At 41.4% G+C, this 71885-nt stretch overlaps 2 protein-coding genes and 1 pseudogene across 7 annotated transcripts; 1 reads left to right on the top strand and 2 right to left on the bottom strand.

The window, feature by feature from the left end:
- The first annotated feature begins 22180 nt into the window (after nt 1-22180).
- On the top strand, nt 22181-26228 carry PNRC2 (proline rich nuclear receptor coactivator 2). Of its 2 annotated transcripts, none has more exons than XM_058553225.1 (3): nt 22181-22348; nt 23455-23660; nt 24205-26228. In XM_058553225.1, the coding sequence occupies exon 3, from the start codon at nt 24223-24225 to the stop codon at nt 24628-24630; it is 408 nt and encodes a 135-aa protein (XP_058409208.1). In that variant the 5' UTR covers nt 22181-22348; nt 23455-23660; nt 24205-24222; the 3' UTR covers nt 24631-26228. The 2 variants fall into 2 exon arrangements, with proteins under 2 accessions (XP_058409208.1, XP_058409209.1); XM_058553226.1 differs by having other exon boundaries at nt 23459-23660.
- A 2925-nt stretch (nt 26229-29153) lies between these two features.
- SRSF10 (serine and arginine rich splicing factor 10) lies at nt 29154-40995 on the bottom strand. Of its 5 annotated transcripts, XM_058553228.1 has the most exons (7): nt 40820-40995; nt 39281-39385; nt 35588-35691; nt 34079-34241; nt 33793-33843; nt 33558-33659; nt 29154-30193 (listed from the first exon to the last, which is right to left on the bottom strand). In XM_058553228.1, the coding sequence occupies exons 1-7, from the start codon at nt 40882-40884 to the stop codon at nt 30133-30135; spliced, it is 651 nt and encodes a 216-aa protein (XP_058409211.1). In that variant the 5' UTR covers nt 40885-40995; the 3' UTR covers nt 29154-30132. The 5 variants fall into 5 exon arrangements, with proteins under 5 accessions (XP_058409211.1, XP_058409213.1, XP_058409212.1 ...); XM_058553230.1 differs by lacking the exon at nt 33558-33659 and having other exon boundaries at nt 29154-30426; nt 40820-40994; XM_058553229.1 differs by lacking the exon at nt 33558-33659 and having other exon boundaries at nt 40820-40993.
- Nucleotides 40996-60213: 19218 nt separating this feature from the next.
- LOC131412351 (RNA transcription, translation and transport factor protein-like) lies at nt 60214-60945 on the bottom strand (annotated as a pseudogene).
- Between the last annotated feature and the right edge of the window lie 10940 nt (nt 60946-71885).

Below are 71885 nucleotides of genomic sequence, written 5' to 3' on the forward strand. Positions count from 1 at the left end.
TCTATTAAATAGCCAAATCTGTCAATTAGCTGGTAGGGATGTATTTGTCCACTTATGTGTCAAGAACTGTGCTTGGGACTATGGAGGAGTCAAAAAGGGCATAAGACAGGGAAGGGTCCCGGGCTGAGTTGGAGTGATCAGCAACATAGAGAACAGGGAACATGAAAAGGGAACTAGTAGGGGGGTGACAAGCTCCTGGAGGAGGGGGCGGGGAGAATCCTCCTTTCACTGCCCTACCCCACCCCTTCCTGAAAGAATTCTGAGAAGTGGAGGGAGGGCAAAGAGAGTCAGGGCTGAGGGCAGAATGAGCCCAAAGGCAGAGGAGGGGCAGGAAGAGCTCCACTAAACAAAGAGGGGCTCGCATCCAAGGCCCCAGGGCAGGGGTCAAGGGAAGCGGGTCAGAGGGAGGCGCTTCCTCCCGCCTGACTGGCCGCATCTCAGTGATTGAGAAACGCCAGGGTTGGCAGCGGCAGTTTCCACTCTGGGGAGATGCCAAAGTGTCCAACAGGCTGGACACTCTTGACCCAGAGCTGCTGGAGAAGCTGTGGATAGGTTTATCTCGAACCTTCCAGGAAAAGAAAGTTGACTGAATTATTTCATGATTTTAAATCGTCAACTGAATAGCCTCAAAGATTCTCTCCTTGGCCAAACTCTATTCAGGCTCCCCTGAACTATTCAATTAGGCCTCGACTTTTGGATTTCCGTGTTTGTCTCTGCATCCTGCTAGGTTGGCTTAGCCAGAATCCCTCCGCCCTCAATATCTGATCATCCTCCGTATCTAATCGGGTTCCTCATCTTCCATCATCCCCCAGTGATGTCTGATAACCCTGGCCTGCCTTCAGCAGGAATCCTGTTAGATGGCTTCAGCCAGAATCCCTCCTTACTCCTGACGTTTCTTCTTAGTAATTTTCCATCCGCTGACTCCCACCTTGCTCCTTGGCTATAAGTCCCACTTGCCCATGCTGTATTCAGAGTTGAGCCCAATCTCTCCCCCACTGCAAGACCCCATTGCAGTGGTCCCTACGCCTATCACGATGGGCCCCCTCGAATAAAGTCTTCCTCACCGTCTTTAACAAGTGTCATAAATAATTTTCTCTTTAACAATAGCTTGCAGGACCCATGAAAGGACATAGGAAACAGTCAACAAGCAAGGGGTTGTGGGGAATTCTTGGATGGATGAGGAAGCTACAGTAGAGGAAAGACAGGATCAGGGACCAAGTTCTAGCTCTGGTTCTGCCTCCTTCTGGCCGTGTGATCTTGAACAAGTCTGAGCCTTAGATTCTTCTCCAGTAAAATCAGAGGATGGGATGGACCATCCAGCTCTGACTTCCTGCTGGTACTTAGTAAATGTCCATTGAATAAATGAAAGGAAAAAATAACAACCTCCTTGTATGGAGCTCTCACTGTACCAGGCACAGAGCTAACTTTTCACAAATATCTTCTCATTTAATCCTCACAACACCTAGCAGTAAGGATTTCCTATCCATATTACGTTACACCTGGAAGTATAACACAGTATACCCCAAGAAGGAGGTAGGAGAAGCTCCAGGTGCTTTGGGGAAAACCAGCTTCACTATCCTTTGTGCTCTGGACTCTAATCTTCACATGGTCTTGTGGGCTAGAAGGCAAATTTCCTACCTCACCCCAGAATTCCCTGTCCCCCTGCCTCGCTCTGTGTTTCTCCAAAGCACTTGTCATCATCTGACACTCACATTTCACTTATTTGTTTGTCTGTTTCACCTCCCTAAAATATAAACTCCATGAGGGTAGGGATCTGTGTCTGTTTTGGTCACTTCTGCCTCTTTGGTGCCGAGAACAGTGTTTGGTACATAGTAGGTATTCAACTAACATTTGTTGAGTTATTGAATGAATGCATGAATGAAGTAGCTGAACCTCAGAGACGTTCAATAAAGTAACTTACCCAATGTTAGCCAGCCAGCGAGTGGTAGAGCTGAAATTCAAACCCAGGACTGTGACACTCCTGGAGTCAACCCGTTTAACCTCTATCCCATCACTGTCTCAGTCATTCGACAAATGTTTATTGAGATCCTCATTCCTGTTGGGAACTGTCTAGGTGCTGGGGATATAGCAATGAACAAAACAGATGAAATCCTTGCTCTCATGGTGCTTGCGTCCTAGTAGTCTCTCATATGAAAAAGGACATAACATTATAAGACTGGAAGGCAGATGCAGGGGGAGAGTGCTCACACTCCTAGTTATGTGTCCATGGCAGACATGACTCATTGATCAAGGCCCTTGTTCCTGCTGAGCCCAGATGCTGCTCATGATCTTCCTCAGTACAGCACTCCAGGCTGCCACTGTCAACTAGGGTTGGCACCAAAATAAACCCTATTTGCCACGTGTGAATAGGCAAATCAATAGGGCATGAATCACAACCCTGCACTGTGCGGCCGGAACCTCTGGGACCACAAATGGAAGTCATGGGCTGGCACAGGACTTGGGGTTCCTTCCCACTGGCCCCAGACAGTGTCTCCCTCATTCCTTTCTCCAGCCACTGACCTGCTCTGGGGGAAAGGATGGCAAGGAAGTTCACCAAGGTACAGACACAAAGGCCCTAGAGGCGACCAGGTTATGTTGATGCTGGGAGTGTGGCCTGGTGTCAGGAATGGACATAGGCTCTGGAATGGGCAGTCTGGGTTCAAATCATGGCTTCTCTATTCATTTGTGTGACTTCAGGGAAATCACTGCACCATTCTGAGCCTTAGTTTCCTTACTTGTTAATGGGGATAAAGCATTTACTTCAAAAGGTTGCCATGAAGATTAGGTGAAATAATTTACATAAAGGGCCTAGCTTAGTATTTGACACATAGTAGGCACTCAACAAATGTTCAATGAGAGTACAAATTGATTCATGAGTGATTGAATGAATGAGTGTTCTAGTAGGGAAGGCAGACCCCAAAGCAACTCTGGCAGATTGTATTTTCCAAAGACAACCTCAACAATGTCTCCCATTTGTATGACTTCTTCTATTGGGAGATGAGGTCTATGTTGCCTCCCCTTGAAATTAGGAAGACTTTTGTGACTATTTCAACCAACAGAGTAAGTCAGAAGTGACACCATGTGACTTTTGAGTCTGAGAATACTCGCTCCTGAAGCTTTCAGTTACCATGTAAGCAATCTGACTGCCCTTAGGTTGCCATGCTGTGAGGACGCTCAAACTCACCCACATGGAGAGACCACAGAGAGAGGCTCTGAGAGTCCATGAAAACAGAGAGATGTCCAGCTAGCTCTCAGCTGTTTCAGCTCCGTCCACCATCCACCACGAGCAACCATGTGAGAGACCCCAAGTCAGACCGCCCAGCCGAGGTCTTCCTGAATTCCTGACCCTCAGAGACCTTGAGAGATAATAAAATGATTACTGTTGCTTTCAACCACTAAGCTTTGGGGTGATTTACTATGCAGCGACAGTAACCAGAACAGCAGGTAACCCAAATGCCTACGATGAGCGCTATAATAGAATTTGTACAATGTGTTTGGGAACACAGAGGAGGGAGCCATTAAAAGTAGTTAAATGTTCTGCACGAAGAAAGAAATTACAGTAATATATCTAAGAGGATACACCACCAAACTGAGTTGTTGTTGGAAGTAAGAGGAAAGCTGTCAGATACCAGAACTTAAGAAAAGTCTCCATTCCATACTGTCTTAGGAAACCTCCCTGGATTTCCACTACTCCCAGCCTTCAGTCCTTTTCCCCAGCCACCGAGTCAGGTTCTGGACTCCCATAGCTTTCAGGCTGCCGAACAACAGAAAGAGACTGGACTTGGAGTCAGAAGTCTTGGGTTCAAGCTCTGCCCAACCACTTACTAGCTGAATGATTCTAGGCAAGACTGTTTGACTAGCTAAATCTCAGCCTCATCATTTATAAAATGGACATGCTATTACTGCTAACATTTTTTGAACGCTCTTCACATCCTGGGCACTTAGCCCTTTAAACAGACCGCTTCACTTAATCCTTGCAACCACGCAATGAGATAGAGAATGTTATTATCTCCATTTCACCAATGAGGAAACTGACCCAGAAACGTTAAGAAGTTGCCCAGGTTGTGCCTCGTCTGAGTGGCAGAGCTGGGATTCAAAACCAGGTTGTTTAGAGCTTGTGCTGGAACTGAGGTGGGAGAACTGAATGAGAGCTTGTGAAAGTAAGTGAAAAGCCTTCTGTAAACCAAAGTAGTGCTGTGTGCAAAGGTGAGGAACCCTTTTTACGGTTATTTGCAGCTCCCTCATGGCACTTGGCATGTTCTGCATTGCAGTACACACAGTTGCTCTTTTTTCTGGAGCCTGCTGTCAAAGCTCCTTAAAGGCAAGACCCATGTCTCCATTCATCTCTGCACCTGCACAGCATTCAACCCAGCTCCAAGCACTGAAGTGGGGCTCCGAAAAAACTGTGGATGGAGTGGATTCCCCTTCTAAGCTGAAGCACTAAGGCCATTATATCTGATCATAAAAACGTAATGAAAACAAGAACACCTTTTAAAAACATGTTTAAAAACATTGTCAACATTCCTGAAACACTTCTAAACCAAGCTCTCTAATATCCTGGGTTTTTAAACTCATCCCAATGTTTTCTTTCTGGGAGTTTGCAGATGTGGTCACAAAAGAAGGAGAAAAAGAGAAGCAAAGAGTCTTGATGACTCCGTCAGACACTCCCTGACACATTCCTCAGGGTGGGAAGGAGGCTTTCCAGCCCAAGTGGCAGAATCTGACTGGGGAGGAGGCGGGGGCAGAGTTATTTGAAAGCAGAACTCTCTCAGTCCAAGAGGTTCTGTGGAAACTTGTTTTCACAAAGTTCTCTTGTGTGTGACCTGACCCAGAAACTCTGGGGAAATTGGAGAGACATTTGATGTTATGAGGCAGCTGCCTATGAAGTTGGGTCCAGAAGCTGAGGTCCTTCTTATAGAAACCAGGAGATCTAAATAGTTTCCAGTGTAGCAAGAAGGGAAATTCTCCACCATGTTTGTGTTAGTGGGTTTGTCCTTCTTTTTCCACAGTGGGTAGCAAGCTTCCACAACAAGTTGACATTGAACCAAAATAGAAGTATTTCTCAAATTCATTTGACTAGTGAAATACAGCTGAAAGAGCTCATTCTTCTACTCATGAGCAGTCACCTGAGATTTTTGCCAATCATAAATCTAAGCTCTAAATTATAACCAACAACATTTCACATTCATCTGAGACATTGAAGCAGCCAGGTGTGCATGGATAGTACAACACTTAAAAGCACAGCTTTGGAATTGGACAAGGTGGGTTTGAATCCCAGCTCCATCATTCTGTAGCTGTGGGGCCACGGGTAAACAGTTTAATCTTGTCAAACCTCAATTCCCTCTAGTACAAACTAGGTATAATAATAGGTCCAGATTCCCAGGATTATTATCAGGAGTAAGTGAGTATATATACATGCGGCTTAGTATATTATGTCCTCCATAAATGTTAACTATAGTGGTAGGCAGCCCCTAAGAAGGCTCCCAGTAACCCCTGCCTCCTGGTAGTCACATCCTTTGTGTAATCTCCTCTTGATTGTGGGCTGGACTCAGTGACTAGCTTCCAACAAACAGACTATAGCAAAAGTGATGGGGTGTTAGGGACCCTGAATAGCCAAAACAATCTTGAAAACAGAAGAACGAAGTTGGAGGTCTCACACTTCCTGATTTCAAAACTTACTACAGAGCCACAGTAATCAAAACCATGTGATACTGACATAAAGATAGACATACAGATCTGTGGACTAGAATAGCGAGCCCAGAAATAAACCCTCGCATATATGGTCCAGTGATTTTGACAAGAGTGCAAAGACCATTCAGTGGGGAAAGGATAGTCTTTTCAACAAATGGTGCTGGGAAAATATCCACATGCAAAAGAATGAAGTTGGACTCTCTCATGTTACACCATATACAAACACTAACCCCGAATGAATCAAAGACCTAAACATAAGAGCTAAAACTCTTAGAAAAACACTTGGAACAAAAGCTTCACCATGTTGGATTTGGCAATGATTTGTTGGATTATGACGCCAAAGGCACAGACAACAAAAGAAAAAATGGGCAAATTGAACTTCATGAAAACTAAAAAATCGCGTGCATCAACAAAGTGAAAAGGCAACCTATGGAATGGGAGAAAATATTTGCAAATTGTATATCTGATAAGGGATTAATATCCAGAATATATAAAGAACTACTAAAAATCAACAACAAAACAACCCGATTCAAAAACGGACAAAGGATTTGAATAGATATTTCTCCAAAGAAGATATACAGATGGTCAGTAAGTACATGAAAAGATGCTCAATAACACTAATCATTAGGGAAATTTAAATCAAAACCACAATGAGATACCACTTCACAACCATTAGGATGGCTATTATGAAAACAAAAACAAAAAAACAGAAAATAACAAACGTTGGCAAGGGTGTGGAGAAACTGGAACACTTGGTCATTGCTGGTGGAAATGTATAATAGTGCATCTGCTGTGGAAGACAGTATAGCAGTTCCTGAAAAAATTAAACATACAATTACTATTATGGGAGCCAGCGCTGATGGCCTAGTGGTTTAAGTTTGCCGTACTCCACTTCAGCAGCCCGGGTTCGGTTCCCGGGCACAGAACCACACCACTCTTCTGTCAGTAGCCACGCTGTGGCAGCAGCTCATATGGAAGAACCAGAAGAACTTACAACTATACACAACTATGTACTGGGGCTTTGGGGGGGACAAAAGAAGAAGAAGAAAAAAAGGAATTACCATATGGTTCAGCAATTCCACGTCTGGGTATATAACAAAAGAACGGAAAGCAGAGACATAAACAGATATTTCTTACACTCACGTTCATAGCAGCATTATTCACAACAGCCAAAAGGTGGAAACAACCCAAATGTCCATCAACAGATGAATGGATGAACAAAACGTGGTGTATCTATACAGTGGAATGTTATTCAGCCTTAAAAAGGAAGGAAATTCTGACACATGCTACAACATGGATGAAACTTGAGGACATTATGCTAAGTGAAATAAACTGGACACAAGAGGACAAATATTGTATGATTCCACTTACATGAAGTACTTAGAGGAGTCAAAATCAGAGAGACAGGAAATAGAATGGTGGGGCTGATGATAGAGGGAATGGGGAGTTATTGTTTGATGGGTACAGAGTTTCAGTCTGGGAATATGAAAAAGTTCTGGAGATGAGTGGTGGTGATGGTTGTACAACAACGCGAAAGCCCTTAATGCCACTGAACTGTACATCTAAAAATGGTTAAGTTGGTAAATTTTATGTTATATATGTTTTACCACAATAAAAAAACAGTGATGGGATGTTACCTCTGAGATGAGTTTGCAGAAAGGCTGTGACTTCCGTCTTGCTTGTTCTCACACTTTTACTCACCCTGAGGGAAAATAGTTGCCGTATTGTGAGTTGTCCTGTGGAGAGGCTCGTGTGGCTAGGAAATGATGAGTTCAGCCAACAGCCAGTGAAGACCCGAGGCCTGTAAACAGCCCGATGAGTGAGTCTGGAAGTGAATCCTCTTCAAACCAAGCTTTGAAAGAACCCGCAGCCCTTGAAATGACTGGCTGACACCTCATTACAATCCCGTGAGGGACCCTGAGCCAGAGGACTCAGCTAAGCTGCCCCCAGCTTCCTGATCAGCAGAAACTGTGGGATAATAAATGTTTGTCATTTCGAGCTTCTAAGTTTTGGGATAATTTGTTATGCAGCCATAAATAACTGATATAGCTATTACTATTTTTATAAAAATGGTTTCATATTATATACACTACTTTATTTTATTTTATTTATTTATTTTTTTTTGTGAGGAGTACTAGCCCTGAACTAACATCCGATGCCAATCCTCCCCTTTTTTCTTGAGGAAGATTGGCCCTGGGCTAACATCTATGCCCATCCTCCTCTACTTTATATGGAATGCCGCCACAGCATGGCTTGATAAGCGGTGCGTTGGTGCGCGCCCAGGTTCCGAACCTGCGAACCCCGGGCCACCGCAGCAGAGCGTGCACACTTAACCACTGTGCCACCAGGCCAGCCCCTATGTACACTATTTTATAATCTGTTTTTTTCACTTGGCAATATATTTTGACGCCTATCTGTAACAAAACATACTTTTCTACAACTTGATTTTTTTAAAGTCATAGTATGGATACATAATTTAGTTATGTGGGCCCACGCCTTTTCCATATAGGCATTTATTCAGCAAACTCACAGAGATGTTTGAATGAGCTGCATACATTCAGGCAAAGGAATGGATTGGCATATGGGCAGCCATAACGGGATTTTCTACAGGGCTTCCATGAAGGAAAGTCCCAGTGTACAGAGCCTATAACTCTTATGTGTCAGATCCTTGAAAAAGAGGAGACAGAGGCCTGAGGTGTTAGTTTTGCCAGGGTCTTATCAGATAAGGGCTGCCAAAGAGAAGACCCTGAGCCACGGTAGTTGGTGGCACTTGTGGTCTCCTTATGTGCCCAACACCTGCTCCAAGGTCCTTCCAATGGAGACGGCTGTCACAGGACTATGAGATACCCCAGTTGATCTCTATGTCATTTCTACTAGATTTTAGGGACATATAAGCAAATCCATTACCTCCTACATCAGGCAAGAGAGGACCTTGGTCTTGGCCCCACAATTTAGAGGGCCCCTTATCACAACCACACATAAAATAAATTTATTGGGCCGGCCCGGTGGCTTAGCGGTTAAGTGCGCGTGCTCCGCTGTTGGCGGCCCGGGTTCGGATCCCGGGTGCGCACCGACGGACCGCTTCTCCAGCCATGCTGGGGCCGCGTCCCACATGCAGCAACTAGAAGGCTGTGCAGCTATGACATACAACTATCTACTGGGGCTTTGGGGGGAAAATAAATAAATAAATAAATCTTTAAAAAAAATAAATTTATTGAATGAGATAAAAATGAAATGTCAAAATCAAATTACAAGAAATAATTGTTAAGAATGAAATACACAACCAGACGATTGTCATTCTACCTCGAAATGAATGAATACAGGCACGAAAAACCAGAACATCTGAATTAATCTAATTCTGCCAGCCGTAGGAGTTGAATGACTGTGTGGCCACATGGGTTGCTCTGCACGACAAGAACACCTGGGCACTTCTGGCATTCAGTGCTGGCACACACGACCCTCCACATCCACTCGTATGACTAACACTGTTCAGGCCCCAGGGAAATGCTTCTCCACATCTCTTGCCTCATGACCTTGAAACAAGAGGCAACTGCATCCAAATAATATGAAGGTTTGTGGTTGATTTTGTCATTATGAATGTAAATTTGTCAAGGTAGGAAGATAGAACATCTTAACAAACATTTAGACGTTCGTTAGTTTGTCCCACCTAAGTATTTAGACAAACGATATGTGGGTCTCCATTTGTACTCTTGCCCTAGAATCCACAAATGTCAGAGACAGACCTCAGCAACTATAATGGTACTTTGAAAAAGAAGATTCATGGTATAAAGAAGTATCTTTATTTTATTTCTTCTGTTTTTTCCCCAATTTTTTTATTGTGGTGAAATACACATAACACCAAATTTACCAACTTAACCATTTTTAAGTGCACAGTTTAGTAATTAAGTTCATTCACATTGTTATGCAATCATCACAACCATCCTCTCCAGAACTCTTTTCATCCTGCAAAACTGAACCCCTATACCCATTAAACAATAATTCTGCATTCTCGCCTCCCCTCAGCTCCTGGTCACCACCATTCTATTTTCTGTCTGTATGATTTTGACTACGCAAGGAACTTCATGTGGGTGGAATCATACAGTATTTATCTTTTGGTGATTGGCTTAGTCACTTAGCGTAATATTCTCAAGGTTCATCCATGTTGTAGCATATATCAAAATTTCATTCCTTTTTAAGGCTGAATAATATTCCAGTGTACATATATACTACATTTTGTTTACCTAATCATTCATCGATGAACACTTGAGTCGCTTCCATATTTTAGCTATTCTGAATAATGCTGCTGTGAACATGAGTGTAACAAACATCTATTCAAGACCCTACTTAAAATTCTTTTGGGTATAAATTCAAAAGTGGAATTGCTGGATCATACGGTAATTCTATTTTTCATTTTTAGGAACCATCATATTGTTTTCCATAGTGACTGTACCAATTTACATTCTCACCAACAGTGAACAGGGTTCCAATTTCTCCATGTCCTTGCCAAAAATTGTTATTTTCTACTTTTTTTAATGGTAGCCATTCTCATAGGTGTGGAGTGGTAGGTATCTCATTGTGGTTTTGATTTGCATTTCCCTAATAATTTGTGATATTGACCATCTTTTTCTCTGCTTATTGGACATTTGTATATCATCTTTGGAGAACTATCTATTTAAGTCTTTTGTTATTTTTGAATTGGGTTGTTTGTTTTTTGTTGTTGAGTTTTAGGAATTCTTTATTCTGGATATTGATCTCTTATCAGATATACAATGTGCAAATATTTTCTCCTGTTCCATAGGTTGCCTTTTCACTCTGTTGATAGTGTCCTTTGATGCACAAGTTTTTAGTTGTCATAAAGTCCATTTTGTCTACTTTTTCTTTTGTTGTCTGTGCCTTTGGTGTCATAATCCAGCAAATCATTACCAAACTCATGTGGTAAAGCTTTGTCCTACATTTTCTTCTAAGGTTTTTATAGTTTTACCTCTTATGTTTAGGTCTTTGATCGATTTTGAGTTAATTTTTATATATGGTGTTAGGTAAGGGTCCAACTTCATTCTTTTGCATGTGGATATGCAGTTTTCCCAGCATCAGCTGTTGAAAAGACTATCTTTTACCCATTGAATGGTCTTGGAACCCTTGTTGACAGTCATTTGACCATATATGCAAGGGTTTATTTCTGGGCTCTCTATTCTATTCCATTGAACTGTATGTCTAGCTTTATGCCAGTATCACACTGTTTTGAATACTGTAGCTTTGTAGTAAGTTTTGAAATCAGGAAGTGTGAGACTTCCAACTTTGTTCTTCTGCTTTGGAAATTGGCTATTCAGGGTCACTTGAGATTCCATATGAATTTTAGGATGGTTTTTCTATTTCTGAAAAAAAAGTCATTGGGATTTTGATAGGGATTGCATTGAATCTGTAGATCACTTTGTGTAGTATTGACGTCACTTTGGGTAGTATTGACGTCTTAACAATCTTAAGTCTTCTAATCCATGAACACTGATGTCTTTCCATTTATTTATGTCTTCTTTAATTTCTTCTAGTTTTTAGTTTCCATTGTACAAGTCTTTCACATTTTGGTTAAGTTAATTATTAACTATTTTATTATTTTTGATGTGATTGTAAATGGAGTTGTTTTCTTAATTTCCTTTTCAGACTGTTCATTATTAGTGTGTAGAAATGCAACTGATTTTTGAGTGTTGACTTTGTATCCTGCTACTTTGCTGAATTCATTTATTTGTTCTAATAGTTAATTTTGGGGAATCTTTATGGTTTTCTACATATAAGATCATATCATCTGTGAACAGATATAATTTTACTTCTTCTTTTCCAATTTAGATTCTTTTTGTTTCTTTTTCTTGCCCAATTGCTCTGGCTAGGACTCCCAGTACTATATTGAATAGAAGTGGTGAAAGTGGGCATCCTTGCCTTGTTCCTGATCTTGAAGGAAAAGCTTTCACTGTTTCACCATGAGTATGATGTTTGCTGTGGGTTTTTCATATATGGCTTTTATTACGTTGAGGTAGTTTCCTTCTATTCCTAGTTTGTTGAGTGTTTTTATAATAAAAACATGTTGAATTTTGTCAAATGCCTTTTCTGCATCAATTGAGATGATCATGTGGGTTTTTTCCTTCACTCTGTTAATGTGGTGTATTACACTGATTGATTGCTGAGTGTTGAACCATCCCTGCATTCCAGGACTAGATCCCACTTGGTCATAGTGTATAATCCCTTTGCTATGCTGTTGAATTCAGTTTGATAGTATTTTGTTGGGGATTTTTGTATTAATGTTCATAAGGGATATGGTCTGTAGTTTTCTTTTCTTGTAGTGTTTTTATTTGTCTTTGGTATCAGGGTATTATAGAATGAGTTAGGAAGTGTTCTCTCCTCTTCAATTTTTTGGAAAGGTTTGAGAAGGATTGGTCTTAGTCCTTTAAATGTTGGTAGAATTCATCAGGGAAGCCATTAGTTTGAGGGCCTTTGTCAGATTTTTGATTACTGATTCAATATTCTTACTAGCTATAGGGCTATTCAGATTTTCTATTTCTTCATGATTTAACGTTGGTAGGTTTCATGTTTCTAGGAATTTTTCCATTTCATCTAGGTTATCCAATTTGTTGGCATACAATTGTTCATGGTACTCTCTTATAATCTTTATTTTTGTAGAATTGGCAGTAATGTCCCCACTTTCATTCCTGATTTTAGTAATTTGAACCTTCTCTCTCTTTTTCTTAGTCAATCTAGCCACAGGTTTGTCAATTTCATTGATCTTTTCAAAGAACCAACTTTCGGTTTTGTTGATTTTCTCTATTGTTTTTCCATTCTCTATTTCATTTATCTCTGCTCTAATCTTTATTATTTCCTTTCTTCTGCTAGCTTTGGGTTTAGTTTGTTCTTTGTTTTCTAGTTCCTTAACTTGCAAAGTTAGCTTGTTGATTTGAGATCTTTCTTATTTTTTAATGTGTTTGTACCTATAAATTTCTCCCTTAGCATTACTTTTGCTGGGTCCCATAAGTTTGGTATGTTGTACTTTCATTTTTATTCATTTTTAAGTATTTTATAATTTCCCTTGTGATATATTCTTTGACATATTGGTGGTTTAAGAATGTGTTGTTTAATTTCCACAGTTCTGTGAATTTTCCAGTTTTCCTTCTGGTTTCTAACTTCATTCCATTGTGGTAGGAGAAGATTCTTTGTCTTTTTATTTTATTTATTTATTTATTTATTTTGTGAGGAAGATCAGCCCTGAGCTAACATCCATGCCAATCCTCCTCTTTATGCTGAGGAAGACCGGCCCTGAGCTAACATCTATTGCCAATCCTCCTCCTCTTTTTTTTTTTTTTCCCCTTTTTCTCCCCAAGGCCCCCATAGATAGTTGTATGTCATAGTTGCACATCCTGCTAGCTGCTGTACGTGGGATGCTGCCTCAGCATGGCTGGACAAGTGGTGCGTCGGTGCACGCCCGGGATCCAAACCTGGGCCGCCAGTAGCGGAGCGCGTGCACTTAACCGCTAAGCCACGGGGCCGGCCCCTGGAGAAGATTCTTTGAATATCTATATTTTTAAATCTATTGAGACTTAATTTGTGACATAAAATATGGTTTATCCTGGAGGATGTTCCATATGCACTTGAGAACAATTGTATGCTGTCATTGTGTAGAGTGTCCTGTATATGTCTGTTAGATCTGATTGATTTATTGTGTTGTTCAAGTCCTCTATTTCCTCACCTATCTTCTGTCTGGTTGTTCTATGCATTATTGAGAGTGGGGTATTGAAGTCTCCAACTATTATTGTAGAAATGTCTATTTCTCCCTTCAATTCTATCAATTTTTGCTTCACTTATTTGATGTCTGTTATTAGGTGCATAAACTTATTCTTTTTTAAAATTTTCTCAAAGTTGATAGTTCTTCTCCAGCCAATGGATGAAGACGTTGTGGCCGTGGGTGGGGAGGTTACCTTTTTGCTTACTCCTAGGCAGGGCTGACATTTAGCCAGTATGCTCCTGAAGGGCCTACTGGTTGTCTACTTTTGATTAATCAAATGTCTGATCGGATGTTGTTTGTGCTATACCAGTTCTTATTTTCATCATCATCCTTTCTTTTCGGTAATAGAATTCTGCGGTTACTTTAAATTTTAAACTCAATTTTGATTCAGTAATTAAAATCGGCCAGTCCAGGAAATACAGCCCTGCGTCACTCAACAACGGAGGAGAAATGCATCAGGTGATTTCATCATTGTGTGAACATCATAGAGTGTACTTACAGAAACCAAGATGGTGTAGCCTACTACATACCTACTCTATATGGTACTAATGTTATGGGACCACCGTCGTATAAGTGGTCCTTCGTTGACCAAAACGTTATTATGCATTACACGACTGTAATCAGAACTCTGAACTTGATTGAGAGTTGAATGCTCTGTTCTTCCTTATTCCTCTTTCTGCAGCTTGCTAACTATAGTTTTTGACATCTCTGGGATGGCAGTCAAGGAAGAAGAATGGTAAAGGAGAACAAGGAATTTCCTTCTGGACTAGAGCTCTTGTCAGATGGCCTCATGTTTTCCTGGCTTGATGGATATCGAAAGCTGCCTCTTTCTCTCATGGGCACTTTTGGGGGTTCTTCAGGAACTCCTCCTCATGAGTTCACCTAGATGCAAGTTCCTTTTTTTTTTTTTTTTTTTTAATGAGTAGGGTGTGACCCCCCCCTCATAGCTCAGGGCAGGTATGTATGTATGCATGTATGTATGTATTTATTTATTTATTTTTGTGAGGAAGATCAGCTAACATCCATGCCAATCCTCCTCTTTACACTGAGGAAGACTGGCCCTGAGCTAACATCTATTGCCAATCCTCCTCCTTTTTTTTTTTTTGCCCTTTTTCTCCCCAAAGCCCCAGTAGATAGTTGTGTGTCATAGTTGCATGTCCTTCTAGTTGCTGTATGTGGAACGCTGCCTCAGCATGGCTGGATGAGCGGTGCATCGGTGTGTGCCCAGGATCTGAACCCGGGCCGCCAGCAGCAGAGCATGCGCACTTAATCACCAAGCCACGGGGCTGGCCCCATTATTTATTTTTTTTTGAGGACGATTGGCCCTGAGCTAACATCTGTTCTCTTTTTCTTTTTTCTCCCCAAAGTCCCAGTACATAGTTGTATATCCTAGCTGTAGGTTCTTCTAGTTCTTCTATGTGGGACGCCCCCTCAGCACGGCCTGATGAGCGGTGACCCAGGATCTGAACCCGAGAACGCCAGGCCACCCAAGCGGCTCGTGGGAACTCCACTGCTGCGCCACTGGGCCGGCCCCTAGATGCAATTTCTTTGAAATGGGCAATGCTTCTCCTCAGGCTGTCTGCTGCAGAAACTTCCTCAGCTTCTGCCTCTTAGCAGTATACTTGCACTGCAGGAATCAGTCTTGTGGGCAGGATCCCTTTGAAAATAACCCCACACGGGGGGGGGACTAGAAACTCTTGTTTTTCTTTGCTTGCTTTCTAAAAGGCATTAAGAATATATGTGCAAGTTTACTGGGCCTGGACTCAGAATGGTGGCTACCTTCCATTCCAGAGCAAGCTGTAGTCTGAGAACTTCCTAGGAATATTGACCCTGAAGACTATGCCAGTGTAAAAAAGAGTGGTTAAGAACAGGTTTCGGCATCACACCGACTCAGGTTTGAGTTCTCCGTGTGTGACTGGGCAAATCACTTAACCTATCTCTCTGAGCCTCAGTTTTCCCGTCTGTAAATGGGGATAATAACACTACTGACCTCAGTGAGAATTAAATAATAATACATTATTATTTATTATTAATTAAATAAGACAAGGCATGTAAATTGCTTAGTACAATGTCTTGCTCATAGTAAAGTGCTCAATACTTACTGCTATTATCTAATGAGAGGTACATTTGGAATATGCAAAAGATCATACCTTTGAACTGCACAAGGTAACAGTTATAAAAAAATAAAATAAAGATGTATCAGTTAAAGACAAGGACATGGTATAAAAATTCAGCCATGGTGAAGTGGAGTCAAGAGATCAGACTGTCCTGGGCAAGTTACCTCACCTCCTCATGCCTTAGAAGCTGTGGGTTTAATGGAGACGCCCTTGGTGCCTGCTGTTCCCAAGAGGGGAAGTCATACCACGGTGTCAACTAGGCCAAGCAGTTTTAATCATCTGTTAAAACTATGTCAATCTGTATGTTTTTTTCTGCTGTGGCAAAACACAGGCTCTCAGGGCAGGGAAGCCTGACTCACAGTCTCTTCCCAAACCCATGTAATCAGCCAAAGGACAAACCGGCTGCCTGAGTCAGTGGAAAATTTCAGATGTTCGTAGCTCATTAACTGCCAAATAGACAGCTATGGAGGCTGTCGACTGCGATGAATGAGTAGACCTTATTAGCATCGTGTTCCCCTGAAGAAAGAAAGAAAGGCATAATTCTTAAAAGGGCCATATATACATGTGATCTTTAAAATATCTTTAAAATTCTTTCGACTATTTCCCCTCCACATAAATTCACCAACTCCTCTTACAGATCCAGTGTTAGAGAGGCAGCCATAAATAACAAGGAGGGAGAATAGTCCCCTCAAAGCCAGAAGCCTGAGACGTGACTTTTACCCTAATGGTGGGGGCATAGATCAAAAGGTTTACCTATATATTTACCCTAGTAATTTCACCTCTAGGAATTTATTTAAAGGAAATTTATTTAAGAAAATGATTTATCTATAAGGATGTTCAGCTTAGCACATAATAGTAAAAAATTGGAAACAGTAGGGGATGGTGAAATTAATGGCAGATGGTTATAACATAAAATACTGTTAATGATGTCGGTGTGTATATATACACAGAAATGTGTTCACAATATTATTGAGTTTAAAAAGTGAAAAAGTCAGGAAACAAAAGAATAAACACTATTTATTACTCATTTTTATAAAGAGAAGAAAAAAGCTCAGTAATTGAGGGCTTTCTGCGTGCGAGGCATTGTTCCATGTACTTCGAAGATGTTGACTTATTTAATCTTTACACTAACTGTTAGGTATTGTTATTATCTCCACTTTACAGAGGAGGAAACTAAAGCACAGAGAGGTTAAAAAGCCTGCCACGGTCATGTGCTAGTAAAGCCACAGAGCTGAGATTTGTCTCTGGACAGACTTTGGAGTCTGTGCTTACAGCTCAATACCGCTTCTCAGAAAAAAGACTGGAAGGACATACTCTCAAACCTTAACAGTGATTATTTCTGGGAGGTAAGATGTTGAGTAATTTTTATTTTTATTTTGTTTATCTGCCTTTTCTACAGTTAACACATGTTACTTAGGTAACAGGACAAACTCCAGTAAAAATGTTTAAGATGGAAGATCTTTGTTGCAGACTTGAACAGGTCTCTCTGAGCCTCAGACTTTTCATCTGTAGAATGGTAATGCCTATCCTGCAGAGCTAATGCCAAGATCGAGTGAGATAATAAACGTGAAAGCACTCTGATAGTATAGCTTTAGACTATGTTAAAAACGCTAGGTGCTACAATACAATGCAACACGAAGTAGAAAGTGATAAGGCTAAAACGTCTATAGGAATTCAGCAATTGTCAAGCTGAGCAAACATGGTGTGGGAGCTTGAGTGTTTCCATTTCTCATTTGATTCTCTTTAGAGCCTTCTGTGATTTCTGAGCTGAGGATTGTGTGTCTCTTCTTCATGCTATGGGTGTGAATTGTTGGGAAACAGGTATTGTCACGGTCTTATATATAAGTAAATGGCTCCCCTATTCCACTATGGTTTTTTTCAGTGAGTATTGGGTATCCCAGACTTCCTCTTATTATCAATTCATTGCCAGTCTGAGCCTGTTTTGGTTGTTCTTGACATTGCTGCCCATCTCTCTGTTCACACCACTTCCGGCCTGAAGGACTGGGAGCTCACACCCTGGAGTGGGCCAAGAAATGGAGAGCTTGGATCAACAGACTAGCAAGGGGTCTGATGGTGGAGGCTGGGAGCCCACTTGTGTGATGAAGACTTTTAAAAGCCAATCTAAATAACTCTGGGTATTCAGGAGCTAGTTTCTCACTTTTTTTGGTGGTTTGTTTAGCGTGATCACCACCCTTGAGAATTACACAGGACAAAGGGGGTCCTCCTCATGCATACACCCCCACATCAGGGAGTGCCCTTAGAAACACTTAGAGCAATAGATCTCAACCAGAGCGAGACACTGGAATCAGCTGTGTAGGGGAAGCAACACTTTACCTTTAGCCTCTTAGGATCTTCAGCTGGGCCTGAGAATTAAATTAACATAAAACATTAACAGGAGAAAAGGATTCAAATTTATTTACTATAAATTTTAAGTGACATGGGAGCCTTCAAAAGGAAATGAAGACCCAAAGAAGTGGTACAGCCTAAATATTTTTATATTAAATTGAACCAAAAGACACAATTGTGGAGAAGTACCTAAAATATCTGGGGAGGAAAAAGGAAGATGAGTTATTTTGACAAGGTCTGTTTGTACAGAATTCTCTCCGCCACGACACCCCTATCTCTGGTGATAAGAATGTTTCTTTCTTCCTGGTGTAGGAGGACGTCTTTCACATGGGGATTTTCCCTCCTGTTTTCGGGAAGAAAAAGGGAGGGGGTCAGAGTGCCCTTCTTGCACCTGCTGTTTTTCAAGTGCTTTTAGCTCAAAATAATCCTTATGCCAAAATGGCATATTTTGGAGTGGCATATTCTGCCATCCTTCAGCTGGAATTGGACCACCCAAGCACCCATCCTCACAGATTCTGAATCTAGGGTGGGAGTCCATGCATCAGAATCGTTTAAAGGTCCTGGAGGTTGAGAACCCGTGGGTCAGAGTCACAGGAAGTATGGGAGATCAGCATTGACTTCCTGTGCCCCATTTAGTAATTAGACCAAAATGACTGTAATGGCTGAGAACCAATTTGCAACTGCTCGGGAATGTGTGAGCAACTGGGGAACTTGCACAGATGCTTCCCCAAGAAACAAATTCACGGTGTGTGGAGGGGGGGTGTGTTTTATACCAGTATGGCAACACAGTCAGAGCCCTAAGGAACATCATGACATCTGGCAGGCGTCCCACTTGACTCTTTTGGTAGGTTCCAAGAACTTGCTTCTCCTAACTGAAATAAGCCATCAGCTGACAGACCTGTAAGCATTCAAAGTTATACTCTGAATTCATAGGTGAGCTCGAGATAGACACAGTTTGTTCTGAGATAGACACACTGGGAGGTAAATGATACAGCCTGAAAGCCAGTCCAACTAGAGACTTGTTCCAAAGGTTTGGCAAATCTGGATGATTGCCCCAACTGCCCTGTAACTTGCTAGTCCTCCAAAGTTGGACTTTCAGAAATACTTTTTTGCCCCCCTTCTATTTACAGATTAGGTAGAGAATGTTTACGTAACTGGTTTCATTGATTTTGGCTCCCACTGATACATAATTCAAAATGGATCCTCCTGGGAGAGGATTTCAGGGAGTGTGGGAATCCTCTCCTTCTCCCCTCCACATCACAGAATTGGGGTGCAATGTCTGTAACTGGCACGCCTTAACGATGTCAGCAGGTTGATTTTTGTGTTTACCACTGGCATTGCCTGTCCTTGACTCTCAGCCGAAGAACTGAGGAAATGAATCTCCCCAGACACCAGCCTTCCTCTCTGATAAATAGTAAAGACAACAGCTTTTGAGTTCCTTTAGGGCTAGGATGGAGCCTCATTCACTGGTGTATCCCCAAGGGCTTGGCAGAGTGCCTGGCTCAAAGAAGGCACCAGAGAAATCTTTGTTAAATAAATGTTTGGCATTAAACACCCACGGATTTATTATGCATTTGGCTCCCAGCACAGGTGGCTGATCTACATCCTGAGAGCTGTTTGTTTGCATCAATATTTTCCTCTTTGAACTGAGAACCACTAATTGGATTGTGTTGGTGGAACTGACTTTAAAGACCAGCATGAGACAGGCAGAGGCTGTATCGGATGTCCTCAGGAGGGTATAATTTTAATTCCTGCTCTTCAATTCTGAGCTATTGTGGGCACTTGGCAAATATTAATGAAGAATGAGGCAGGAGCTAGATTGAGAGGCTGCTGGGAGTCTGGGACACGATAAAGGCCTTAACAGAGCTCTCCTGAGGGCAACCTGACTCTGGCCTACTGGCAGAGAACCTGGTGGGCAGGATGAACGCTTCATACTGCCCAAGCAGCCCCGGCAGCCCAGTCAACAGTCAGTCAGTGTCTGCTCTGGGCAAAGCACCTTTCCAGGCACTGGGGAGGACACAGGTGACTCAGACACAGATGCTTCGGGGAACACAGAGCCTGGGCTCTGAAATCTTAGTGCGTGGCTTTTCAGCTTTAAAGTGCCTGGGCCTCAGATTGTTCATCTGTACCGTGGAGATCAAAATAGCACCTACTCCATAATTTGTGAAAATTAAATGAAACGATGTAAGCAAGACAATTTAGCACGGTGTGTGTGTGTGTGTGTGTGTGTGTGTGTGCGCGCGCGCAAAGTATCCAATAAATTATGTCTGTGTTTATAAGTATCCAATACATTACCTATGTGTTTATACAGATAAGATTCCAAGGGCGATTGAATTCTTTAATACAGTTTGGGATCACTGAAATGTTTTTTAAAAAAGTAACACAATCGGATCCCTAGAGGGTAGAGAGAAAGGAGGGAGGGTGGGAGTGTAGCAGGGATGAATTTGAAAGATATGTGGACGATGATAAAAAAGAATTAGAAAAAGAAAGTGCTCAGACTGTTCACTTTACAATTATATTTAAAAAATATATTTTAAGAGTCTTTTATGAAGTGAAAGTTTTGAACCCATTAAATACAGCCTGGCTGTTATCTGGCTAGTTGTCTAAGCCAGCTTTTTGAATTTTTAGTTAATAGATACACTTTCAGTAAGCTAGCAATTGTTTACCATGTACCTCATTTTACTATAATACGATTAGCACCAGAAAGTCCCATGCTCAAAAATATCTCTTCTACATTTTACCAAATTAATTTGATTACAACAAACTCCTCTTTTAAAATGCAGTAGCTTAAGTAGTTTTCTTAAGAAAACTTAAGGTCCATGGCTAGAAGAACATAGGGGTGGGGGATAAGGGTAGCGAAAAACTGAAGATTAAAAAAGAATTACAAACAACTACAATCACAGAGAGAGAGATTGGATTGGCGGTTATCACAGGGGATGGGGGAGGGAGGAAGGTGAAAGGGGCGATTAGGCACATGTGTATGGTGATGGATTATAGTCTTTGGGAGGTGAACATGATATAATCTATACAGAAATCGAAATGTAATGATGTACACCTGAAATTTATATAATGTTATAAACCAATGTTACCACAATTAAAAAAAGAAGAAAAAAGAATTATGTGGGACTTATAAAAAGTATATATAAAGCCTGTAGTGAAAATGTTCATATGTTCATGGAAATTGGTGTTCTCTTTTAAAACCTTCACTTTGGGTTGCTTCTCCATTCACTCCAAAGAAGTTGCCCTTTTCCTCTCACCTGCAGTTCGCTGGCATAATCGACTGAACTGTATCTTTTCTCCCGCTTTTCACTTACAAATTGGGCAAAAAGGGGAATAAGAGAGCCCCCATTCTCTCAATAAACTTTTCTTGCGCACTTACGCTGTGCGAGGCACCGTGCTCAGACAAACGAAACCTGGCTCTGCCCCTCGAGGGTGTGTGTGGGGACGGGTGGACAGATACACGCAGTCACAAGTCGTGACAATACGGTATGATACAGGGCTCTAATCGAAGGTAAGGACCAGTGGAGACATAAAGGAGGGACTGATTAACTTGATCCGCGCGTGTGTCGGAAACGCCTTCACAGGCGAGGCAACTTGTGAAGAATTTCGAAGCTGTGGGTGGAGAGGACAGGAGACGACCGCGGGGGAACCGCAAGCTGCGGGGGCTGCAAGAAGTTCCGGCGACCGAGGAAAGGATGAGAGGGGCGCCAGAGTCAAAACAGGCAGGGGCCAGGTCTCCGAAAGCAACTTTGTGGAGTACCTCCCATCTGTAAAAATGGGTTACACGGCTCAGTGAACTTAACTCGGGAACCAAATGCCCCTTCAGTTGTTCCCGCGGGGAAAACCAGCCGGGTTCTAGGGGCCGCGGGGCCCGGGCGGGAGAGCCCAGGAGGAGTGGCCGCCCGGACGGCCGCCGAGGCGCGCGGGCAGAGCGGGCTCCGGGGTCGAGGGGCTCGCGTGTGCAGCCCGGGCAGGGGGCAGAGTCCGCCGCGCCCTGGGCGCCGGGGGCGGCGGGGCGGGCGCCTCCCGGAGGCGTCCCGGGGCAGCGGAAGGCCCGCCCAAGGGCGGCTGCGGGGCCGCCGCAGTTGTTCCCGACATGCTCCTCTCGGGGAGGATTTCAAACCCTCGCCCCCGCCCCCCCGCCCGCGGCCCCAGCAACAGGCGGCAGCCGGTGTCTCATTGGCCGGGTGCCGCGTCAGCGTGCTTTGATTGGCTGCGGAGCCTCCCGGCCCCGCTCCTGTGCTCGCCGCCGCCTCCATTTTGTCGGTAGAGGCAGGAGGAGGAGGTTGGGTCGGGACGGTGAGGGGGCCAGCAGCTCGTTCGTCGGCGCTCGTGGGCTTGTTCGTTCCGTGCCTCGTCGCTCCCTGGAAGGGGAGGGGGGCTTCGACGCCGAGCAGGAGCCGCCGCCGCCCGAGTCCCGAGCTTGAAGTCGGTGAGTGGTGGCGGCGCCGCGGGCGCGGCCATGTTGGCGGCCGCGCTCCCCATTGTTGGGGGAAGGAGGCGGGCTGAGGGGCGGCCGCGGAGGACCCGGCCGGGCCGGCTCGAGAGAGAGGGAGCCACTCGGAAGCCAGCCCCGTCGGAAGAACCGACTTTTCCTGCCTGTCGAGGTCCCGGGCTGTTAAAATTAGTCTGGAAGGCCCCGTTGCCCTTTCGAAAAGAGGAGTGCTTATTTGTTTGGTAACTTGGTTTCCTGGACTGCTCACTGTTCACTGTAGGGAGGCATTTTTACATATTAAGGTGGGAAACGGGCTTAGGTTGTCATGGCTTGTGAAAACTTTAAAACGGGGAGGAGTCGCGAGTGTTCCTCACTAAAGCAAACACTGCATGACGTAGACACGCTGGGAGAAGAGGCTTGGCGAAAACGCCTAGGTGATGTGTCCAAAGACTGAAAAATTCTAGTGAGACTTTAAAAACATGGTCTATTTTTTTCGAGGAAGGTTGGCCCTGCGCTAACGTCTGTTGCCAGTCTTCCTCTTTTTCTCTTTTGTCCCCGAGGCCCCAGTACATAGTTGTGTATCATAGCTGTAGAGCTGTGGCTCTTCGGTGTGGGACGCCGCCTCTGCATGGTTTGACGGGCAGTCAGTGGGTCCGCGCCCAGGATCCGAACCCCGGCCCTCCGAACTGGAGCGCGGCAACTTAACCGCTGTGCTACCGGGGGGCCCCCAAAAATGGTCTCTTTAGAAAACTAATTTTAAGCCAGTTTCTTGGCAGTGGCTGTAAAGGTGAATGCTTCCCTAGTTGGACTTTAACATCTTGGTCACAAAAACCGTGTGAGATTCTTTTAGGTCCCCAGAAAGAAAAAAGCAACTTGTTTCGGGACTTGGAGATACCATTGTAAAATTCTCCAGGATTTCCTGGATCTCAAGGTTGAGAAGAGTTTTTAAATGATGACAGTTAAAAGGTCACAGAAAGCCATCTCGGAGATGGCTTATTTTCTGCCTTTTAGTTCAGGAAGTAGCCATTCTTAGTTTAAGTATAAATGATCACCTTCTCCCGTGTTTTTGAATTGAAATAATGAAGTAACCTTTACTTTCCTAGCTAGGACTTCTCTCAAACTTGCGTGCTGAGGAGACTCAGATGTTGGCCTCAGCTCCTAGGCTGAACTCTGCAGATCGGCCCATGAAAACGTCTGTATTGAGACAAAGGAAAGGATCGGTCAGAAAGCAACATCTATTATCTTGGGCTTGGCAGCAAGGAAGAGGACAGGTAGTGGAAATCCTGCAATCTGAAAAGCAGACTGAAAGGTATAAAACAATTCACGTTGTAATGGGGCAGACACGTTACAATGGACTCATCCTAAGCCAATTGTTTTTCTTTTTCTTTTATTTTTTTTGTGAGGAAGATCAGCCCTGAGCTAACCTCTGCCAATCCTTCTCTTTTTGCTGAGGAAGAATGGCCCTGGGCTAACATTCGTGCCCGTCTTCCTCTACTTTATATGGGACGCTGCCACAGCATGGCTTGTCAAGCCAAGTGGTATGTCGGTGTGCGCCAGGGATCTGAACCTGGGCCGCTGAGGTGGAGTGCGTGGTGCACTTAATTGCTATGCAGCTGGGCTGGCCCGTTTTTATTTTTAAATAGAGGGTTTTTTCAGATTTGTGGGTAAGCTCATTTTTCTTAGGAAGGTGATAAAGGCTATGCATATAATGAAGTGTGAACATATAATGAAATGAAAGCAGCTGAGGCTTCCCCCAACATTTCTGAAGTTAGAAGTTGGGGCTATTAAAGCTTCTTAAAGTTTTGAACTCTTATTGGAATTTTATTTAGTATTTTGTTTCCATTCCCTTACAGGTGACAAAGAAGCTGAAGATGGGTGGTGGAGAGAGGTATAACATTCCAGCCCCTCAATCTAGAAATGTTAGTAAGAACCAACAACAGCTTAATAGGCAGAAGACCAAGGATCAGAATTCCCAGATGAAGATTGTTCATAAGAAAGAAAGAGGACATACTTATAACTCATCAGCAGCTGCATGGCAGGCCATGCAAAATGGTGGAAAGAACAGAAATTTTCCAAATAATCACTCTAGCTTATCAAGTCCCAGCTTACTTTTTAAGTCTCAAACTAATCAGAACTATGCTGGAGCCAAATTTAGTGAGCCGCCATCACCAAGTGTTCTTCCTAAACCACCAAGCCACTGGGTTCCTGTTTCTTTTAATCCTTCTGATAAGGAAACAATGACATTTCAACTTAAAACCTTACTTAAAGTACAGGTATAAAATAAGATAAAGTACTAATGTTTAAATTTAGTTACGTTTAAGGGTAGTTGTCAGTTGTTTCAGACCAAATTCACTAGGCAATTTGTGTAAAATTGCTAATTAACAGAAAATACAATTAGACTGCATCTTGTTTTGTGTTGTGTGCACTGTGATGTAATGGTAGTATCAGTGCAACTTAAAATATCTAAAGTATCAATAATTGTACTTATTAAGTATTCTCAATTGAGTAACTCCTATGTGAAACCATTCAAGTTTAGATTTGGGGAATGATAAAGGAATCAACTTTTCCTATTGCTTGTTGAGGGAAAATCTTCGCTAGATTTACTTGTTGAAAGCTAGTGAATCTGATTGTAAGCATCTAGTTAAGACATACAGGGATTGAAAACTAGTTGAGTATTTGCAAGTTTAATGTCCTAGAAATAGCCAAACCAGTAATTTGCCAACAACCTGATGCACTGCCAAAAGAAAATGTGAATTTTTCCTGTATGGTGGTGGATGTGGAAAGGGCAGTAGGGGCTACTTAGATGAAACAGTATACCCCAATGGCCCTGTTTCTTACATACAGTGAGTAGGTGTTTGCCAACGAATGCACCAAAACCATTTTTATAGAAATAGTATTTGGTGGTCACTGAGTAGCTTTGAAAATACATTTTTGTATTATAGCACTGCACAAGCTATTCTGACAGTGATCTGGCCTCAAATCATCCCTGCAAAGCTTCCTTAAAGCAGGGAGGTGTATAATGTGAAAGGTTGAAGTACCTAGGAAAAAAAGAGCCATGTAAATATATGTAATAAACCTGTAGCATATGTAAAGTTTTGTTGGCATTTATTCTACAAAAATAGAATATTTTAGTATGAATTTGCTGAATGTAAGACCATTGACTCTTTTTTATACTATGGCCTAATTTTAAAGGTCCAAAATAACTTGTTTTTAAAGTTTGCCCTTGTGCTAAAGTGCCAGTGTTATGTATGTTATAATTGATTTGGTTGTACACTATATTACAAAGTAAGTCCTAGTGTAATAAGTTTTATATAACTGAAAAGGTTTTAAGCTGCTAAAACACTTCCTATTTTTAAGAGATGTGAAATGCAGTATGGGACTATTTTAATTTTTCTTCCTTAAGCCCAAAGATTAACTATTAAAGGGTCCCTTCAACCTTAAAGATTCATTTTGGAACAATTTTCGTAACCTATGATACAAGTATAGTTGAGTGTACAATGCCAGTGGTATTTTTTTAAGTGCAACCCAGGGGACCACTTATGCAAGAGATGTAATTTCTTCCTTAATACCTTGATATAACATGTTTTACCTACCTTAAAGATAAATGCTAAGTGTAACAGTTAACCCAATAGTAAAAGGAAATGTGTGTGTATGGGGGTCAGTTAAAAATTTCTGATTTGTAAGTGTCCTATTTTCTAATTTGGAAGCTTTTTTGATATTTTTATGCAGAATGGCTAAGCTGTTATTTCTCTGAATAAATTCAGATGACATAATATTGCCCAAGTCAAATAATATCCTAAAGACAAATTTATATAATACTTAACGTATATATATGAATTTGAAGCATGAAATTAAATAAAGTCGCTTTTCTCCCCAATGGCTTTTTATGTTATAAAAAATTGTTATGACTGCCTAATATTTATTCTTAGAATGCACATAATTAACCCAACTGAAATAACAATAGGACTGTTGGTTTTAAGAGGCAACTGATTTACTGACTGATGAAGACATCTGGGTTAGTTCAACAGCTATACAATGAAAAAAGCAACCACTTGTGACTCCCTGCTCCCAGCAGGGCTGACAGTAAAAGGCCACAGAATACTTTGGAAACTTCATAAAGCTTCTGAATCCACCTGATATCCAGTTTGAGTAAAACAGGTTTAATTACCTCTTCCCTTTTTCTACATTCTAAGATGTATATTTAGGTTTATAGAAAAAAAATGAGCAAGAAAGAACTCCTCAAACTGACAAGAACCCTTGTATTTAAATATTTCTTGATACATAAAAGTATAATTTTTACAAGGAGACCTTGGGAGAAAAAGGCATCACACACACCATATTTGCTTTGATAAGTTTTAAATGATGGACTGAACTAGCTTAGAACAGATCAAGAATAATCCTTTTTAAAGTTCTACACTAGCAGTGAATCCCAGGGCAAGGATCGTTTTTCATGCAAACTAGGAAATAATTGATTTGGAGGAAATCAACATCTTCATTTTTTTTTTTTTTTTGTTTTCCCCCCAAAGCCCCAGTAGATAGTTGTACGTCATAGCTGCACATGCTTCTAGTTGCTGTATGTGGGACACAGCCTCAGCATGGCCGGAAAAGCGGGGAGTCGGTGCGTGCCCTGGATGCGAACGCAGGCTGCTAGCAGCGGAGCGTGCACACTTAATGCTAAGCCATTGGGCCGGCCCTTCGTTTTTTTTTTTCCCCCTGTTATATCCCCAGTGTAATTTCTATGAACAACAATGCCAAGGACTGGACTTCCAAATTTCTGTACTGCACTGGAATTTCAGTAGATTGAACAGTTCTCAGCCCAGGCATCTTTATGTTAGTTTTTGATCTAACATTTAAGTACAGTATTAGATTTTTGGTTTGGGATTGACTTGATGAGTGGTAAAAGTGTTCAGAGAATTGAGAGTGGGAGTAGAAAAAGCTTTTAAACATTAAAAATTTTACTATTTAAGGGTAACCTAAATAAAAGGTTAATGATCGTATCAACATTTCATACCTTAGAAGGGTACTAATACAGTTGTGGTGAGCCTACAGGAAGTATGGTGACAGGAATTCCCCAAATCGTACTTGTGAGAACCAAAAAGGTGTTACAGAGAACCTAGTCTGTAGGGCTGAAGTCAGCCATAGTGTGAGCCTTAAGTCAGTATTAAAATTGTCATATCTTTTTGATGGCAGTGTATATAGTATGATGGAATCTGAGTCCATAACCTATCCTTATGCTTAAGTTCTCTTCCCCAGTGCAAGCAGACGGTGGGGAAAATACTGGTTTTGGGGTAAGTTTTCTAATGTTCTTTAATTGCATTCTCATAAGCAATTACTTTGTAAAACAAGGGGGATAGGGTATATCTCTAAAACCCCTTACACAAATGAGGAAAGCCTACCCAGTCACAAATCTGTAAGGCAGAGCTAAACCTGAAAAAAAAAATCCCCAAGGTATTTTGGCTCCTCCACCGTTTTTTAATTTCACCCTCCAGCATTCAAAGAGATGTGATCTACAAAAACCTAGACACAAAGGCCTTTTACCTCTTTATAAACTACTCTTGTCAGTTATCAATGAAATGAACTTACATGCCCTGCTTTTTAATCCAAATAAAAAAGAATCCCATCTTTAATATAAGGGTCAAACAACTGTTAGGCACACAGAGAAACATAATGCAATAAACATAACCAACACTGTTGGAGGAGGAGGCAGAGGAAAAAACCCAAGAGAAGGAACCTTTTCCATAGTGACTATTATGTCTTGTAGATGTCAACAGCTGAATAAAGACAAATTAAGTTGCTTACTTCATTTATCAATGAAAACAGTTTACCCCAGGGACTCCTAAAAGCTTTGATAGACCTAGTAGAATGCCATTAGATTATTCCTGAGCTACCACTGTACTTTCTCAAGTCACAGCCCCCCCATTTAAAAATATCTCAGGATTTTGTAAACAGGAATATGGTCAAAATGCTAACGATGAGACTGAAATTTGGAAAGCCAGGATGGAATGAGTCTGAGTCACAGAGCTGTGAACTCAGACTTTCTATCCAGAAAAGTTATAAATAAAATATTTTGTAATTAAATCTATTTTATAAATCTATTAAATCTTCCCTCTAGGTGAACTCTAGATTCCATTATATTTTATTAAGTTATAAAAAATTCCCCCATTTGATTAAAAACAGCAAAATGGTTACAAAGACGATGAAATGAAAAATGAAAAATCTTGGACTCTAATCTAGGATCTGCCACTTGCTGTATGATCTTGGGCAAGTTTGAAAATTTTTTTTTTTTAATAAAATGAGGGTAAAAATACCTCCATTTCATATCTTCCTTAGTTATATGTATTCTGCTATATTTTCAAAATCTTTGTAAGGGTTAAACACCCGTATTTTCAGATGAGTAACGTTACATGAAGTTTTAAGTATGTGGCAGAAATATGACAAAAATCAAATATGTGAATGATAGAATCAATGTATAGGTAAATAAACTTCATATCCTAATAAGGAACTAAGGAATCCAAAACATTTTGTGATGCTATAAAAGTTATTTATTCACTATACACAGAACATGTCCCTATAAAATGTACATGTAAATCACTAAAAAGTATAACTTGGTGAACATTTTCTCAATTACAGAACACACTAATTCAGGTGGGGTAACAGCTGTCTGCCTCAAAATAATCTTATTATAGCACCCAGAGTCTCCTTTATACCTAATGCAAAGTTAAATACTTATTTTTGGGATTATTTCCTAATATGTGTTTGAGGAGGCAGAGTTAACAATTTAATATAACTCTAGTATATTACAGTCACTGCACAATAAATCAGTTTATTACAGATTAAAACAAATCATTTTTTCATTATTTGTATTAATGGGATGCAAACAGAAATACTGGATACTTTTAAATGGCAGATAACCACAAAATTACTTATCTTTGATAGTATATTGGGTTTTATAATTACATTAGGATATGAATGGTGTAAAATATTGTTATGAACAACACACCTCAAACAAAACAATGAGGCCATACTGTAATGATTCACTAGATTGTGCTCAGTAGACATTTATTGAATAAATGAATTTTATCTATTTTTCTCCCCAATTACCCAGTACATTTTTTGCCCACAGTAAGGGCTCAGTAAATGTTTGCTGAATATACTAACTAGGAAAGAGGTGAGACGAGATGGACCCTCTTAGCTGGATGTCAAGTATTATAATTGGAATTTACCTGGGAAAGAGAGTGTTTAAGGAAGATGTAAACTGCACATGGCATACAAGTAAATAAACTCAGATGCCAACAAAGCAAACCATTAAGCAGAAAACACTGGCACTGGAATAAACAAAGGCAAGATCTGCCAATAGCAAAAATGGAACTGACTTTAAGAGATAACCAAGAAAAAGTTTATAGTGGACCATACCTTTTCTCACCCAATTCAATTTGAGACAGACCAATACAGGCACTGTAAGAGACTATGGCTGTCTTCCTTGAAATTCAGACATCCTAGTTTTCAATAATTTATTATGGACCTGTTACCCAAGAATCAATATGAACCTATTCAGATTTAGGGATTAGTTTCCACAAGTACAAAGTTGAATTTCCTTTTATTTGTCCTAAAATGCTTACTTTCAAACTTGAAGGGACTTCAATTATTCCATGTAGTTTCGATAACATTCTTTTATCTTTTCAGACCAGAGTCAAAATATTCGTACAGTATTCATACTGCAGCACCTTCCACCCACCCTTTGGTCGCTTGAACTGCCCTTCTTTGGTTCTTTTTCCGCTTTCTCAGATCTTTCTTGAAGTGTAGTAAGCAGAACTGTACTGGGTATTCCAGCTGCAGTTTGGTCTTAAATAAAAGAAGGATGTTTGTCAGTTTGGTTTTCTTTATTCTTCTCTGTGGTATACAGGATTTTGTTAGTTGAACTGGATGTAGCAGCTTACTGGGCCCAATTTTCAAGAGAATAGTACAATAGTTCCCAGGTCTTTTCCCTGGGTTGTAACTTAACGGCTCATACTCTATGTAGCACCTTTCCTTTCTCACTGAAGCATTATCTGTCATTTTTCTTCTTGCTTATTTGGCTTAAAAAAAAAAAATGTAGAGAGATCTTAAGTAAAAAGAGAGGTGATGTGTCAGCCCTCACTTGAGTCTTGATATGATCTACTCTAACACTGAGCATAGTGCCAGACACAGTAGGTACTCAGTCATTGCAGAACTCAACTATGTAACCCAAAATTAAAGCACTATGTAAGGATCCTCATCAAGTATCAGGAGGATCCTAACTATCATGGGTTCAACTATAATACAGTCCTTTTGATGCTGTTAGGTATGTCACTTTAGAAATAACATGTAAAGTTCTCAAGAAAATAGTCTGAGTCTAAAAAAAAGTCACAAGTAAAAAATAAAAATGAAACATCAGGCCTTCTAATTCTATACAGACTGAGAACAATTTTAATGGGCTATCTCCTCAATCTACTTCTCTCAAATTATAGTCCATTAAAAAAAAAACTCTAAGGATCAGGCCTGGGTTCAAATCCTGGATATGCCGTTTAGAGCCTTTTCTTTGTGCCTTATCTGCAATATGGGGAAAAGAAAAGTATCTTTCTCACAGTGTTTTGTGAAGAGTCAATGAATTAACACACAAAGCTTTTAGAACAGTGTCTGGCACAGCACAAATACTCAATAAATATTAGCTATAATTGTTGTCATTATAAAGTATAGCTAAAATTCAAACCACAAAACACCGAAAACCAGTTCCCCAAAATGCTTATCACTTAATATTAACTGCTCACCAACATTCAATGCAGAAGTATTTTAAATCATGCCGGAAACATAAGGCCCAATGCATCTTGTTTAGGATGGGAAAGAGCAGAATTATTGGTCCATCCAATCATGAAAACATAAATTTAAATTAGCTGATCCAAATTTCATTTTAATACATATCCCAACACTACCAGCAAACCTCTAAGTTATTTAACCCAAGGGGCTTAATAACTGCCACTAACCTCTAAGTTATTTAACCTGAGGGGCTTTGACATTACATAAGGAATTTTTAAGTACAATGTAAAAGATGTACCTTTCTGGCAAGTTTTATCATTTCCAAAGTAAAAGTTAGTTGTGCCTAGTGCAACACTGATTAAAAATATTCCTAAATCTACAAAGGATTGTTTCCATTGTTATTTTAGAATCTCATTCAAAACTATAATAATTCCAGTTAATCATTATTTCCTTCATTTTGTTTTTATTATAGCATGTTTGCTTAATTTACAGCAAGCAGAAAATAAGCTGGGTCTTGTTTTGATCCAAACATTGATGTTTTAAAGGTTGTACACAATATTTGTTAAAAAGAACATATAAAAATACCTTTTTAGAAGCTTCTATAAGAAAGAAAATACAAAGTTTAACCCCACAACTTTCCTCTTTGCTAGAACTGCAAACTACTGCTACAGTTTTAAATAGACTTTTTGTTGTTGTTTAAACTATACATCCAGGAAAATCTAAAAAAATTAAAGAAACGTGCATATAAATGATTGCATAGCAGAACATGAACATTAACTGCAAACAGTAAAGAAATGAAAGTTAGAAATACTATCAAATATACAAAGGTTCTAGAATCAATCCTTTAAACACATTCCACAAACAGTATTTAAAAACCATCTTTTGTTCTTTACAGGCAAGGCCTAGATTACTAAAACAAAAATTGAAATAAGTAATCCTTTAAAAGGAATCGTTTCCCCACAATGTTTCTTACTCATAACCTGCAAGCAAGCAATCTGAAATTTTTAAAGATGCTAGCTTTTATTCTGAAATGAGATTGGACATGTCAAGTCATTTTTATTGCCCCCAAAACAATCTCTCTGAGAAATGCTAGAAATTATAAATGGTTAAGGGTATTATTTTCTCATTTTTAGTCAGGTACTACTAGGTACTAGATTGATAATAAATCAAAAACTCAGAGATGTGACTTATTTAAAATTAATTCTTTTTTCAAAAGTATTTTAAATTTCATGGCACCAGAAAATCACCTAGAATGGAGTGTTGTCTTTCAACTTGCCTCACGTTAAATAAACTGAGGTGTGAAGAACAAGCCTCCTTCATGAAGAGGTAAGCAAATTTTGATACAAATGCACATACTGAGTGCTATAAGCATCAAAATTCAGTTCTTTTATACTACCCACATACACAAACAAAACCTACTTTGAAACAATTTACTTGCTTTTAACAGCAGTAGGAAAACTAAGCAATATTATGGTCAACAATGCTCCTTAAAGTTTGGAGTAACTACATAAGAGCACTCTTTTCCCCTTAAAATTATTTTTGCCATCATTGACCTGCTCTGATTTTAAGGTGAGTTTTTCTGATGTTTGTACGTTCCAAATCTTCACAAAATCCAGAAAAAAAAGCAGTGAAGGCTCCATGTTTCAGTCAAAAACTCAATCTCCCCAAAAATGCTACTTAACCCCGCTGGCATCATTCCCCAAGACAGTGGGGTTAACAAAAGAACTATTCCACACTGTGTCATAAATTAACTGTTATCACGGGTCTAGAAACTTTGACAAGACAAAAAGGTCCACCCTGAACCTAAATGTGTCTGATCAGTGTTGTACTGTGGCTACAACTTCACTTTTGTATCATTCTATCTTATTAGCAAGCTACATTTCTAGGTTAACAGTTCTACCAAATATGGATATGAAAGTTTATTTTTAGTAAGACAATGTTGCAAATTATGGTCAACCAACATCTTTTCACCAATACTTCAAGCATAAAAAATGAGAATCTTTACAAAAATATACAGAGACACCACAAATTGGTAGCTGCCCATAACATTAAACAAACTGGACTCTTAAGAGTGGCTTCTCAACAGCATATCATTTTAATTATAACCATGGCCTGGTACAGGGAAAACTGACAAGTGTTTTTTAAGCATCATTGCAACATTGTATTCCTGATAATTTAAGTAAACCAAACTATGAGTAAATGAATGATACATGCCTAAAAATATCATGGTTTATACTATCAGTGGCCACTGGACTTAGGACTAGTCCAAGACCTTGATCTAGACTTTGACCTAGACCTAGATTGTGATCTTGACTGAGATTTGGATCTAGGTGGTTCTTTTTTCCTTGATTCCTTTTCATATCTTGAGCCAGACTTATAATGTGTTTTGGAATCTGTTTTAGAGGTGCCTCTAGTTTTGGTGTGAGATGCAGACCTAGAACGTGATTTAGCCTTCATTTCTTTCTTGGGCTGGGACTTGGACCGTGATCTTGAATTGGATTTAGATCTTGAAAAAGATCGATTTCGGTGTTTGAATCTTTCAAAACAGAGGAGAGATACAATTAGAGTAAAAATTAGATTTTATATTAATCAAATTTGTTATTTTTAGAGCAAAAGTTCACTGTGAAATTGAAAAATGTATAAGTCTTTTTCAAAGCAAAGTTATTTACCTATCATTGTCGGAATGGCTTCTGCTACGCCGCGGTCTTCCAGTCGGTCTACTGCTAAAAAGTATATCAGAAAAAGCAAACAGTGACAAACGTCTATTTACAGTCTTTTAAAAAGTTTCTAATTTAGTGAACCATAAAACTTTTTAAATGAAGCACTAAAATATTTTTAGTCTCAATGAAGCGTACAATGTATATAAGTATACAAAAAGGTAAAAAAGAAAAAAAATTAAAAGCTAATGAACATAAATCTTTCCTGACAGATCATGGTGCTACACATCACACTTACTTTCTAGGACTATATGATCTTCTATAGTTGTAATCAAAGGACCGACTTCTTGATCTCCTTCTTTCATAACTTCGGCTTCTAGAACGTCTGTATCTGTCATAATCATCATAGCGTGAAGAACTGTACACATTCCTCCCTTCCTTGGCTTTCATCTGATTTGGAGCTACGAAATACAAAGAACAGAAATATTTAGAAACATTAAAAACTTAAGTATTTAAACCCTCAAATTACAGGAAAAATTACTGCACCCCCTTCCCTTATATCCTCAATCTGTGTCAAGATTAACTGTGAATATTAATCATGGAAAAGGTATTTGTTTTCAAGGAAGTCTTATCAGAAGATGGTTTTATGCTAAAAATGATACTCTCAAACACCTTCCCAAATATTTTTTTCCCCCAAAGACCTATCTAGCTTGTTGTCCAAAAATATTCCAACTACTCTGACATCAGGAAAATATACCATTGAAGTATTTTTTAAAAATTCCAAATTAAAATATGAACAACTTTTGAACCATATTCTATTTTGGAGTTATCCTGCCATGGTTTCCATTCATTAGGAACACAATTACCAAGGAAAAAATACTCATTGGTGGCCTACGAACAATGTGTAGTATCAAAATGCAATAATATACATACAGTTCTGAGAGACCACAACAAAGAGAAGTGTAAGAGAGCCAACACTTACTGAATGCCTCAGAAACACCCACACCCCTGGACAGTCCTCAATTCTTATGTTACCTCATTCAATTCTACGAAGCAGATACTTTATGTATGTGTGTTTGTATGTATAATAACATAGTGAATACCCAGGAATCCATCAGCCAACCCAAGAACTAGAGAATTACCAATAGCTTGTGTCTAACCTAAGTGCTCCTCCTCTCTTCAGCAGCTATTTTAATTTCTTTTAGCATCTTGCCCAAGGTAACATAATGATGAGCCAGAATTCAAACCCAGGTCTACTGGACTCCCAAGCCTGTGTTCTTGCCTCATTAGCATGAAGCTAATACCTGGTGTATGACTGCATAATAAAAATCAAGTACTAATATAAAATCTATTCTAGGTTTAATTTATATAGCCTTTCCTAGTCTAATTCTATCTGTTCATTTCCATAGCCTTGCATCCACATAATTACCCAATTATGCCTTGAAGATCTTTATGAGGAAAAGAAATGGCACAAGAGAGACCCAAAACTTTCCAAATTTTATCCCTTTCAATTCCACCACCAGTATATTAAACATGCCACAGCTAATAGTATTGATCCACTTTCTTCACAGTTTAAACATATTTCAGGCATTCTGATTTCCACTTTATACCTTATGTCTACCCTGAAACTTTGTAATATATCTAAAAAATATGATGAACCAAAGTATTCAAGATACTCTACCTTCTCAAAAACTATCTTTTTGGGTTTTGAACACATAGACAAATTGCACAAATTCTTTCAAGAAGAAATCTCAAAACACGGTCTAAAAATGATATATTATACATACATTAGGCAAAGGGTACTTACTCTTCCGATCCCCCTGTGCAAACTGTATTTCAATTTGGCGTCCACAAATCCATTTTCTGTCCAAATTATGTAAAGCATCTTCAGCATCACGAACATCCTCAAATGTGCTAAATGTTAAGGGGCTTCGGAAGTTTGCAAACTTTGATAATGAATGAAAGTTCAGTCGGCAAGCCTGGAACAATTCAGTCTCTCGATATTATTCTAGATAATCAACCAGACCCCACTTACTAGTTGGTTGATTCAGCTATAAAAACTTCACAGTATTAAAGCACTTGAGATTTCCTAAGGCGTATGTTTAAAAACACATGTGAATACATATTATAAAGTAATTATTGAAATAAAATCTGTTATAGCTGAACTACCAAGTAATTCTATCAAATTTTTTTCCTGAGTTTTAAGAATTAACTTTACAAAACAAGACAAAAAAGAGAAGCAAATATCAGTTCTATGTTGTATGCTAAAACACAAATTTCTTAAAATAAAACTGAAACTGTTTTTCATATTTTTTTCCAAATGAAAAAAAGAAAATGCCAATAGTTCTTGTGTAAGCAAACAGAATATACCTTACCTTATAGGAGATGAAAGCATTAACCTCAAATTTATTTTGCTGTTTTTCTCAGACTCTCTAAAGCTATTATTTCATGTAGTTGTCTTCCTTGTACCACACAGGGAAGACTGCTACACTAGCCACTTGTGGATATGAAGACAGAATCAAGTAATAATCAAGACATCACTACACCAAAAGATAGTACACCCATGCACAGACTATAAAAGCATACTATCAAGAAATAACAGACCATTTCTAAAAATTCCTGGACTGGAAAGCCCTAACCATGATACTAAACAAACAGCTTCCTGTAAAGAAATGGAGTTGGGACTGGTTTTCAACTTGAGAATTTCAAGATAATATTTATCAGCCCAAAGTAGGAACTGCTGATCTAAAAGGCTAAGTTGCCTTGTTTTCCTTCCCTAATGTCAGCAATAATACCGTGGAGAACTGTTGGCTTTACAAAGTTATTCTATCCAAATTTAGCTCTTTGCCTAAAACCATCATTCTAACAGAAGCCAAGCACATATTCAGAGCAGTGTCTGATATAAAAGCTTTGCACAGGAAGCTAGGTTAGGTTTGGGTGTGGATTTTCATTCTATCCTAAAACTCACTCTTCTAACTTGCCCATTTCTATTTCTTAAATTTGAGAGAGAAGAGTGCAGATCTTGAGAGCTGATTAAAAAACACCTGTCAAGTGACATACTCCCTTCAATGCTGATACCAAAATTCTTTTATTCCAGAGACTAAAAGGTCTTCACCATTTTTTTTGTGTTCTGAAAGGAATTAAGGACCACAGCAGGTTTCCAGCTCTCTCTTCCTGAGGCTATCACAAAGCAGAAGTTTTCCCAAGTCCTGAATCTCAGGGCTTTCAACGTGAAAAGGCAAAGGCTGATGGGGAGTTTAGAACCTTGAACACTATAACTGAACACCCCTCTCAAGGGTAATGCAGTTGGGCTCTACAATAATTAAAAACAGTAAGTTCACTTATTGGGTGTACTACTTTATTTGTTACTGCCAGAGACTATAATAATTTTATAAAGGATTTAGGTCAAGAGGTGTAAAATTAACAAGAGCAAATCATCCCCTGGGGCTACCCTCAAAAACAGAATCTTGGGTTGGATGAACCATGGCAAGGTTCTACTTGACCTGTTAAGAGAAAGATAATTGGGAATGGGGTCAGCTAGAAGAGAAAGCTGCAGCAGGGGCAGCCAAATGCCAGTTATGGAGAAATTTGTACTCCGGGTCTTTGCAAAATATTGAAACCTATTACTTTTAAACTATTTTAAGATCACAGAAAGACTCTAGGTATATAAAAAACATATAATTTTCCTCTAGATTCCATTGGATGACAACTCTTTTCTGGCTCAAGTATCACATACTTGAGTCAAACTACTACTGATCTATCTTGGTTCCCAGGACCCCCAAAACCAGGTAAAATTATAAGCTAGAATGCATTGCTCTCTATTTTTTTAAACCAAGCCAGACATAGGTCTTATCCTCTCTGTAACAGAGCTCTGCCACCAAGTCCCACATCTGTCCTTGATCCCTGGCCCTGCAGGAGTAGCAGCTTTTGGCCTTGCCCCTTAAGTCTCACTAGGATTCTGCTAAGTTTCAAGAACCATTGAATTTAAGCAATAAGAATTTTTCCTAGCCTGAAGCCCACAGCCCAAACCTTCGTTATAGCAGGGAGATGATCTCACTGAAGGAAGTAATGTCACCTAAAACTCTGGGCCAGGGAATGACTTCTCAAAGATCAGATTAGGCACCCATATCAGGGATAAGGCCTTCTAGAAAATATTCAGGACCAACTGGTCATAGGTGCTAAAGCAGTGTGGCGCCAGCAGCCTCACAGAGCTAAGTTTCAGAAGTTAGGAGTATGTGTGCGCTCCCCAGCAGCCACTTTAAAATCTATCCACAAACAGGTAGTATCTCTACTGGATCTGACCCTCTAAGACCACCAGAGCTGTTTCTAAGTGGTCCCCAGTGCATGCACCTGTCTCCCCTTTAAGGGCAGCTCTGTGGAGCTGGCTTGACCCCGGAACCTCACCCTACTCCAAAGAGTAATGCCTGCTATCCTACGGTATCTGACCACCTGGTCCAAAACAGAAATATGCTGAGTTTGAGCTTAACAACATTACATCCCAGTACACTTGAACTTGACAAGCTAAGAGAGTGCATTTATACAAGACCACAATCACAACATCAAAGGCCCACATAAATCAAGTTACAGGTTTTGTCACTAGACCAAACCAGAGTAATTTTGAAAATTAACTGCTTACGAAACATTAAAAAAAGAAAAAAGAAAAAAAAGGAAAATAGTTATTCTGTAGGATACATCAGGTATGACTCCTTTAATCTTGGCCATCATTCAACTTCATCTTGACCTTTAACTCTTTAAGTGCTTGTCAGAAGGACTTGTCATGAGATGCTTGGCCAAATATGACAGATGGCTTTATCTTTAACTTTGAAAAACAACCTTTTCCCCCTTTTGTAGATAAAGCGAGGCTTTGTCTCCCATTAGGCTTGTCCTTCTTCCAGCTTTTCTTTATTTTTTCTTTTCCCAAACTCTCCCTTCTCTTCAAGCCTGATCCTTAAGAGGTCTTTGGCTTGTCTACTTGCCTTAAGTGTTGAACTCTACTCTAAAGGTTCTTTCATGCTTTCTCTTTGGGGTCGCCATAACTGTACAGCTTTACATTCTCTGAGGTAACAACAGAGGACAGCAAATTAGGGGACAATATTAAAGAAGTTTACCTCATTGTTATACAATTTGTTTTTGATCAAGTGATTCAAGTTAACAAACAAGAATACCAAACTTTAATTGCTAAGCACAAGAACATATTAACTTTTAATTTGACTTATATTAAAGGTGGTAGCAACCAGACTGTATTCAAATTTAAATCACATATTATAATCATTGATTTGAGTTTCAGCAGCATGAATGTGAATTTAAATATTTTACTATTTTTGGATTAACTTTAAGAAATAGAGCAATGTGTGAGTCAGAATTAATTTTCAAAAATTTGAAGACATTATACATTTATTAGAGGACAAAAATAAACTACTTTTTAGATGTTACCTCTTACATAAACTTGAATTTCAAACTTGAACACCCCTCACTAATCAGTCATCTGAAGAAAGGATATTGAACATAAGCAAATCCTCTTGGGCGACGAGTGTAGAAATCAAGTGGAACATACACATCAACTATAGGACCATAACGACCAAATTCGCGTCGTAAATCTTCGGACCTAAAACATCATAAAAAGACCCCAAATTTTTATGTTCACTCCCTTAAGAGTGTCTTCGTAAAACATAGGTATCTTTCTGTAATAACTCAATTAATGAAAGGGACTGTGTTGTGTCCCTGGGTGACCCGAAACAGACAAGCTTTCTAAATCTCAACATTAAGAGCCAACTTTAAGAATATACAAAAATGCACAGGCAATATATCTTTTTGATACAGGAAAGCTAGGATCCAATATTTTGGATGATAAAAATGCAGTTTATAATAAAATCTATTACTATTTTACATTAACAACAGGAAAAGAACAGACATTTAGGAAACGATCACAATTTATCTCTATTGTTTTTATCCACGTCCTTCATGTTTCATAAAAGGTATAATAGCATTAGGTTATAGATAAGTATTGCTAACACTTTTACAGTAAGTACCAAGTCAACTCTAGTACTCTGAAAAATATAAAGCACTTATTTTTACCCCAAAATTTTAGCTACAGGATAGTCACATATAACTCCGTAAATAAGAAATGTCAAAATGACATACAGGAGAAAATTTTCTAGCAGCTAAAATAATTACTATGCTTACTTTCCCACTTAAAGTTACGACAGAAGAATATAAATCACACAACGCTACCAAGAAAAACTCTGATTTCTTTTTTTTGGGTAGAGTGATTATTCGTGAAATACAAAAAGTCTCATCTTGTGATAAGATCTCTTCCAAAAAATTCTGACAGCAACTCCGAGCAAATAAGGGAATTGGCGAGAACAAAGGCACGGTCTGGATTAATCCCATTTAGCTATCAACGTCCTAATAGCATTAGACTTCCTAAACCCCCTTTCTCAAAGAGTGACCAGTATTTCCGGGAAATGGGAAGAACTAGTTCGCACCGTTTAACCGGAAGGATTTGATTTCCCAAATCTTAACATCCCCTTTCTCCAAACATCTTCAACAATTAAAAACCACAAGTACAGCAGAACCAAAAAAAAGGGTAGCAACTGCTTCGCCACGCTCCCCTCCCCCGATCCCGTTATGTCGCTGCAAATCTTTTTTCTTAACTAAAAAAATTATCTGGGCCGAGGGGGGCGTGCACCCCAAAGAAGGCGAACTTCAAATTTATGGGGCGCGGATACTCGGCGGAGGCTGGACGTGCCGGGAGGAAGCAGGAGGAAGGGGTCCCCTGCGGAGGGGGAGGGGACCGAAAGCCAGCCACGCGGCCCTCGCCCCCCGCGGCGGCCCGGAGGACCACGGGCGCCGCCCTCGCCCCCACGCGGCGGCTGAGCCGGCGCCGCGGCCTAGTTCGCGCCGGAAAGCCGGCGCGAGACCCGCCATTTTCGCCCCTTCCCCTCCCCCGGCCTAGCGCGCCGCCGCCGCCGCCGCATGGGTCCTCTCCGAGCGCCTGCGGCCTCACCGCGTAGGACCCGAGTGCCTTGCCTCTACACACCTGGTGTCGTCGGCCACGTTCCTTACGAACAGAGACGTGTTGGGGGGGCGCAGGTAGCGGGACATAACGGCGGCGCGGGTCTCCAACGGGGCACTAACGGCTCAGTAAACCGTCCCCGGCTCCGGCGGCGGATCCTTAGACACACAGCCAGACGGCTCCGCTACGGCAACCGCCTCTTCTCGCGAGACCTCACTCCCGCCTCCACCCCCTCCTACCTGGGCGCAACGCCGGGACCGGCAACGGTTCTTTCCCGCGAGATCACCCGGCGTGCGACTGCGCATGCGGACGGCAGGGCTACGTGCCGCAGCCTCGGTCGCATTCATTGGCTCCTCGAGCTGCCTCCTCCCCTCCCCCCAGCCCGCTCTTTCTTTCTTTAGGGAGTTGTTTTCCCGCCCTTTTCTGCCTTGCACCGCTTTTCCCCCAGCTGCCCCTAAGTCAGGAAGCAGATGTTTAACATGTACGGCAGACTTTACAGTTATTACTAACTGGACGGAGTTTTAAGCATTATAATTCGGAGAGACCGCCATAAGACCCTCCTGTCCGGTCCAAATTATGTGCTGGCTTTTGTTAGATCGCTGACCAGCGTGAGAAGAATTGAGAGCGTCTCGTATTGAGTGTGAAAGGGAAGGAGGTGTGTGTCCTCGCAGAGAGACGGGCCTGCCTCTCCAGTACTTTCTGCACGCCGCGGGCACACTGCCTGAGCGCCTGCGCCCGGGCTGCCTCTCGCCCACACCCTTCTTGGTCTTTTCCTCCACCTGTCCACGCCGTTTCCTGATTAAATGCCGTTCCCAACCTTTTGGTTGGGACGCAAACCTCACATCTTAGTCTCCGTTGTCATCTACAGCATATTCTTTGTTGCTAGCGGCTTCCCTTGTATGCATCGTTCCTGTATTGCAGTGGTCCTCCAACTTTTGGGTCTCAGAACTTCTTTGCACTCTTACAAATTATGGGAGACCCCACAGAGCTTTGTTTATGTGGGCTATTAATATCGACTGAACTAGAACTTAAAGTGGAGAAAATTTTGACACAATAACACACAAGCACACATTCCACTACCCTTCACCGCATGTCGTGTAGCCTCTGGAAGACTCTGCTCTACATTTGTGAGAGACTGAACATGAAAAGGCAAATAACGTTTAGTGTAGTTTTGACCTTGGCGACCCCCTTGAAAGGGTCCTGGGGACCCCTCCCAGACCACACTTTGAGAATCATTCCCTGCTCTATCAGACTCAGCTTTTGGAGAGGAGGGACCACCTATTAGAATGCCTCTGGCATTGCCGAACAGGTAGCAGGGACTCAAGTACTATTTAATTAAATGAACTTTTGTTTTATAAAGACCATACAAGCATTATTTTTGCATATGTCAGCATCCAAAGCAATTAAGTGATTTGACACAGGTGCTGATAGTCTAGTGTGCTCTGTAGCAGAGCTATTGTTTTTCTACATTTGTGTTTTCCAAGAAGCTTTGGACACTTAATTTATTAATTACCTATTATGTGTCAGACATGCTGGTAGACGCTGGAAATTCCGTGATGAAAAACATGGAGCTTCTGTTTCCATAGAAAATAAGCAAGTACACAGGTAATTGAAGATTTGTGGTATGAGACAGTAATAGTTTTTTGTTTCTAATTTTTAGAACAGAGGGTTGCTGAGCAAGTGTCTCCCCATGCCCCCCTCCCAAGTTAAGAACTTTTTAGTGGCTAGAAAACAGACTCCTGTAAATTACTTCAACTAATGGAGGAAATTTACATAGTCTGGTGGTACTCCTGCCACTCCAGGTTAATACCATATTGGTTTGGAACAGAGTCTGATGCATGGTAAGTACCCTATAAATATTAATAGGACTGGCTACATAATTTGTGGGGCCCAGTGCAAAATGGAAATGTTCAAAAATTATTAAGATGACAACAGCGGAGCACTAAGCCAAGTGCAGGGTGGTTCTGAGCATGGGGCCCCGTCCAACTACACACGTGGTACGCCGCTGAAGCCTGCCCTGAATGTTAGCAGTTATTATTATTACTCATGATGATCTGAGGAATAATAGGAGCAAGTGAGGTACAAATATTTACTCACTGGAATTGCTTTCTGCCTTGGACGCTAAGTGCCCCTTTGATCTTTTGTGCTTTAGGATCCCAGAGCCTTGAAAAAGATGATATTGGGAAAAGTAGAGAAAGCAAGCACTTTCCAGCCAGCTGGGGCTTGAACCAGGCAGTTTATTGAACTATAAATCTGCTGTGGGTGGTTGGGGTGCTGGGAGAGGAAGATGCACGAAGGAATTTTGAAAGTACAACACTCTCTTACAAAAGTACTACCCAGTGCGGTTAAGAGCATCATATTTCATTCTGAGCACAATAAATACCAGGGCTGGCACTTTTTTTGAAGGCCAAATGTTAACCTCTGAAAATGGTCTGTTGGTACTGCACCTCTTCTGGAAGAAATTATGTTTTGTTGGGATTTATGTCTGAAAACCACTTTCCATGGGTACTGTTCTCAGAGCTTCACAAATAAGACCCAAATGTAAAATATATAACTATGAATTTCCTTCATCCTGAAACAGCTCTGTCTTAGTTTGTGGGCAATGGCACAGACATCATGCCTGAGTGAGCCGTGCTGCTTGCTGGAGGGAGACTCACAGGGACAAATTCTGTGTGTGAAAGCTGTGGAATTGTGAGTCTGTCTCCATAAGCAGAACAAAAACCTTGAGTCAATATATCAAGGTAAATTTTATTGGTATGACTGTTTAATTCAGACAGTTGCCACGGACAGTACTCAGCACTGTGTTTCCATGGGCAAACAATCAATTAGAAGCACACTCTTTCATTGTGTTTAATAAGACATGCCTGGTGTTTCCCATACACCTTCTCGTTCTAATGAGTAGGCCACAAGCTAAGTTTCCCAGACTAAGAAGGACTCAGTGTTCCCTTTTAGACATTCCTTACTTGTGAGTCAGAAACTTTGGGCCACACACATATAAACACGTTGTCAATTTACCTGTGTACAGGTCCTTCTTTTAACCTCTGGCTCCCACTATTCTGCTCTGTGGGTGAATTCACTGCTACTGTACACATTTGTTCATCATATTCCTTAGATGATCCATTCTAGTACATAGATTGCTACTTTGAATCTGCTTAAGGTAAAATCATTTGTTATATATCAGCCTCATTTTAATGTCTTAAAGTAACATTTTCGTGAGTAATAAATGTCCTGTGTTTACTATTAAAATTTTGGAAATAAAGAAAACTATAAACATCATGTGTGATGGTACCACCTGGAACTAATTACCATTGAAACTTTTATGTATTTCTAAGCGTTTATACAGTTGTTAAAATTGGAGTCATACTGTATATGCAGTTTTATAATGTGTTTTTACCACCATTTTATGAAGAATATCTTCCCTGGCCATTAAATAGTTTTAATAAATATAATTTTTAATAGCTGCTGGGTCAGTGATAAATTGGGTTCAGTTTCCAGTAACAAAAACTTGAAATAATAATAATCTTGATCATGATAGCTAACACTTATTGAGCACTTAAATGCCAGGCATTAGCTCACAAAAGAGCAAGGGAAACAGCTCAAGAAGCAGTAGTATGTTATAGCTTTAGAGGTCATTCTGCTCATGATTTTCAGCTACTTTTTTCTTAAAGTCACATATATTAACCCATTTAATCCTTACACCAAAACTATGACCGAGGTTACTATTGTTCTTTCCATTTTATAGATGAGGAAACAGGTTTACAGAGTGGTCTAAACAAGTTAGGAGTTTCACTTATTTATTTATTTTTTGTGTAATGAGAAGTCAGGAATAGGGAGTCCAGGACTGGAATGGCAACTTTGGGATATCCAGGCTTCTCTTTCTTTCTTTCTTCTCCATTATCCCCAGTGCTGGCTTCTATACTCAAATTGCCTCATGGTCACAGGATGGCTGCTAGAGCTGCAGGCATCACATCTACATCCCAGGAAAAAAGAAAGGGTAGGACAGAATTTGAAAGGCATATGCTAGCTGAGTCGACACCCACCCCCAGCACCCAAGGAACTTTTGTTAAGCCCAATCCATTTGCCGCTTATACTTAATTGGCCAGAACTGAGTCTCATAGTCAACCCTATCATCAAGGGAGGTTAACCATTGTTACTGTCAACAAAATCAGAGTACTGTTTGTAAGGAAGAGGGAAAGGAAGGATTTTGTGGATATATTAAAAGGGTACATTTCATTATATGGTTGTAGCATAATTGATTTATATAGAAATGGTGATGATGATGATAATAAAACCTAACATTGAATAAGAACTAACTACATGCCAGATACTATGCTAATCATTTTATCTGCATTATCTCATTTAATCTTCACTACTATGAGGTAGGTACTATAACCTTCCCTATTATACTCCCCCAGATGAAGAAACTGAAACATTGAGACACTATAGGGCTTTCTGACAACATATAAGGCTTAAGGGATAAAAGATAATTTAAGACAGTTCCTGTATTTTCAAGGAGTTCTTAAGCCAGCCAAGTACACAGTATTTATAAAACTGAATTTTAGGTTAGTTTTATTTAGTTTATATTTCATTTGTCCTAATTTTAATCAGATTAGTTTTATGTTAGCCAAGATGTCCATCAATTACTATCCAATCCCAGAAAGTAACAATAGGCCAAGTACAAAAGACTGTTGTGAGCTTGCTTAAAGGTATCTGCTTATTTTGTGAGTGTCACTGACCCTATAGTCAGAGACTGTTTGAAACATAACACACAAGCAAACACAGTCAACTTGGGCCATGGGTTGCCAGACTTTTGGTCAATCGTTTTAGGTGTGTCTGTGGGGGTGTTTTTGGATGAGATTAAGATTTGGATCAGTAGACTGAGTAAAGTAGATTGCTGTTCCCAGTGTGGGTGGGCCTCATCCAATCAGTGGAGGACCTGAGGTATAACAATAGAGCTACAGATATAGCTATCTGTCTCTATCAGTAGAACAATAGAACAAAGAGGCTGAGTAAGAGGAAACTTCACCTGCCTGATTGATTGAACTGGGCCACTGGTCTTCTCTTGCTCTTGGACTAGAGCTTAAACCATTGGCTCTCCTGGGTCTCCAGCTTGCCATCTGCAGATTTTGAGTCTTCTGAGCCTCCGCAATCACGTGGCCAATTCCTTATAATGAATCTCTTTATATGAATAAATAAATAGATACATACACACACATGCTGTTGGTTCTGTTTCTTTGGAAAACCCTAACACATACGGCTATACTACAATTATCCATGCATCTGTTCCTGGACATTTGGGTTGTTTCCAGTTTGGGGCTGTTATGAATGAAGTGTCTATGAACATCTGTGCACAGGTCTTTTTGTGGATATGTTTTCAGTTTTCGTGAGTAGACACCTAGAAGTGGAATTTCTAAGTCATATGGTGCATCCTCCAGGAAGCAGATACCAAGATGAAGTGAGAAATGCAAGAGATTTCTTGGGGTTAATGCTTGTGAAATAAAAAGCAGAAAGGGAGCAGGCGAAGGCAGAAAGGGTCTTCAGACTAGATCTGACCCTGAGCAAGGAGAGGGGGAAGGAAGGATGACTGATTAGGAAGAACCTCATACTGTGGTACAGCTCTGAGAAACTTTCACCAGCTCGGTGGAGGAGCCACGGCGCAAAGATCGCCCATAGAGGAATTCTATGTTGGGCAGAGATGGCCAGGCCCTAGTACCCCACCGTGGTCAGTCTTTGGTTGGGCCAACCTGGGAAGAGCATGGCTTCACTTCAAATGCTGCCTTGGATCCTGAAGGCACTGCAGCTCAGGCTGTTAGCTAACGACACACCTTATGGTAGGGTCACTCTGGAAGCAGATCTAAGTGGCACACTTCCCTGGTGGCCAAGGTCCATGCCTTGCTCCCTGCAGATCTCTTCTCCTTCACATTATTGGGGAGCAGCTCCTTCATGGTCCCATGAGTCTCTCCTACTAAGGGGAAAACTTAGAAAAGAGAGGCTATTGAGATGAACTGCAGCCCCTGTAGCTGCAGTTGGTCTTAGGCCATAACCGGTACTCGTCCTCTCCCTCCTCCACTGTCCTCACCCTCACTGTCACGTCTTCAAATCTTGGTGGCTTACCCAGTGGTGGCCTGAGCCCCTGGTCACCATGTCCATCTCAGGCACTTGTCCATTCACAAGTACAGTCGTCAGGGGTATCAAGAGGGACCTAACTAGATCCCCTGGGTTCCACACATATTCCTCCCACCCCCTATGGTATAGCAATAACACTACCTCTTCCTGCTGATAGGGTTGGTTGACCAGTTGTGAGGAACTGTATCGAGGGCTCAGCATTGATCTTTGTAGCTTACAGCTTGGCAGCAGTTAGGTTAGCCTTGGTAAGTGGGAATTTATGTCCAGGCTCAGAAAACCACAGCCCTTGGGCCGAGTCTGGCTTGCAACTTTTTTTTTTTTAATTGATGTCATAATAGTTTATAACATTGTGAAATTTAAGTTGTACATTATTGTTTGTCAGTCACCATATATATGTGCCCTTTTACCCCTTATGCCCACCCCAACCCCCTTCCCCTCCGGTAACCATTAATCTATTCTCTTTGTCTATGTATTTGTTTATCTTCCAAATATGAGTGAAATCATATGGTGTTCGTCTTTCTCTGTCTGGCTTATCTCACTTAATATAACACCCTCAAGTTCCATCCATGTTGTTGCAAATGGGACCATTTTCTCTTTTTTTTATGGCTGAGTAGTATTCCGTTGTATATATACACCACATCTTCTTTATCTACTCATCAGTCAATGGACACTTGGGTTGCTTCCACATCTTGGCTATTGTGAATAATGCTGCAATGAACATAGGGGTGCATAAGTCCCTTTGAATTGTTGATTTCAAGTTCTTTGGATAAATACCCAGTAGTGGAATAGCTGGGTCATATGGTTTTTTGATTTTTAATTTTTTGAGAAATTTCCATCCTGTTTTCCATAGTGGCTGTACCAGTTTGCATTCCCACCAACAGTGTATGAGGGTTCCCTTTCCTCCACATCCTCTCTCACATTTGTTGTTTTTTGTCTTGGTAATTATAGCCACTCTAATAGGTGTAAGGTGATATCTCGTAGTTTTGATTTGCATTTCCCTGATGATTAGTGATGTTGAATATCTTTTCATGTGCCTGTTGGCTATCTGTGTGTCTTCTTTGGAAAAATGTCTGTTCATATCCTCTGTCCATTTTTTGATCAGGTTGTTTGTCTTTTTGTTGTTGAGTTGGATGAGTTCTTTATACATTTTGGAGATTAACTCCTTGTCAGATATATGATCTGCAAATATTTTCTCTCAGTTGGTGGATTGTCTTCATTTTCATCCTGGTTTCCTTTGCCTTGCAGAAGCTCTTTAGTCTGATGAAGTCCCATTTGTTTATTTTGTTGTTGTTCATTGCCGAAGTAGATATGGTATTCGAAAAGATCCTTCTAAGACCGATGTCAGAGTGTACTGCCTATATTTTCTTCTAGGAGTTTTATGGTTTCGTGTCTTAGCTTCAAGTCTTTAATCCATTTTAAGTTAATTTTTGTGTATGGTGAAAGATAATGGTTTACCTTCATTCTTTTGCATGTGGCTATCCAGTTTCCCCAACACCATTTATTGAAGAGACTTTCCTTTCTCCATTGTATGTTCTCAGCTCCTTTCTCGAAGATTTGCTGTCCTTATGTGTGTGGTTTTATTACTGGGCTTTCAATTCTGTTCCATTGACCAGTGTGTCTGTTTTTGTACCAGTACCATACATACCATGCTGTTTTGATTAATATAGCTATGTAGTATATTTTGAAGTCAGGGATTGTGATGCCTCCAGCTTTGTTCTTTTCTCTCAGGATTGCTTTAGCTATTTGGGGTTTTTTGTTGCCCCATATGAATTTTAGGATTCTTTGTTCTGTTTCTGTGAAGAATGTCATTGGGATGCTGACTGGGATTGCGTTGAATCTGTAGATTGCTTTAGGTAGTATGGACATTTTAACTATGTTTATTCTTCCAATCCATGTGCATGGAATATCTTTCCATTTCTTTATGCCATCATCGATTTCTTTTGATAATATCATAAGGTTTCATTGTATAGGCCTTTCACCTCCTTGGTTAAATTTATTCCTAGATAGTTTATTCTTTTTGTTGTGATTATAAATGGGATTGTATTCTTGAGTTCGCTTTCTGTTAGTTTGTTATTAGAGTATAGAAATGCAACTGATTTTTGTAAGTTGATTTTGTATGCTGAAACTTTGCTGTAATTGTTATTTCTAATAGTTTTCCAATGGATTCTTTAGGGTTTTCTATATATAAAATCATATCGTCTGCAAACAGTGAGAGTTTCACTTCCTCCTTGCCTATTTGGAAACATTTTATTTATTTTTCTTGCATAATTGCTTAGGCCAAAACCTCCAATACTATGTTGAATAAGAATGGTGAGATTGGGCACCCTTGTCTTGTTCCTGATCTCAGAGGGGTGGCTTTCAGTTTTTCCCCATGGAGTATGATCTTGGCTGTGGGTTTGTCATATATGGCCTTTATGTTGAGGTACTTTCCTTCTATACCCATTTTATTGAGAATTTTTATTATAAATGGAAGTTGGATCTTGTCAAATGCTTTCTCAGCATCTATTGAGATGATCATGTGGTTTTTATTCCTCATTTTGTTAAGGTGGTGTATCACATTGATTTGCAGATGTTGAATCATCCCTGTGTCCCTGGTATAAATCCCACTTGATCATGGTGTATGATCCTTTTGCTGTATTGCTGTATTCGGTTTGCCAATATTTTGTTGAGGATTTTTGCATCTATGTTCATCAGCGATATTGGCCTGTAGTTTTCCTTCTTTGTGTTGTCCTTGTCTGGCTTTGGGATCAGGGCGATGCTGGCCTCGTAAAATACGTTAGGAAGTGTTCTGTCTTCTTCAATTTTCTGGAATAGTTTGAGGAGGATAAGGTACTAAATCTTCTTTGAATGTTTGGTAGAATTCTCCAGAGAAGCCATCTGGTCCTGGACTTTTATATTTTGGGAGGTTTTTGATTACTGTTTCAATATCTTTACTTGTGACTTGTCTATTTAGATTCTCTATTTCTTCTTGGTTCAGTTTTGGGAGGTTGTATGAGTCTAAGAATTTATCCATTTTTTTCTAGATTGTCCAATTTGTTGGCATATAATTTTTCATAGTATTCTCTTATAATCCTTTGTATTTCTGTGGTATCCATTGAAATTTCTCCTCTTTCATTTCTAATTTTATTTGTTTGAACCTTTTCTCTTTTTTACTTAGTAAGTCTGGCTAAGGGTATGTCAACTATGTTTATCTTCTCAAAGAACCAGCTCTCTGTTTCATTGATCCTTTCTACTGTTTTTTTGTTGTTGTTGTTTCAGTTTCATTTATTTCTGCTCTAATTTTTTATTATTTTCCTCCTTCTGCTGACTCTGGGCTCTGTTTGTTCTTCTTTTTCTAGTTTTGTGAGGCGTAGTTTAAGATTGCTTATTTGAGATTTTTCTTGTTTGTGAAGGTGGGTCTGTATTGCCATGAATTTCCCTCTTAGGACTGCTTTTGCTTGCAGCCTGTTTTTGTATGGCCTGTGTACTAAGAATGGGTTTTACTTTTTTAAATTGTTGAAAAAAAGCGAAAGAAGATTAATATTTATTTACTTATTTATTACTTGACTCCCTCTGCTGAATGTCAGTTTCGTAAAAGCAGGGACTTTGTTTTAATCACACCAGGATAGTCCTGCACTGTAAAAGTATGTAATAAAATTTTAGTCTATGGAACCCTTGTGTGTTGCTGGTGGGAATGTAAAATGGTGCAGCCGCTGTGGAAAATGGTTTGGTCGTTCTGCAATAAATTAAACACAGAGTTACCATTTTGTATGAGAAATTCCAGTCCTGGGTATATACTCAAAAGAATTGAAACTGGTGTTCAAATAAAAACTTGGGCATAAATGTTCATAGCGACACTATTCACAATAGCCAAAGGTGGAAACAACCAGAATGTTTATCAGCTGATGAAAGGATAAATAAAATATGGTATATTCACACAATGGAATATTATTCAGCCATAAAAAGGAGTGAAGTACTGTTACCTGTTACAACATGGATGAACCTTGAAAACATTATGCTAAGTGAAACAAACCAGACACAAAAGACCATGTGTTGTATGATTCCATTTATATAAAATATCCAGAATAAATAAATCTATAGAGACAGAAAGCAGATGGTGGTTGCCAGGGGCTAGAGGAGGGAAAAATGAGGAATGACTGCTGAATACATATGAGGTTTCCTTTGGGGGTGATGAAAATGTACTGGAACTAGAGCCAGCTCGGATGGCCTAGTGGTGAAAGTTTGGCACACTCGCTCTGGTGGCCTGGGTTCGGTTCCTGGGTGAGGAACCACACCACTCATCTATCAGTAGCCACGTTGTGGTGGCGGCTCATGTAGAAGAAGCAGAAGGACTTGCAACTAGAATATACAACTGTGTACTGGGGCTTTGTGGAGGGGGGAAAAAAGAGGATGATTGGCAACAGATGTTAGCTCAGGGTGACTCTTTCCCAGCAAAAAAAAATAAATAAATAAAAATGTACTGGAACTAGATAGTAGTGATGATTGCACAACATTGTGAACGTATTAAATGTCACTGAATTGTACACTTTAAAATGGTTAAAATGGAAAATTGTATGTTATGTGTGTTTTGCCACAATAAAAAATGCTATAAAAATAGAAAAAAAATTTAATCTATTACTGAATATTGGACATTTGCGTTACTTCCAAATTTTTATTATTAACACTAACCCTGAGATGAACATCATTGTACGCCCAACTTTTTGTACATTTTGGTTGGGACAAATTCCTAAGTGTTGAATTGCTGAGTCAAAGAATATGAAAAATTTTAACAACTTGATATACATGAGCAAAATCCCCTTTGAAAAGGTTGTACCGATTTCACTCTATTTATTCAATAAACATACAAACAATGTGGAGTTTATACTCTGTGCCAGGTTCTGTGCTAGGACTGGGAATACAATGAAGAAAAGCCACAGTTCTCAGGAGTCTGAAATCTAACTGGGTGCAACAGTCAGGTAAACAGCCAGTAACAATAAGGTGTAATAGACAGAAGTTAACACAAAGCAGGAGGACTTAATTCAACCTTGATTAGGAAGAGAGGTGATATCTAGGAGGTCTAGGAGTTTTCTCAGGCTGGGCAACCACTCTCACCAATTCTGGATATTATCTTAAGGAAAACAAGTTGCAGTTTTTATAGATTAAAACTTTTACTTCCTAAAACTATGTTTATTTGATTGCTAGTGAAGATGAAGATTTTTCTCACGTTGATTGACCATTTCCAACTCTTCTTTTGCCTGTTTTCCCATTGGGATGTAAATGTTTTTCTCAGAATTTTGAAGAGTTCTTTATTTTGTAAGAGTGACTCCATTGCAGTTATTGTCATGGCAAATATATTTGGCTAGTTTGTAGTTTGCTTTCAAATCTTCTGTAGGGTGGTTTTTTAGTTTTTTTTTTTTTTTTTTTTTTGTGAGGAAGATCAGCCCTGAGCTAACATCCGTGCTAATCCTCCTCTTTTTGCTGAGGAAGACCAGCTCTGAGCTAACATCTATTGCCAATGCTCTTCTTCCCCCCCCCCCCCCAAAGCCCCAGTAGATAGCTGTATGTCATAGTTGCACATCCTTCTAGCTGCTGTATGTGGGACGCGGCCTCAGCATGGCCGGAGAAGCGGTGCGTCGGTGCGTGCCCGGGTCCAAACCCGAGCCGCCAGCAGCAGAGCGCGCACACTTAACCGCTAAGCCACGGGCCGGCCCATGTAGGGTGGTTTTTAAAGACAGCTTTATTGGGGTATAATTTATATACCATAAAATATGCCCATTGTTAAGTGTACAATTCAATGATTTTTAGTAAAATTTCATAAAAGTCTGCAATTCAATGATTTATATATATATACATATATACACAAATTCTCTCTCTCTATATATAAGGCATACAAATATATAGTAACATTATAGAATTGTGCAGGGTGTTTTAAAGTGTATATATATTTTATTGTACACAGTCATAATTTTATTATCATTTTTAAGCTCAAACTATTTAGAGATTAAAAATACCAGTAAACGTGGGGCTGTCCTGGTGGCATAGCGGTTAAGTTCACGTGCTCCAATTCGGCGGCACGGGGTTCGAGGGCCAGATCCCTGGCGCAGACCTGCGCACCACTTATCAAGCCATGCTATGGTGGCGTCCCATATAAAGTAGAGGAAGATGGTCACGGATGTTAGCCCAGGGCCAGACTTCCTCAGCAAAAAGAGGAAGATTGGCAACAGATGTTAGCTCAGGGCTAATCTTCCTCACACACAAACAAAAACCAGTAAAGAAGTTTATTAACATTCTCTTTAGAACCCTATTCCGTAATCAGTTGTTATGTATTTTCCTGTATGGAACATGAGAAGAGGCACACATTTATGAGGAAAAATCACATTAGATTTTCTTCACATGGGGAGACCTTAGGCATGAAAAGCAAAGATGCAGAGATTTAATTGCTGAGTTTCACTGCTGCCATACTCGCAACTGTGTGACTTGGTTAAAATGCAGCTCGCTGGCGTGTGGGAGGATCAAGTGACTGGGAGCCCTCAGTGAGAATTTGAAGCTGTTACCCAATCCTGATTTAGGGCGAGATGACCTCTGTTTAAGAACTGCCCTACGTTTTGACTTTCCTCCCCCTCCTGGGTCTGTGTGCACAGTGTCCCACTTTAGAACATCTTTTTCTTTCTCTTTTTCCTTTTAAGTCTGACTCTTGTTAGAATCCTCTTTGCTCAGCGATAACTGTTGGAAAGGAATGACTTCTGGATCATTCTCCCTTTTAATGGGCATTTCAGCTTAGGTTCTTGCCTCGATGATCAAAACGTCATCACTTCCAGTCATGTTCCTTACAGCCACCTCATCCCTCTCCGGGATTCAGTCCCCTCCTTCCCCATCCTCCCTCACCCCCGAGACAAGGAGGCTGGATCGGCCAGGTTGGCCTTTGTCTCCCGGGCTTTCATTCTGTGATGCAGGTGTTATTATCCTTATTTTCAACTGAGGAAGCTGAGGCTAAAAAGAGAAGACAGGGGGTTTCCCCAAGATCCACAGGTTAAGCTGTGTAGACATTTGTCATTGTTTTTCATGGCCATGCCCTGTTTGGGGAATTCCCCATTTTATGTGTCTCTGAGAGAGGCAGAGCCTGCGTCACAGTATAGATGCTATAGAGCCCAACACTTGTTTTCCCAGCCTCCCTTCCAGCTAATGTGTGAACCTGTGATCTAGGCTTCACCAATCACACGCCCGTTTTCCAGACTTAGACAGCAGGGCTGGAGTTACAAAGAAGCAGAGGCTACAGAGAATTCTCACTGGTGGCTGTGGTGGTCACAAGAGTAGCAGAAACCAGTGCCCATCCACCATGCAGCCTTCCAGGAGGGGCAGCTCCTCTGTTGTAATCCGTGCATGGAACCCTAAGGTTTAAACCCTAAGCATCATGGGAGTCTTGAGAGTGAATGAGGTCCCCATGGTTGGGCTGGGGATGGAGGGACTGGATGCTATGAACTGTCTGGGCCATATGGTTTTGGGTAATGAGCATCTTAGTGTCAACCTTGACAGACTGAAGATCAGAGAACCTTCCCCCAAATTTTGGGACTGCTTAAGTGCCCTGATACCCACGTACAATTCTGGGAAGGATGCTAGCCTCTACACATAACTAAGATTATATTTTTCCCATCCAGATGGGTAAGTTCAGAGCCAGACATAATTCGATGTAGAACAATTAAGAAAAGATTACATCTTGCAGCCAAATGTTATGGAGCAGAAAATATTGGCTGTAGTTGGGGAATAATTCACATGTTAGAATGTTATTTAGATCTCCATTTCCCCCCACCCTCATAATTATAGCCATAATGATTTAACTATTCATATTGAGAGGGAAAACTTGGTCTGGATCTGAAATTTTTGTGGTTGCTCATTAGAACATCTTCTACTCCTGTTGAGTGATGTTGAGTCAAAGAACAAGGTCTGTGAATGAGCACACAGCCTCCCTTCTTCCATTTTACCCCTTCCTTGACCAAAACTCTAATGTCAACCCTCTTAGGAATGCAATGCCTGATTCATTGGGAAAATCCCCAGAAAGCTGGAGATGGAAGGAAAGAAGGGCTACTGATAATAAGGAAGTGTCTCAAAGCCTACAAATCTATATGGAATAAGCTCTCAGACCTGAGGTCTTGAGGGTGAGGGGGGAAGTCCAGGAATGCCCTTCGGGAGGCACAAGGAAGCAAGGACCACGAGGAACTCTCCTTAGTAGCCAAAGTGGTCATAAGGGTGGCAAAAGAGTTTAGTTGGGCCAAAAAGACTAATAAACTTAAAAACTCAGAGAATACAAGCAATTAAATGCTCGTTGCTACAGGAGTTGCTGATACTTGAATATCCTAAAAAGGTCCCGAGATGTCACCTCTATTTGACAGATGATAACACTGTGGCCCACAGAGAGGTAAGCACATTTCTAGCTAGTGACAACATCGGGATGGAAATGCGCGAGGGCTGACTTTCTTTCCAGTGTGTTTATGCTACATTACTGCTGTTTCCAGTTAATTGAATGTTCTAATTATTTGCACTTATTCACTGATATCTCAAGACTGTCAAGCTTGTAGGGGGATTATGGAGCATATAGAAGGTGTTATGGATAGCGGACTGGAAAGAGAATGAGCTTTGGAGTCAAAGGTGGGTTTGAATCCTTGTCTCAGCCACTTTTTAGCTATGGCTGTGAACTCTGGTGCAGTTAACTTAGTCCCCCTAAGCCTCAACTTTCTCATCCAAAGTTAAGGATGAGAAATTTATAGAATTTCATAAGGATTAAGTGTAGTAATATATGTCAAGTGTCTTGCACATAGTAAGTGATCAATAAATAGAGTGTATTAATGTTATTATCTTCATTTTGTTACCAATTTCACCTCATGCCAATGGGACTCTGACCCACATTCAGAGGAGCTCCAAGGAGGTGCCCATGGGTGGGCCTTGTACCCAAAATCCATCCCTTCTTTGGAGGGTTCTTTTCTGTTCCATGTCATGGATTTGAAATGAAACCAAAGATGAGTGTTCAACAGCACACGCTTTTATTCAATGGCCAAAGAATGGAGAAGTGGGAACTATGCTCACAAATCAACTTCTCAGCTCTTGGGGTGATTAGGCAGCTGTTATAAGGGATCTAGGTAAGGAAGGGGAGGAATATTCATAGTTATTCAGGGAAATGGGCAGGCTTTTCTGGGGAGCAAGGGTGCCACCTCTTTTTTTTCTTTCTTTCTTTTTTTTTTTTTTTTTGTGAGGAAGATCAGCCCTGAGCCAAGATCCGTTGCCAATCCTCCTCTTTTTGCTGAGGAAGACTGGCTGTGGGCTAACATTCGTGTCCATCTTCCTCCACTTTATATGGGATGCTGCCACACTATGGCGTGACAAGTGGTGTGCCGGCGTGTGCCCGGGATCCGAACCTGCAAACCCTGGGCCACTGCCTCAGCAGAGCGCACACACTTAACCGCTTGCGCCACCGGGCAAGCCCCTCACCTCTTTTCTTTCCTTATTTAGTTATATCCTGCCGTTGCCATGGCAGCTGTAAAGTGTCATGGCCCCGGAGGGTATATTATGTAGCATGGTAATGTATTACAATGAGCTTCGGGGTCTATGTCAGGTCAAGTCATACTGCCATGTTGCCTTCAACTGGTTTTAACTGGTTTCAACTATACGTCTCCTCCTTCCTCTCGCTGTGGTTTCCTGTAAGCTAAAGAGAACATGTTAGGCTTGTTCTGAGCAGGGTTGTGGTTAATGTCTTATGGGGCCAAGGGCTGCGGTAACAATTTCATGTCCATGATTAAGAGTTCATCAATAAGTGATTACTTTGCTCAGTACTAGATATTAATGTAGTTTCATCTCTGCTGGTAGGGACCCAAGATTAGGAAACAATGAGTATTAAGAAAATAAAAGGAGTACATAAAACCTTAAATATTTACAAAATTGAAGAGTATAATCAAGGCTGCTATGTGTGGATGTTCAGGTTGTGTACCATTCAATACAAGGGTATAGTTTACACAGACTATAATGTGAATGGTGCCTCTGGATTTGTTCAGTGTATGATCTGAACAGACATATGTGGTAGCCCTGAGGATAATAGATGATTAATATTCTTCGATGAATAATTGGATGTTTTGTAACAAGGAGAACAGAAAGCATTAAGGATGTCTTCAGATTTTATGGTTGGAAGGGCCCTTGGGGATTATCTAGTTCCACTTCCTTGTTTTTGAGATGAGGAAACTGAGATCCAGAGAGGGAAAGGGAGATGATTCATTCAGGGCAGAACTGGGACAAGAACCATGTCTCTAGGTTCTTTGTTTAATTGCCCTTTGTGTTTATGAACTATTTTCTTTGTTGGTAGGAGATAGCATTGTGAACCATATCTTAAAATCTCTATAGAGAAGAATAATTTATAGTTGCTTGGCTTCTTCTAAACTTCGTCAGAAACAGACTCAGGATGGCTAAGCAGAAATTTGTTAGTTCTGGGTCTTTGTGCTTCAGTGTCTTGCAAGTTTTTCAAGGCGCACGATTTCTGTTGAGCAACACCCCTTGAAAGCATTTTGTTTGCTTCTGTCTTTGACTTGTTATTAGCTGACAAGCTGTGCGGTTTACTAATACCCTCAACCAGGTTGCTAGCTTTGTAGTAATCTGAGAACTGTGTCTCTGGAGGCCAACTGAACTCCTTTGAAGTTTCCTATGGAGAATTGATGAACTGCTTCAAATTATAATTCAGAATCAAGCAGGCAGAGCCTTAGTGGGGCCTATGGGAGGCTACAGGAAGCTGATGTTGGGCAGTAAGTGCCTTGGGTTTCAAATTAATAGCCAGCTATGCATTGCCAATTCATATTGCCTATCCTCCACCGCCAAGTATCAGCCAGTAAATGGTTACGTGGGAGGCAATATGCCACTTGGTGCTGTGGGGATGCCAAGAAGGCTAGTTGGTTCCTGTCAGTGGCACAGCCCAGAGGACTTCAGAGAACAGAAAGAGTCCTGAGGGCTGGTGGCTTTGGGAGAGGGCTGTGTGGAGGAATTGAACCAGAGCCATGACTTGAAAATTGGGTAGGCTTGGAGCAGAAGAGATAGAAAAGAAGAGGAGAGGGGGAACGCATTTCTTTGATTGGATCCTGATTAATACAGTACCTAGTATACTTTCTTCACTTGGTTTCCGGGACACCACACAGGTTTTCCTCCCATCCTACTAGACATTCCTTTTGGGTCTCCCTTGTTGGCCGGTTCTTCCTCTTCAACTCTTAGTATTGGAGTGCCCCAGGGCATGAGAACTGTTAATGTCTTTCATGTGAATAGTTAACTTTCACTGATGATGGGCATTTATGGTTTTAAGATAACTGAAGTATCTCAACAATACTGAGTGTTCCATTCCACGAACGTGGTATATCTCTCCATTTAATTAGGTCTTTAATTTCTCTTAGCAACGTTCTGTCAGAGTTTTCAGCAACACAGTCTTGCATGCGTTTTGTTAAATTTATAAATACGCTCTTTACACAATTTTATATCCAACTTGCTTTTTCTGCCCTAGCATTACTTCCAAAGCATTTTATCGTGTCCTTTAAAGGTTTTACTAACATTTGTAATGGCTGCATAATCCAGGTGGCCGCTTTGAAACTACTAATATTGGTTTTACTCAATACCTTTCCTTCATGATAATGTCTGCACCGTGTTTTATAACTTTAGCTTTACTGTGTTAAGCAGAAGGTCTAGTGTTGCACTGAGCCCCTTGAGGAATACACTCTAGAATAATTTCAGGCTCAGTTCCAAAGCCAACAGTTCAAACAGAGAGAGTTTTTAGTGAAAATGTCAGTTTACCTTGAATATATTCCTAATCATGTAAGCAATCTTCATTTTCTTCCCAACATTAAATTTATTAGTTTGTGATCTCTTAACTACTTCATTGTGGTCAATAAATTGTCTCCATTTTGACCACATCAAACTTAAAAAACTTTTGTACATCAAAGGACACGATTGGTCAGTTTACCTGGATAATACTGTCTTCAACATCACAACCAACTTAGGACAATACTGATTTCTTCAGAGTGCTCTTAATGTCCCCTGTCCATAAGCAGCTGCTAGGGCTGATTTTTTGCAAATGTTGTGGCCAGTTGAATCTGACCTCCCCCACAACCCTCTGATCCTTGGTTCAATGCTCAAAATATAAGCCTTCCCGTGATCTATCTTCTTTTACATCCTCCTCTGGATTCTGCTGTGTGTTGCCTCTTCTTGCTGCTTTGCTCCTCCAAAGCTTCTCGTTGCACCCTCTGGAGTCTCGTCCCATGCTAAGCAAACCCTTCTAGAAGTGTGAGCTCTTCATGAGAACTTCCCTCTACCTCCTTGCCTAATGGAAACCCAGATCCCCTCTGACAGTTTTCTCTATAGCTCTCTCAAAAGGATGCTACTCACTGCCTGCTTCTCAAATACCTGGAGTCAGGGGGTGGGTTAGGAGCCCTCCTTCCTTCCCAAGGCTACTTCTTAACCATTTCTAGTCTAAAGGCCCTTGGTCCTTCAGCTATCATATAACCCAGTATACTCACCCCTGCCCTGTCCTCTCCCCACTTCCTGGCCATTCCCTCTCAATCACTGAAGATTTTTTGGAGGTGGTATCCTTAAGAGCTTGGGCTTTGGAGTCAGGTGTTCCTGGGTTCCTGTTTCATGTGTGCCCCTTACTAGCTGTGCGATCTTGGGCAAACTGCTTAATATCTGAGCTTCGATTTTCTTGGATGTAAAATGGGATAGTAATAGTAACCATCTTGAAGAGTGGTTACTGGCATTCAACACTGGTTCAACTAAAAAATAAACAGAATAAAATAATTATAAATTGATATATGTTCCACGAAGGGTTTGCGATAGAGAATAAAGGGAGGCTATATTGGGGAGGGGGTTTGGGGGGAGGTGCCATTTAAGCTGAGACCTGAAGGAAGAGAAGGAGGAGTAAATGAGATAAAGCACATGGATGCACTCAGGACAGTGCTGGCCCATAGCGAGCATCAGTACATGTTGGTATCCTTAATGGATATCATTAATGGTGATCATTATTACCCTTAGTGTTGCTATATTCAGCATCTGGCTCTGAGCATTCCTGTGAGTCTTCAGTGTCCCTGCAGATGACCCATTCTACATCCACCCTGTTAGTTCTTTTGCCCCCCCCTACTTTCTCGAACTGTGTTAAAGAAAAAGCAATGACGGCAATTCTCTAGGACATAGTCAATTTCTGGGATTCCTCCCTCGAAAATGTTAGGTTCAATTTCCAAACACATGCCAGAGTGACATGGCTCCCAATTGTGCTAAGTAGGTGAGAAGCTGAAATCCTAAGATGTTCATCTTCCAACTTTCCCCAGTCTGGTCTGTCTTTGGATCAGCAATAATTGCCTGAACAGCTACTATGGCTTCATTAATTTTTGTCTGTAGCTCTTCTATATGTAGCAATCTCAGCATATAAGCAGCTTCTTTAAGAACTGCATCTCCTGTGTCAAAACCAAGCATATGCTTGTCTAAAGCAACAGGCAAGCCTTCTTTTGTTTGATTTGCTTTAGCAAATGCATCCTGTGTCAGGCGCTCCTGGACCAAAATACAAATTTTCCTAAGTGTTACTAGGTGATCATTTCGATGCTGAATCTGAAGAAGGTTAGCCAAAGCTATTATACCAGCCTTAAAATCAGGATTATTTACATCCAAATTGATCAATGGCTCTGCATTTTTAGTTGCGTTGTCAGCATTTTTTGCATTATCAGTTACCAAGTCCTTGTATTTTTCAGCATTAGCTCCATTTTCAAGTCTGACAGTTAAACCAAGAAGCCAGGCAAATGCTTTTTGTTGATCTTGAATCTTGAAAAGACAGTTAATATATTTGAGATATTTTTCTCAGAACTTGGGCCAGTCACTGCTGGATGGATGCCGTCAGTCATCCGTCACTGTGGATATTTCTTAAATTACCTGTCTTCGATCTTGTAGTGTCTGATTTTCTGGTCTTCAAGCCAAACAATAAAGTTTCTAAATTCTGTTTCATTTTTGCAGTTGAAGCCGGCAGGGTTGTGGTAGTCAAGGGCCATTAGGTTGCCTCGGGACTTGGTCCTGGCTTCTCACTCTGGTCCCCGCGGGGCTTCGGCTGGGAGAGGAGAGGAGGGGCAAGAGAAGCAGGTGGCATAGGCACTGGTGATGCAGGGAGAACAGCCTGTTAGCTCTTTGACCTCCTCAACTCAGTGACCTTGGCCTCTGCTCCACCTAAGGTACCCTCCGCCACGGCCACACCTGGATCTTGTGTCGCTTAGGACTCTCTTGTTTCTTAAATCTTAAATTCAGACATTTCACTGTGACCACACCTTGTCATCCTTCCACATTTTTCCACCCAGTTGCTCCCACTATACCTGCTCATCAAATTTGCTGAAACTGACAGGCCTCTGGCCCCTCCCTTGTCTCCCTGTCTGTTTATTCCCTCTCTCTGTTGTAAGTTCCTGTCCCACCTAGTAAGGACTGAATGCCTTCACCACTTCTTTGCTGATCACCCCTCTTTTGCCCCGCTGTCCTTCTGTCCTATCTGATGCTATTGGTGTTTGGTGCCATAACAAGGTCATGGTCTCGCTCAACTGGGTCTTCAGTGTTGCCTGGTGATCTTTCTGTATTTTCCAGATCAGCTTTCTCTTTCATACTTTAAACCTTCTTCATTCTCCTCAAGTGTCCTATCTATAGAATAGAAGGGGGTATAAAACCTTTCACACGTTAATCTCTTCGTGTCCTGCTGACCCACATCTGTGTAGCAGAGGCTGTCAGAGCTCTGCTCATGTTGCCTTCGACTCCTTCATTGTCTGTGGGCACAGCACCTCCCTGTGAGCTTTCACTGCCCACAGCCAGCACCTCTGTCTCTGTCTGAGGACTGCCCTCAGGCTGCCTGAATCACCCTGCACAGAGAACCGCAAGTGGCTGGGAATTTACATCGCCCCTCCACCCCACCTCCGACACACAAAGGGCAGCTCTTACCCTTTGACTGATGGGTTTGGGAGTATAAATACCCCAACAACCTTGCGCTATGACTGGGACGACTCTGAGGTGTGAAAGCTCCCCTGTGGGGTGAGCCCAAGTCAAGTTGCCCTTCATGGCATTTTGCTGTCATCGCATTCTTGGTCAGCCTCCTTCCCTTCCTGCTTCTCTTTCCACTTCCCTACAGGTTATTCCTGGGAATGTTTCCTGACAGATCACTGCACAGGAATCTTCATCTCAGGGTCTGCTTCTGAGGAACCCAATCTCAGACAATCTGCACCCAGCTTTTCTTCCTTCCTTTCATGATGGAAGACATGCTTTCCCTTCGGTATCTCTCCCAGGTATTAAACCTCCCTCTCCTTCCCTGCCCTTCTCTTTTGCCTCAACACAGTCTTCCTAGGCAAGCTCGTCTACTCCCATGGCTTAATTTACAATCTATATTAGTTTCCTAAGGCTGCTGTAACAAAACGCCACAGACCGGGTGGCTCAAACAACAGAAATTTATGGTTTCACAGTTCTCGAGGCTAGAAATCTAAGATCAAGGTGTCAGTGGGGTTGGTTCCTTCCGAGGGCTGTGAAAGAAAATCTGTTCCATCCCTCTTTCCAAGCTTCTGGTGGTTTGTTGGCAATCTATGATGTTCCTCGTCTTTTAAAACTCTGCCTTCATCTTACATGGCATTCTCCCTGCGTGCATGTCTGTGTCCAAATTTCCCCTTTTTAAGTAAGGACTCTAGTCACATTGGGTTAGGGCCTATCCTAATGATCTCATTTTAACTTGATTACCTCTGGAAAGACCCTATCTCCAAATAAGGATACATTCTGAGGTGCTGGAAGTTAGGATATCAACATATGAATTTGGGCAGACACAATTCAACCCATAACACCACCTCTATGCTCCCTAGCCCAGGTAGCCCTCCTGAACTATATGATATGCATATTCATCATCTACCAGACTGCTCCACTTGAATGCCCCACATAAACCACGTAGAGGACAGTTTATATTTTCTGGCTTCTCAACACTTTTTGCACTGTTTGGGGAATTTCCGGCCTCATGAGTCTCATTTCCCCAGAGTGGAACCTAGAAAGGTGTTCCCCAGTCTCTTTTGTACTCAGGCGGCTGGCCTGTGACCTATTCTCTACCAAGGAGACTCACCCATGTGAAATTTTGATTCAGAAGGGAGAGTTTGAGGAAGGAGGCTTGGAGTGGAAACCATTTTCCTGGCAAGGGTGGTGGCAGAGGTGAATGGCCTTCAGGAATACAGTAGTTGCAAGTTGAGGTGAGTTCTTTCTTTTTTTTTGGTGAGGGAGATTGGCCATGAGCTAACATGTGTTGCCAATCTTCCTCTTTTTGCTGAGGAAGATTGGCCCTGAGCTAACATCTGTGCCCATCTTCATCTATTTTGTGTATGAGATGATGCCACAGCATGGCTTGATGAGGGGTATGTAGGTCCACACCTGGGATCCGAACCTGCAAACCCCGGGCCACCAAAGTGGAGCACGTGAACTTAACCACTACGTCACCAGGCTGGTCCCTGAGTTGAGTTCTTGGTGCAGAAGTGATAGCATTACTCGCGTAGTAGTGGTTGTAGTCAAACGCAGATGCTGGTCAAAGTGCAAATGATAGCATTGGTGCATCATGGGGGCAGTAGCAACCCCAGAAGCAGCAGTTTCTTCATGAGGCCAAGTTTTTGGTTTTAGATACTTTTCTTGGAAGCATAATCTTGAGCCAGTTTCTGAAGGTATTTCTTCAGATTCTGTGGGCTATTGATATCATTTTAATACATTTGTTTTCTGCTTAATCAGCTAGACTCAGCTTTGACTGCTTACAACTAGGAACCCTGATCCATGTAGATTTTAGTATTTTAAGGCGGTTTCTGGAAGTAACAGACCCTAATTTATAGAATTGGCTGAGTGGAGGAAGCAGAGTGGTAGTTAATGGGGTCCCAACCACTGCAGAATGGAAAGCTAACAACTCTTGTTGTGCAGTGGCATTTAGTCAAACTATTTTCTGCTACACATTGGGACACTGTCACACCAATCAAGTCTAGAGAAAATGGTAGAAAAAAGTTGGAAGGTAGTTGTGTACTGGTGATTTCTTGTCCCTTTTATAGCAAAGTCCTCCAAAACAGGGTCAGGCCTTTCGAAAAGGTTGTCCATAAGAATTATCTGCCAGGTAAAGGGAGTAAGTCTACCAGAGGGCATTAGGGTATTTCCTTCCCCACTCCAGCCCTCTCCCGTCTATTATTTTGGATTGTCTCAAGACAGAGACCTTTAAATTGAGAAGAGGATTAGCAGAATACAGAGGTAAAAAAATTAGGTCTTCAGACATAGAGACTCTGTAAGGGAGGCAAAACTTTACCTCCATCACCTTAGGGTCTCCAGCTGGGCCTGAGAAGTAAATTGATAAGACAGATTAACAGGAGAAAAGCATATAGATTTTTACATGGGCATGGGAGCCCCCATAGGAAAATGTAAACCCAAAAGCAGATAGGCCCAAGTGCGTATATACTAGGTTGAACAAAGAGAGGCAATTGTGGAAAAGTAGCCAAAATACATGAGGAGACTAAAGGAAGACTAACTAGGGCTGTTTGCATAGATTTCTCTCTGCCTCAACCTCTCATCTCTAGTGGTAATAATGTTTCTTTCCTCCTGGTATAGGAGGGTGTCTGTCACATGGGAGTTTTATCTCCTGCTTTCAGGAAGAAAAGGGGAGGGGGTCAGAGTATCCTTCTTGTATCTGCTGTTTTTTAAGTGTCTTTAGTTCAAAAATAATTCTTATGCCAAAGTAGCATATTTTGGGGTGGCATATTCTGCCACTCTTTGGCTGTGTCTGGACAAGATCATTTGATAAGGGTTATTCATAGAACTGAAGCAAATAAAGGCAGTCTGCTAAGATCTTGAGGGTTTGGATTGTCCAAGAACCCCCAGGGCTGTTCAGTACAGCGTGTGCAGCCTCTAAGACAGTTGATATACATCCAAAACGGACTTCACCATCTTCTCCCTGAAATCCACTTCTCTTCCTGTATTCCCTACTGAGTTTATTTGACCACCATCTACTCAGAAATCGGCGTGTAACTTCTATCCTTTATTTGCCCCTCCCCCAAGCACATAATCAATCTCTAAGTCTTATTGATTCAATTTCTTAAGTCTCTCCCTGTTTTAAGTTTTGAATTGTGTTCCCCAAAAAGATACGTTAAAGTCTTAACCCCCAGAACCTCAGAATGTGACCTTCTTTGGAAATAGGGTCATTGCAGACGTAATTAGTTAAGATGTGATCATGATGGAGTGGGTTGGGTCCTTAATCCAGTACAACTGGCATCCTCATAAGAAGACGGTGTGATGAGACAGAGACCGAGACCCATAGGGAGAACACCATGTGATGACAGAGGCAGAAATTGGGGTGATGCAGCTGTAAGTCAAGGGATGCCAAGCATTGATGGCCACTACCAGAAGCTAGAGAGAAGGAAAGAAGATTCTACCCAGAGTCTCAGAGGGAGCTTGGTCCTACTGACACCTTGATTTTGGACTTCTAGCCTCCGGAACTGCGAGAGAATACATTTCTGTTATTTAAGCCACCAAATTTGTGGAACTTTGTTACGGCAGCCCCTGGAGACTAATACATCCCTGTATTCTAAAAACCTACAGTTCACTTCCCGTGTCTTTCTTCTTTACTTTCACATAGAACATTTCACTTCTGACACTTCTGGTCACCAAACATCTGGGTTTTTTTTCACACAAAGCAATTCTGCAACACCAGCTGGGTGTCCTACAATTTAACTCAATTCTGACACTCTCTACCTAGAGATAGAGTCAGATGTCATAGGTTAAGGGCTCAGTCCCATGAGACTGCCTCCCTCTTCAGATGCCAATCGCAAGCGGTAGGCCCCCCAGGTTACCCGCAACTTCTGTCCGACTTGGCTACAAATCAGAGGTTCCCATGGCCCCCTCCCACTTGGATTTGATTAATTTGCTAGAACAGCTCACAGAACTCAGGGAAACACGTTTACCAGTTTATTAAAGGATATGACAAAGGATATAGGTGAATATCAGATGAAGAGACACATGGGCAAGGTCTGGGAGGGTCCCGAGCACAGGAGCTTCTGTCCCCATGGAGTTGGGGTGTGTCACCTTCCCGGTATGTGGATGTGTTCACCCACCTGGAAGCTCTGCAAACCGCATACTGTTGGGATTTAATGGAGACTTTCTCACGTAGGCATGATCAATTATTAACTCCATTTCCAGCCCCTCTTCTCTCTCTGGAAAAGTAGGGGGCAGGGCTGAAAATTCCAAGCTTCTTATCATGGCTTAGTCTTTCTGGTGACCAGCCCCTATCCGGGAGCCATTGAGGAGCCCACCCAGAGTCACCTCAATAGGACAAAAGATGCTCCTAGTGTTCTTATCACTTAGAAATCTACAAGGATTTCAGAAGCCAGTGTGTGTTAGGGACTGGGGGCGAAGACCAAATATATATTTCCTTTTATAAACCATAATATCACAATGTCCTAATCCATTTGCTCTCTACTCCAGGTCACCAGACTCTCATTTTGCTGCAAGAGCCTCTGAACTGGTCTCCCAGCTTCTAGTGTTGCTGCTTTTCCATTCACTCTCCATAACAGCCTGAATGAGCTTTCAAAAGCTCAAATTACTCCCCGGTTTACACACGTTTCAATGGCTTCTCAGCACTCTAAAGATAAATTCTGCTGTCCCTTACCTGGTACAAGACTGTATATGCCTTGCCAGCATCAATTTGTTCCACACTTTTCAGCTACTCTCAGTGACTGCAGTTTTCCAATGTTCCTACCGTGTTTGACCTCTGAGGTTTAATCCCCATTAGATGTCCCTTCTTCCAAGAAGCCAGCCTAGACTCTCCCAACACTAAGTACCCTGCTGTACGCTCTCGTAAAGCCTGGTTCTTACGCCATCAGAGCAGGGATCCCATTTATTACTATCATTGTCTATCTGCCTCCCCAGTCTGTAAGCTCCCGGAGGCAGGGACTGTGTCTCCCTCAGCGTGATAGCGTCAGTGTGCAGCAGTGACGGCCCCATTTCAGGTCCTCAATACAGTAGATTAAAGGAAACAGAGGGCTGACTGCTTTTATTATCTTTTCCCCCTGGGTTTCAGATTTAGAAAGATTTAAACTACCAAACACAATTTATTTATTAAGTTAACCTATTTGGGCTTATCAGGGGATGAACGCATGGTTTTCTTTTCTTTTGTTTTTAAATATTGAAAATTCCTTGAAGAACTTTCATGCTGTTGTCTTTTTGGGGAATAACTCAGGAATAACCAGCAATTCTGGTTTTTTAATCTAGTCAATCCCCCTACATTTAATAGATAAGGAAACTGAGGCCCAGAGAAGTGAATTGACTTGTCTAGTGTTTATAGTAAGTTAGTGATAATACCAGGGCTGGCCCCGTGGCTTAGCGGTTAAGTGCGGTGCTCCGCTGCTGGCGGCCCGGGTTCGGATCCTGGGCGTGCACCGACGCACCGCTTCTCCGGCCATGCTGAGGCCGGGTCCCACATACAGCAACTAGAAGGATGCGCAACTGACATACAACTATCTACTGGGGCTTTGGGGGAAAAAATAAATAAATAAATAAAATTAGTAATAACACCAGGCTAAAACTCAAGTTTTCTAACTTCTCTGCAGGATTCTTTCTGCTCTTTCACAATAGCTAAGCCAGCTATTATGTGTTGGAGCAATGTTTAACAACTGGCTCTCGAGGGGGAAAAAAAGTCAGTTTCTGCGATGTAAACACATCTACCTTGGCTAATTTCAAGCTACCTACATGAAGTCACTGAACACAGGAGTTGGTTCAGGCAGGCTCCAAATTCCATGCTCTCTGCTTTCTTAAAGGTTTCTGGTGCTGGAAGCTCCAGGCCCTCAGAAATTGGCTGTTGCCAGAACATGCTAAATTCTGGCAATGGAAGGATGCAAAAGGCTATAAATAAAAATAAAAGATCCCACAGGAAGGACCTGCTGAAAATATGGCAAGATGGAAAACTCATACAAATAGAAAATGCTGTTCATTATCACGTGTTGGAACCAAAAGCCAGTGATACGCTCGGCAAAGATGAGTTAATCAACCAGAAATACCAGTCCCCGAAGCAGTCCCACCTCTTCTCTGTAACTTTTCTGATTTATTTCAGGCAAAAAGAATTCCTCCTTCCTTAGTAGTTCCCATATATTTATACTCAGTTGATTTTTTATTTTTAGGATTGCCTGCAGAATATATCCAAACTCCCTCGCTTGGCAGAGAGGCCTTTTGCCAAATGAATTTGAAAGAAGGTGGGATGGGACAGCAGGAAGGACCCAGGCTTTGGGGCTGGAGCACTTCTGAGTTCAGCTCCTGCCCCACTGCTTCCTGCTGTGAGGGCTCAAGCCAGTGTCCTAACCTCTGGCCTCAGTTTCTTCATTCTTACATACTTTCCTTGTAAGGCTGACACAAGGATGAAACAACGTAAGATATATCAGCTGCCTAACACACCACTTGTGACATGTTAAGGATGCAAGAAATACCCGTTTTCTCCTTTTACAGGTTAGATCTGCCTGTTCAAATCGTCTTCACATTTTTGAAGACCTTGCTTTCCTATGAATTAGTTCATTTACTCAGTCTCCTAACAAACGTTCAGAGACAGGAAAATGCCTCTGTGGACCGAATCCCTTGGGCTGAATTCATTGTCTTTACTATCTAGTGGTTTTGCATAACTAGGACACAGATAAGTTCTTGGGCTCAGGGAAGCATGGTAAGATCCCGTGAAAGGTGTTCCTTAATGTGGACCAAAGTGCTAAAGGGTGGTCTTGGGGGGTCCTGTTCATGATCAAGCCTCCCCAAATGAAGGCTATAACTGTGAATGACACTAATGCCCCCATAAGGACTGGGCACTTAACCCACAGCCTTAAACCCACTCCTGCAGCCTTCACATTAACCCTATGGGGGTAGAATTATCCCCATTTTGCTGATGAGAAAACTGATGTTCAGAGAAGTCCACGGTCTATAATGTTCCTTGGGCGCTGCTATGTGCCAGGCACTGTTCCAGGCACTGGAGATAGAGCAGGGACAAAACGTACAAAAGCCCCTGCCCTCCTGGAGCTGACATTAACAAGGCAATAGACAAGACAAACAGTCAAATACATTGTAAGTAGGTGGTGCTCAGAGCCCTGGAGAAAAAGCAGAGCAGGAGTTCAGGCTGGGGGTGGGCTGGGATGAGGGGAGGCTGCAATTTGATTTAAGGTGATCAGGGAAGGTCTCAAGGAGGTGACCATCGGTACAAAGATGTGGAGAAGGGGAGGGAGTGGGCTATGTGGCTAACTCGTCCAGAAGCCTGCCTGAGGATACTGGGAAGTGACAGTAGGCACTGGAATCGCTGTTTGTCAGGCCCTAAAGCCAGTGCTCTCATTTCAACAGGCCTCTTTTTCAAGAAGCAGTGCTGCTGTCCTCTAAGCAGGGTGTGTGTGTGTGTGTGTGTGTGTGTGTGTGTGCGTCTATGAATGTGTTATATTTCCCCCGGCTGATCCCAACTGACACTCCCAGGGGCTGAGGCCTCACATTGTTGGTTTTCATGGAAACTTGGCAACTTTCTAGTCACCCCACCCTGAGCCCTGTTCCACATTCCAAAGGCTTTATTTATGTGCCTTGGAGCCCTGCCAGGGCTGGGCCTGGGACAGGTTGCCATGGTGATCTTCCACTCTTTCCAGATAGAACTTCTCAAGGATGTGGCTCCTGGGGCTGGAATAGTCCAGGCCAGCTCTCCGCCCGCAGCGGGATGAACTTTGGCCTGGCGAACTGAGTTAGGACACCTACTCGTGCTCTCAGCCTTTGCACTCGTACAAACTGAACCCTGGGTGAGAAAGACTTCCGGGGAGCGTGCTCCAGGGCCCCCCAGATTTGGGAGTGGGGATGGCTTTCCTTGGGATACCAGGACAGCTCCTTCTTTCAGTTGTTACGTTCAGAGCCTGCCTCTGAGAGCCCTGCTGAAACAGAATGTTTCTTAAAACTTAACTGCACTGCGGTATAATTTATACCTCAATACCACAAACAACAAAATGCACCCATTTTAAGTGTACAGTTTGAAGAATTTTGATGTATACACTTGGTTAATGTCCACCACAGTCAAGATATAAAACTTTTCCATCATTCCCCAAAGTTTCTTCCTGCTGCTTTGCGGTTATCCCTCCTCCCCCACCTCTGACCCCAGACAACCGCTAATCTGCTGCCTGTCACCACAGATAGTTTTGCCTTTTCCAGAAGTTGACATAAATGGAATCATCTAGTATGTACACTTCTGTGGCGGGCTTCTTTGCTCGCCATAATGTTTTTGAGATTCATCTGTGCCGTTGCTTGTATCAGTCGCTCATTCCTTTTACTGCTGTTTCCATTGTATGCAATGACCACTGTTTGTTTACCCATTCTCTTGTTGATGGACGTTTGAGTTGTTTTCAGGTTTTGGTTATTACACATAAAGTTGCTATGTACATTTGTGCATAACATTTACTTTGTGTGAACATATACTTTCATTTCTTTTGGGTAATATCAGGAGTGGAATGGCTGGGTCACATGGTTAATGTAGGTTTAACTTTAGAAGAGACTGCCACACAGCATGTTTTGAGGCAGCATTGGGTGCAATTGGTTTTTGCTCATAGAGACTGGAGTTACCAATGCCTCATGAGTAGGGTGCAGAAGGGATTTCAAGAAGGGAGAGCAGGATCCTTTATCAGTGAGGGACTTGCCTGCCTATTTAGGGAAGTCCATGAACATCTATGAAACCAGCAAATGATTAGCCGTTGATGATTAAGCAGCTAGTAACTATGAGGGATCGGAATTGGCCACCTCAAAATGTGTCTCTGCCTGAAAGACAATTCGATCCCCACCCCCACTGACCGACCAAAAGACTTTGGAATGGGAGGCCTGCCCCCAGAACAGGCCATCACCATAGACATCTCCGGGGGTCTGGGAGGGTCCTTGCTAAGCCCATTCTTAGTTCTGATTACCCTTTGTAAGAGACATTTACATTTGTAAAGGAAGTCTCCATTTGTAAAGGTATCTTCTTCCCTGTACCAGGAAGAAGGGGGGGGGGATGGCCTTACCTAGAAACTTATCAGAACAGATGGCGAGGACTTAAATCTGCATGATAAACTTACCCACTGTTAACTGTGCTGTTTAGGCGATATGCTATCTGACTCCCACTAGGGTCCTATAGACAACATCTCCCTGGAGCCGGGGTCACCATGGTAATGGGTGTTTGAGTTATTTTTTTCAGGAATTGGAACCCCTTTTCTGCTTCAGGCCGGTTGAGACCACTAAACCATCAACTGAGCCCACGCAGACATGTGTTTGATAAGCGACCTTTTGACGTCAAGAGGTTAGAACTCCACCATCAGAGCATGCTAACGCCGCCATTCTGTGAACGTGCCTCCCACGAAGAGACATGAAACCTTCACAGACTACACCTTCACAGATCATCGATTACCTCCTCTCTCCTCACATTCGATCATTTCAGACCACCTCGCCCCCTACCTCATAAATATCCCTGAGTCCCTATTTTCGGGAAAGCGGATTTGAGATTCATTCTCCCATTTCCTCACTTGGCTGCCTTGTGATTATTAAACCCTCTCTCTGCTGCTGTCTTGTCGTCTCAGTGTTTGGCTTTCTGGGCAGCGGGCAAAAATGGACCTGGTAACATCTACTGGTGGATAGCTGAGAACAGGTGGGGTAAGAATCAGGTAGGGAAGTGGCCATGAGGAGTAATGTTTGAGGGCAACAGGGTAACTGGATGAAGGGGGATTGTGGGGACTCTGGAAAGGTGTGTGTGTGGGGGAGGAGGGAACAGGGTCACAGACCCAAAAATCTAAGTACAAAGTCTGGTTTTCGGTGATCAGCAGTTCTCTTTAGGACAGCTTGTTTTTCTATGCCACTCTGCACTTCTGTCTATCTACCATTGTCCAGGAGAAAGATAGGGGAAAAGAGAAACACTTATTTGCCGCTTTGTGCTGGGCACTTGATATATTTATTT

This window comes from Diceros bicornis, chromosome 13, assembly GCF_020826845.1.
Source record: "Diceros bicornis minor isolate mBicDic1 chromosome 13, mDicBic1.mat.cur, whole genome shotgun sequence".
In the NCBI taxonomy this organism is placed as follows: Eukaryota; Metazoa; Chordata; class Mammalia; order Perissodactyla; family Rhinocerotidae; genus Diceros; species Diceros bicornis.

What these genes read in the sequence shown, in the direction of transcription:
- PNRC2 (XM_058553225.1), top strand. Translation starts at nt 24,223, where the DNA reads ATGGGTGGTGGAGAGAGGTATAACATTCCAGCCCCTCAATCTAGAAAT.
- SRSF10 (XM_058553227.1), bottom strand. Translation starts at nt 40,884, where the DNA reads ATGTCCCGCTACCTGCGCCCCCCCAACACGTCTCTGTTCGTAAGGAAC. An exon ending in AACGTGGCCGACGACACCAG is followed by an intron (nt 39,386 to 40,819) that starts GTGTGTAGAGGC and finishes ATGATGTTTTAG; the next exon opens with GTCCGAAGATTTACGACGCG. An exon ending in AGATCATATAGTCCTAGAAA is followed by an intron (nt 33,844 to 34,078) that starts GTAAGTGTGATG and finishes ACTTTTTAGCAG; the next exon opens with TAGACCGACTGGAAGACCGC.